Genomic DNA, 72,089 nt, shown 5'->3' on the forward strand with positions numbered 1-72,089 from the left:
GTGAGTGCTACTGCAAATAAACAAACAAATAAATAAATAAATAAATAAATAAATAAATAAATAAATAAATATCCTTTCAAAAAGTATTCCTACTCATTGACAATACACCTGATCACCTGATCACCAAAGAACACTGATGGAGCTATACAATGACAGCAATGTTGCTTTCCTGTCTGCTAATACAATGTCCTTTCTGCAGTCTGCAGGTCAAGGAGTCATTTTGATTTTCAAGTCTTATTATTTAAAAATACATTTTATAAGGCCATAGATGCCATAGAAAATGATTCCTCTGAAGGATCTGGGCAAAGTAAGCTGAAAACCTTCTGTAAAAGATTCACCATTCTAGATGAAATTAACATTTATGATTCATGAGAAAAGGTCAATGTATCAACATTAACAGGAGTTTGGAAGAAGTTAATTCCAGTGCTCATGGATGACTTTGAGGATTTCAAGACTTTCAAGAATGAGGAGTTGCTTCTTATCTATGAGAAAAGAAAGTGGTTTCTTGAGATGGAATCTATGCCTGATGAGATGCTGTGAAGATTTTGGAAATGACAACAGGGGATTCAGAATATGACATAAATTTAGTTGATAAAAACAGTGGCAGTATTTGAGAAGATTGACTACAATTTTGAAAGAAATTTTAATATGGGTAAAATGGTTTAAAACATGCTATAGAAAAGTCACTCATGAAAGTAACAGTTAATTGATGCAGCAATCTTCACTGTGCTCTTATTCTAAGAAACTACTACAGTCACCCTAGCCTTCAGCAACCACCACTCTAATAAGTCAGTAGCCATCAACACTGAGGCAAGACTCTCCACCAACAGAAAGATTAGGGTTTACTGAAAGTTCAGATGATAGTTGGCATTTTTTTTAGTGATAAACTACTTTTTAATTAAGGTAAGTAAATTGCTTTTTTAAACATAATGCTATTGCACACTTACTAGACTACAGTATAGTGTAAACATAACTTTTGTACATATTGGGAAACCAAAAAATGTATTTGAGTCACCTTATTATAATATCTGCTTTATTGCAGTGGTCTAGACCCAAACCAGTAACAGCTCTGAGGTAAGTCTGTACTATACAGAAAATCTTTTCAAGATTTTTTTAGATTTTTATAATACCTCATTGCTTTCTCATCCCTTTGACTCTTTATTTCTCAAATTCATTGCAGCTCTCTGCACCCATCTGCCTTTATTGGAAGAATCACATATTTAGTCTTTTTTCATTAAGCTATTTTTTCTAGTTAAAAAAGATTAATTGAAACTATCCTCTTACTTGGACTTTTGCACTGAGACATCTTCATCTTAGTTTATTTAGAGATTTTAACAAAATGGATGTATCAGCCATTCTTCTTCTTGTAAATATTGCCTTGTAGCTGAAATTTTCTGTCTTGCTTGGTCAAAGAATTTCCTCATTTTATCTTTAACTATTTGGGGTTAAGAAGTGGTTACCTTTCTACCTCTACAAGTCCCCAAATTTATTAAATATCTTTTTTTATCTTTTATAGTAATATCTGAGACAATGACAGCAAATTCTGGGTTTATTTCTTCTCTGTAATTCCTTGTCAAATGCAGTCAACAACTAAATAGGAACTAATATGCTCCTTTTTTGATATATTTTCTTAGAGTTTAATGATCATTCATTATATCGTCTCCCTTCCAACTTATTAAAAGAATGCAGTTTTATACCTACTGCTCCACTAACTTAAAACCCTCGAATGTCATCCTTCTAGCTTTTAGTAACAAAAAGCTAAAACCATTGTAAGTGAGTACTAACATAATGAGAACCTATGGTATCAGTCACTATAGTGCCTGTAAGTATTTTTTATGGAAATAAAAATAAAACAACAACAACAAAAAGGACAATGCAAGTTATGCTACAGTAACAAATAATCCTGAAATACCCATGATTTAAACAAAGGTTTATTTCTTACTCAGGTTACATGTTTAGTGTGGGTCATTTGGAGGATTTTCTCCATTAGGGACCTTAACTGATGTACATTCTATAATCTCACATGCTTCATGAAGTCTCAAAGAATGAGAAGGAATCTGGTAAATCACACATTGTCCTAAAAGGCTTCAGCCAGGAAGTAACTCATATCACCTCTTCTCACATTTCATCGGTCAAAGCAAATATACCCAACTTAAAGGGAATGTAATCCATGCCTAGAAAATAGCACTAATCATTTCCATGTCCACATACTGGCTTCCTGCATGTCCTGACTACAAATTATTAAATTATATTTTATGATAACATATTACTTTATGTCCAATATCACTACCATGTTTTGTGTAACTTAATGAGATTCTAATGGTAGCCTTGGTAATTTAGGTTCTAAACAATTTGGGATATATAGCTTTAGAACAAAAATATTAAGAATTATTATTATCATTAATAAAAGTTACCTTTTGCAAGGAAAAAAGCTCTTACTCCAACTACATAAGTTTCATGGAGAGTAGAGGATTTGTACTACTACATGCCCAAAGAAAACTGTTTGGTCTCTCTCTTTCTGCCCACACTCTCCTATTTGCAGAAGGAAATGTGGCGCCAACTTGCAAGGTCCTGGTCCTCCATTGTGTAATTTAACTAGGTTAATATATTAAAAGCCATTGTTCAACTATGAAGCTTCTTGTTCTCTCCCTTTCTATAAAGTGCCTACTTGTAAATAGTATATGTTCCCTATGTCTCTTCCTGTATATTAACTTTTTCCTTTGTATTAAATTCCTTCCCAAACTGTAGAGAAAGCGAACTATTCTGCCAGTAACAGAATGAGTGCATAAATTCAACTTACACAGAAAAGTGTAGAAAGCTGGATTGTGGCCTCTAGTTCAAGCGATATTACCCAATCTAAACATACCTTAATTCCTGTCTGTCTCCTGCTCACATTTTCTATTGGCTCAGCACACATAGGAGGTATGACTATTTAGTCTGACTCAAAATGACCAAAACATGGTGAAAAGAAATTACAAAGAGGGATAAAGCAGAAGATTAGGGGACTAAGAAACACATAGAAAACATGAAATACTTTCTGTGATGTAATGGTAGGTTTCTGCAGGGTTGAATCTGGCTTCAATAGACATGTTGTAGGAATAGGGACTGTTGTTAGCTGGTAGAAAATCAAGCACGGATCTGACTATACTCCTGACACAACCTGGCCTTTTCTCACATTGAAGATGAAGCTGAGACAGGTAGTCATGTCATTTCAGTTAAGGCTCACATCAAAACTGTCAAGCTTCTGTATGTAGGGTGTTAAGGTATTACTGAGTAAAATTACTATATTCTGTTTTCAACCAGGACTGTAGTCCCAAAGCTTAAATTGCAATAAGCATGTAAATTCCTTGCAGACTACAGAGTTCTAGTGCATGATCCTCTGTATAAATTATCAACTATCACCAGAGTTTTTCTGTATAACAAACCATTCCAAAGTCAATGGCTTAAAACAATATCTGTTTAGGTTTAACAGAACTGTATAGGATTTTAGGAGGTCAGCTGGAAGATCACTCTGGTCTCTATATCAGGTATGGGTCAGGAGGTCTCTCAGCTGAGTTTGACTAGGTTCTCCCACATGTTTGGGGGTAGGCTGTTGGTAGGTCATAAGAGCCTCACCTCTCTTAGATGTATCTTTTTCACCCCCTGAGTAAGTAGGGTTTTTCTCATGGTAGAGGTAAGGGTCCAAGTAAGCAAGAAGTTGCTCTCTTAAGGTCAAGACTCAGAACTGATACATCCATTAATACCACGGCATTCTAATAGCCAAAAGAAGTTATAAAGTAAGGGCAATTTCAAAAACAAGGCAAATAAAATATACCACTCTGTTGAGAGAAACTCCAAAATCAAACAATGTGAATATTATTAAGACGTAAAGAAATCTGGCTATTTTGCAATCTATCACCACTTTTTTTTTTTTTTGAGATTTTATTTATTTGACAGAGAGAGAATGAGACAGCACAAGTAGGGAGAGGAGCAGAGGGAGCGGGAGAAGCAGACTCCCCACTGAGCAAGGAGACTGACACTTGAACCTAAGGCAGACACCTAACCAACTGAATCACCCAAGCGCCCCCTATCACCACTTTTAAACTTTAATGATACATTGTTAATTATTGCTCTGTAGATGTATTGAATTTCACCTAAGAACAAAGAAGAAACTGAAGATTCTAATTTTAGATTCATATGATTTGCTACTGATTTCTAGATGATAATCTCAAATTCATTCATCACAATTAATTAAGCCCTGACAAAGGCTTTTGACTTTAGAAACCTAGATATTGCAGCCATGATAGTGGAGTTAGTGTATTTGTCAGCCAGTTGAAAAGCAGAGACTCTTTTGATTGGGGTAGTCTTCTTCTTAGGCTCAGGTGGAGGAAAAATATAGAGAGATACTAAAGAAGAAAAGGAAACAAGATCACAAAAAATAAAATAAAATTATGCTCACAGAGACATCTCAGATAAAAAAAAAAAACACTATTAAAAAGCACTCAGAACTACAGATGGAAAGTCTGTAATAAGTGCAATTGGGAACCCTCAGCTTGAAAACAGAGATAGCTGGGTAGTTGAAGAAAATTCAGAAAGATTTCAGAAGGAAGGACTAAGATCAGTCTAAAATACTTCAAGCAATATTTGGTTGTTTCAAGGTAACGCTTTTTGTTGTTATATCTTTTGTTGTTTGTGATAGTTTTCTTTTGTTTTGCTTTTATCTGAGAAAATATATCTGTATATTTCTTAGGGGAATATGGTCAGACAATTTATGAAGTTAGATCTCTAAAGAAGACACATTGAAGATGAGTCATCCTAAAAAGACTCATAACAGACAAAAATAGAACAAGTTCTGGTCTAGGTTATATTCTGTGTAGAATTAGCCAATACAATGGTCACAGGCCGATAGGATTTGTGTCTTCGTGTCTTCATATCTCACCATGTAACATACCTCAAAAGAGAATCTACTGAAATATAATAGGAAACCAAGTGTGTGGGCCAAAAAAAGGAAATGGGTAAAAAAAGGAAGGAGCATTATAACTTAGCATTGTACATGGTAGAGAAAGAAAAAAAAAAAAATCTAAAAAAAACACGAAGATTAAAACCCAAATTGGCCCACTGTAAATGATTAAGAAATAAAAGAAAAAAATAAAAAGAAATAAAAGAAATTTATTTAGGGGCATTCATTGCTACAAAGAAAGAGGTGGTAAGTAGAGGCAACTCAAACACTACATAAAATGTAGTTATCAGTTACATACATATTACCTTGAAAATATGAAAAAATAAGATAATAAATGTACATTAAAAAATAAATGTTTCTACTCTATAGGCTCCTGAAGATATTATCTTAGAAAAAAATATTGACTCTGATTTCCAAGTGAGAATAAAAATGGACAAAAGGAAAGATTGTCCCCAGAAGTAAAATTAATAGCTCTAAAATTTCTAGATCTGACTTAATAGTATAATCATTGCTACAAATGCTTAAAAGCGACTTAGGAACTGTAAAAATAAATCCCCAAATCTCTGGGGATGGACCCCCAAGAGATTGTTACTCATTGTTATATGAGTAACAATAATTGTGCTACTTCTAAGTAAATGATTTTTGATCATTCTAGTATCCAATCCTATTGAAAATTTTAAACTCTTCTACTTCTAGATAAAAGGTATTAGCTTATTTAAGCTCTGGCAAAATCTGCAACTCTATTAATTTTATTTCTTCATCTGTAAATGGCCCATAAAATACCACCTTATATTTTTTCTTTTCCTATATTTGTGTGTGTGTATGTGAATGTTGACATTGATGATATGGAGGCAGAATAGAGGTTGGTTATTTGTAAAGTTAAAAACTCATTGGCAAAAAGGGTTTTTCAGTACAGCATGGTCACCTCCAGGATGGAAAAATTCAGAATCTGCCAAAGTTCAAAAGAGTTCGAGAGATTAGGGTAAAGAAATATCTAAGGCTGGGAACCCAGGTTTGTAAGCCTATGGGCCTCTTAAAAATATGGACACTTTGTTTACAAATGTGAGAAGAAGCCCGTCTTCAGTTTGGTTGTCAGAAATCTAGGTTTTAAAGGAGAAATAAAAATCAAGAGGGATATTAAGTATGAGCCATTAGACCTAAGGGTAAAATAGAAATCTAAAATCAGTTCTGGTTTGCCAAGAAGATGGTGGGAGTTTTCAAATGCTACACACACACACAAAAAAAAAAAAAAAAAAAAAAAAAAAAAAAAAAAAAAGAGGAAGAGAAGAAGAAGAAGCAGCCATAGGACTTTCTTGGATTTTCCCCCTAAATATGATGTTTGGTCACTGTAAAATCTTATATACTCTTTATTTTATTCCTATGTATTCTTTAAATGAGAGATTTTTTCCAATTGATATTAAGATAGGATTTCAGTAATATATTTTTTTTAGATAACAGAGATGTATTTTGGTAAGAATAAAATCTCTCTGTGTGTGTGTGTGTGTGTGTGTGTGTGTGTGTTTCTCCCTCTTTCCTGCCCTTCCACTAATTCTTTCCCCTAGACAACTAGACCTTTGCTCTAGATTTTGGCTGGCCAAAGTAATGTGGCTCTAAAGTATCCTAACCAAAATCTGGATATTATAGCTTGATGGAATGTCTGTCTTATTTTCATATAGGAATATGGCTGTGCATTGATACTTTGTTGTGTCCTCTTGACTATCTCTTTAGAAGATTTGGTCCCAGAAGAGATTTGATATTGGGCTGATTTAATTTTGTAAGTACCAACAAACTCTATCCATTCTTTCCTTCACAAAGAAGGAAGACAGTGACAGCCCAAGCTGCTGCTGCTGATATTCATCTCCACCCAGGCAGCTGAATGAAATACAATGGGCAGAAAATGAGTAAAATATGGAATTGGAAAAGGCGGAATTTCATACTTTAATTTAATTGGATTTAATAAGGGATTTTGGACTCTAATTTATCCCTGTAAAATAACATGAGAATACACACTCCTGGAGAATTCTTACATTCTGACTTATGTTGACAGTTGTTCTTGCTGCCTAATCTCAGCTCAGTTATATTAAACTTAAGGCATAATTTAATTTGGGAAATAAAATAAGCAACAAAGTTTTAGTTAATAATGAAGTATGCTTTAGAGTTAATTTATTTTTGTCTCATACTGGCCTCATTTCAGAGATTTCTGGGGAAAAAGCTAAGATGCAAAAAAAAAAAAAAAAAAAAAAAAGCTGAGATGCTCATTCTGGATCCTAGGAAAACACATAAAGGAGTGGTAGTTTTCATTTAAGAACAGCTTGATAAAAATAGGCTTAGCTATGCATAAGCTGTGCCAGGGTCTCTTCCCCACTGAGAGAAGAAAACCAAATACTGGTTGTTATAGATTTGATGGTTAAGTTCAGTGAGATAAGGGGACAACAATCTGAGGAAGAACAGAAAATATGCTCCTCTAGAAAATAAGAAACTTTCATTCCACTCCCAGAAGGAGGAACAGTTTTGAAGTATGATTTATGGCCCTCCTCTTACCCCTCCTCATCAGAAAAGTAGGGATGGTGGTCAGTGCCTTCACTTGGGGTCAGTGCAGAAGAGGTCTCTGCATATGCATGACCTAGTCTTTTGGTTCCCTCTCTTTCTCTGAGCTGCCTACATCCTACAGTGTGTGTCTTAACTTCTTGTATCTCTCTTTCATGTGTCACAAACTTTCAGGGAGAGATTCCCCACTCAGTAAAAATGTCCTGTAACTTTCTAATTCTTCAAACTGACTTAGGGGTAGATGATATAGATTGTGTTATTTTTTTCAAATATTGTCCATTCATTTTAGAAGCAAATATCTGTGACTAAAAGGGCACTGTAGTGAACTATATCGATATGAAAACATCTGCTACCCCCACCAACTGAATATATTGCATATTCCTACCTATTGATGTCAGGTTTGCCCATGTAATTTGTTATAGCCAACAGAATATGAGTAACAATAATTGTGCTACTTCTAAGTAAAGATTTTAAGGGCCATTATTTGGTAATTCATTTTTCCCTCCAAGATAAACCTGATATTGTTTCTGCTCCTCAGTCTGGATCCTAGATGAGACAGAGACCAGAGCCACAGGAAACCTACAGCCAAACCATAGTAGTCATGTAATGTCAACAAGCTTTAATTGTGCTAAGCTATTAAAGTTTGGGGTGCACTTGTTACTATAACATAACATAGAACAAAGTGATCGATACAAGTGGTAACTATAATTAGGGCACTGCAGTAAAAATTCTGAAATGTGCAGAATTGGCTCTGGAATTAGACAATGGACATTCAATCAACTATTATTAGAGCCAAGAAAGATGGGAGACTCATGCTCTGCAGTGGCAAATATCTGGTGAAACTGTTTCCCATTAATTACTATACTTAATAAGCTTGTGACTTTAGGTAAAATAAAAAAGGAGAATATGGTGGTATGATTTAGTTTCTATGAATGAATTTGGTAAGTATTTTTAAAACCTCTAAGAGATGAGTTCAGGAAAGAATTGGCTAATTTGCAAATAGCATAAAGGGAGTTTAGAAAATATAGAAATTCCTCGACTTTCAAAGATGGAAAATGCAACTGGTCCTCATTTCCAACCTAAGAAAGATAAAATTGAAAAATACAAAGGTCTACAAAACCTCAACCTAGTGTCAAGACCAAATCAGAGAGAAGCCATAAAAATGTGTTTTAAAGCCTCTGAATTGGTTAATGTAGTACCCATTAAATCATTTTAATTGGACAAAATGGCTTAGAAGAAAGAGACTAAAGATCTGGTTCTCCCATAGAAGACCTGGTCAATTCAAGTTGTCCTTAATTAAATCTAAAGAAAAAGACATATCTTCAAAAGAGCTATGTGTATAGCTAGAAGCAAAAGCTAAATGGTATCATATAGATAAGAAGCTAATCACATTTTTGAGAGAGCTGTACTTTCAAACAAGTCAGGTTAAAAAAGAAAGTAACTTCTAGGATGCAAGAGCTTAATTATGTACCTTCCACATGTCCTAAGGGAAGGCCTTGGGACATCTACACAGAACTCAGAATTACTGTGGAGAAGTGATTGCTGAGCACTTCACACCTTTATCTTTCCTGAATTGTAGTGTTCATTGTTACTATATGCCCTGACCCACTCCATGATATAAATAGATTGTATAGGAAGCAGATACGTTTCCTTTAGTTCACAGGCCTCCAGATAAGCAAAACCACATCCAGAACTGATACAAGATAATCACTCACAGAACCTGAACCTGATTGATGTTGTACTCAAGGAAAGAGTGAATGTACTTTGCTTGTGGGAAAAAAAAAAAAAAAAAAAGGTAATAAATATTTATACCCAAAATGTGGACTCTTATAGACTGTATTATTGTAAAAATATTGATGGCTTCTTTTTAAAAGATAAATTATACATCTCTGCCAGGTTGATGCCAGGCTTGACACATGACTTGTTTTGATCAGTGAAAAGTAGAACTAGCATGTGCTACCTCTAAGCATTGGTATTTCATGGCTCACCCTCTCTTTAATTTCTCTAGGCTGCCAGCCTAATAATGTCCTGAATAGTGCCTGTGCCTTTATTGTAGATCCTGAAAAAGAAAAGACATAGAGCAGAATCTAAGATGACCTATAGCCAACATGTAATGGGATAGGAGATAAATCTTTGTTTTTGTAAGCCACAGGTATTTGGGATTATTTGTTACCACAATATCACCTAACAAAAGCTGACTGATACAACAAGTTGGTTCAATTAAATAAAAATATAAATGGTGGCCTCTTGCCTCAATTGAGTTTTTTAGTTCATGTGCCGGTATTAAAAAAGATAAATTTAATTCCAATAACATAGACGTCTACACCTCAATTGGTTGAAAATCTTCCAATCTCAACATTGTTTTCTTTGTCTCAGACTCTCTGTTGAGTGTTTCACTTATATCATCTCATTAAAACACACCAAACTCTATTTTTCCCCTGTTTAACAGATAAAGCATCTGAGTAGGAGAAATTACATATTCTTCCAAGGTTGCCTGCATAGTAGGTGCTCTGGTTCCAGGTTCTGAATAGCAAACTACTATTTTCAAGGATAAGCCTAGAAACTTTCTTTGTCTCTGCCAATAAGCAATGTCCACTATGTGAAATTAACATGTCATTTGAAATATGCTTATAGGGATCCTTGTCTCTAGACCAAATATGAGAACATGGTCTGACCACAAATTTTGTTTAAAAAAAAGTCTTTAAAATGATACTATTCCCCAAATCGAGCAACATGAAGTAACAAGCAACATTAAAGTAATTCACCTTTCAGTCTGTATCCAGTATACCTATGTAACCTTCTAAACCCAAGAAAAAACAAATCCGTCTAAGCAGATTCAGCTGGTTTTCTCCCCTCAGGCTAAGCATCAACCTAAGGAAAGCATCTCCAACAGCTATAGCAGCAATGAAGATAGCAGATGTTCTCTCTTTGGCTAGACTAAAACTGAATAGTAAAAAATCACTGCATCTCTGCTCCCTGCTTTTCCTGAATCATTTTTTATGTAACCCTGTATAATCCAGTGAACCAATACAATTCTGATATAAAACATAATGCAGCTGTATTTTATAATTGTCTTTACAATGCAACTGAAATAGGAAGCAGGGTTCTACATTTGGAATTAGCTCCCATGTATTATCCTTGCAGCCTCAAAAGACTTGAGAAATTGGTCCTCGTAACTTTTGGAGTTTGTGTCTTCATCTGCAAAAGGAGAATACTTTTTCACAGATTTGTTATGCTGTTTAAATGAGAGCAATTAAAAATAAGGTAATATATTGATCAGAATAGACTAGGTTATGCTCTGTTAATAAATAATTCTTTAAGACAATAGGAGTTTATTTCTGTTTATATGTGCAATTTGTGGTTGTGGGGGCTAATCCATAGTCACACAGGGTGACAAAATGCTACTACCTGTAGTTGCGCTATCTGGCATTTGTAACCTTTTTCAGTGGGGCCAAGGAAGACAGCACTAATGGGTTTCACACTAGAAATTAAATGCCCCAGTCACAAAGTGACAATGTCACTTCCTTTTTAAAAAAATATTTTATTTATTTATTCATGAGAGACAGGCAGAGATACAGGCAGAGGGAGAAGCAGGCTCCATCCAGGAAGCCCAAGGTGGGACTTGATCCTGGCATTCCAGGATCACGCCCTGAGCCAAAGGCAGATGCCCAACCGCTGAGCCACCCAGGCATCCTGATAATGTCACTTCCAATCATAGATTATGGGTCCAACTATTAAGAGTACAAGAAGGCAGAACGTTTCTACGTTCCCAAAAGTAGATGAGAACAGATGAGTTCCAAAAGACTCTTCCAGGGCTGACATTGTAGCAGACCCTCTCAGTAGAAAATCATATCATTTGAACAATAATATTTTATCTTTACATTTAGTTGTACCCTCTCCTACACAATCATAACCTGAAGCAAGTTGCAGTGTTTGGGTTTTTCACAAAATGGAGTCTCAACTAAGTGCATCTGAGCATTTCTGGAATTTTTTGAGGGAATATTGTAAATCATGTAAGAAACAAGGATAGGCTCATGAAATTAGCTAGAACTGAATACCAAATAAGTGGAAGACATCAAGGGAGAAAATGCATACAATGGCACAGAGTAACCTCTAGTACAGAGTTAAAATAAGATAATTAAATTTGCTGATATTTAAGATTCTTTTATTTTAACTCTTTCACCTTATGTCCCTGATAACTAATGAGAATTTTCAGTGTTCATTTGGATTCTATTTGCTTTGTAATTTGAAAACTTGGATGTTATATAACAGATAATTGCAATGTTGTAAAACTGTAAGTTTATGTTCATTTTAATTATAACTGCTCTAGTGGCTAAATATCCTGTTTTCCAATTGCTTCAGCTAGAGAGACTGTTAATAAGACTCTAAATTGGACCTACAATATGGTATTTATGTTTAAAAATCAATTTATTTAATTTGAGGGTCCTTCCTCCATGGTAAACTAAAAGGACATGGTAGAGTCATTTAGACTATTTTAAGTCTTAACATTTTTCTTAATGACTGTAGTACCTTTTGACTGAATCATAAAGAAATTTCAAAGGTTGTCCTTATTATTATAGTGTGGGGGAAGTATATATTTGTACAAAACCCCAGGCCTATATGCTCAATAGTTTTTTAGGATGTTTGTTAAAATTCTAGTATTTTTTAGGTGTTCAGAAAATAATCAATGCTCCTAAATTAGGTGATAATAGTAATAAGAATGGACTTATCATATATAAGATAACTATTTTTAGGGAAGAAAATTTTTTAAAGAAAGGTAGATGGTAGTTATGTGGGAAGAGCAGGACTCTTCCTTCCATAATGCAGCATATGTATGCCGGATCTTCCTTGCTAAGAAGATTTTTAGGAGCAGAGAACCAGAAATATGCCATTATATTCTTATCAAGAATGATGATCCCAGGTGAAAAGAGTATTTTTCTATATACTTCAGCCAAAGTCAGAATCTCAAATTAAGCAAGAAAACCTGAAAGCTCTGGAGAGTGATAACAGAGAAAGAAAAAGTCTTGAGAACATGAGTTTACTTAACCTCTAGTGCAGAGAAGAGGCACTAAACAAAGAACACTTGGTGAAATCACAGCAAACCTAGACACACAGATGTTTCTAATCTGCTAAGTGCTAGAACAACATAAAGCCATATAATGACAACAATGAACCATGTACAAGAGTAACTATGCTCAGACCTAGAGGTGGAACTGCTATTTCCTGGCACTTATGATCTGACTTTTAAAACAAATTTGACATTATAGCTAATTAACTGCCTATACTAAGAGATAAAGTTAAAATATTTTACCTTACTGTGTTTAAAGCAAATATTTTAAAAGTAAGTTTCAAATAGCTACTCATTGTTCATAGTCTACATAGATCAACTAATCATGACACTGTTTTAATAAAGAGTTTATTTTTATAAAGACTGGATCCTGGTTTAGGCTACATGTTTCATGAGAAACATATAGTCTATCTTTTATATAATGTATTCATATCATTTTACTTGCTAAGAAATACGTAGTGTAAGCACATATCCTAAAGAAATATCCAGGGCTAGGATGATATATTCTACCCTCATGCAGGAAATCAAATATAAAGAGTGCTATTGTTTAACTATATAATATTATGCTACTACTTTTAGCTGTTTCTCTACTCAGAGGCAATTAAACTACTACTACTCTTCACTCAGTGGCAATGAAACATTTCCTTACTTATAAATCTTAGACTACTAATCTAGATTTAATACAAGTAGACGGGGAAGGGGCATGATAGTTGTCTCATACAATATTGCTCTGCTATTTTTAAATTTATTCATAGAGTAATTTTCTAACATCATACCTAATTTTTTTTTTTTTTAGGAAATACGCTGATAATAAATTCTGCACAAGTCATCTAAATGTCCTCCAGCCTTTTCTAGGACAGACTTCCTCTGTGCTACTTGGAAATAGAGCCATTTGATCATTACTGAGCTATCCCAATGGGCAGTTTCATCTTCACATCAGGTGTACTCCCTACTGTTCTTAGCTCAGCCATAAATGGCACTGCTTTTGTTCCTCATCAAGTTTCAGCACTTCATAAAATGCTGACTGGCCTCAGGAAAAGCATCCAAAGCAGAGGAAGGAGTAGCTCTTCTTCAAAGTCACAAGTAGTTCTTCCTTTCGAAACTCCAAATACAGTCCAAGCTTGCAAACAACAACTATCTATCTGTAAACAACAACTATCGCAGAGGACTTGTGGGGTAATTTTCAGTGTAGGAACTATAATTGCTTAAGATAACCGCTCTGGGGGCGCCTGAGTGGCTCAGAGGTTGAGTGTCCTCTGCCTTCAGGTCAGGGCGTGATCCCGGTGTTCCGGGGTCGAGTCCCACATCCAGATATGCATGGAGCCTGCTTCTCCCTCTGCCTATGTCTCTGCCTTCTCTCTGTGTCTCTCATGAATAAATAAATAAAATCTGAAGAAGAAGAAGAAGAAGAAGAAGAAGAAGGAGAAGGAGAAGGAGAAGGAGAAGGAGAAGGAGAAGGAGAAGGAGAAGGAGAAGAAGAAGAAGAAGAAGAAGAAGAAGAAGAAGAAGAAGAAGAAGAAGAAGAAGAAGGAGAAGAAGAACCGGTCTGGTTAAGCATTTCCTACCCCCATGTATATATTAGACAACCGGAAACAGTGTTTTTTCCCCTCAGGCTAAAATCGTGAACACTGTCTTCTAATGCATAAGAATCTCCAGGTATCTGTTAGAAATTCATATTTCCAACCCTCTTTCCTTCACAGTAACATGTATTTTAATTATCCCTATAGGTGATGATTATGATCTGACTGCAGAGAAATACTGCTCAGAAAAATTGAACAATCTCTAGAAAACATTCTAAGATTTAGTTTGAGACTATAGAAAGAATCAGATTAGAGCCTGAAGTAGCTGCAAACATGCACAAGGGAAATACTTGGGAAGAAGGGAGGAAGAAGGAAAGGAGGAGGAAGGAAAGATGGAGCAAAAGAGCTGGGAGCTGCTGATAACGATTCAAGATTCAAGACTTCATAAAGGCTTAATTTCTCTAAGAAAAAACATTTAAAAAGAGAGACATACAGAATAGGATCTTGGATTGGTGAACAAGTTAATATACTTTTTTTAAATAGTTCCCACCCCCATTAGCAATCAAATATAAGGACAATAATTGGAAACAGAAAATCATATTTGCAGAAATGTTACTACTTTCAGTATGGTCTACGTAATAAAAAAATTAAGAAAATAAAAAAAATAAGACAATTCAAAGAAATAAAAATAAAGAATATAAGAAATGGCACTGAGAAATATAGCAGTGGACGTTAAGTTTCATTCAACATAATTATTGATGCGTAACAGAAGTATATGAAACTGGAAGAAAAATCTGTGATAAGCTCAAGCGGAGAGGGGGGAATGTGGGAAGCTTTTTGTATTATTTAACGGTAGGATATAAATATAAAATAAATTTAAACAATCATAGAAATACAAAAGTTACTCTTTTTAAAACATTTATGTGTAACCTGTGTAAACACAGTAACAGAATGTTTGACCTGCATACAACTAGAGGGAAAAAAATACTTCAAATAGTCCAATAGTGGGGATGAAATACTAACAAAATAAAAAGAAATAATGATAAATTGAAAAAAATAAGATTGCAGAAATAAATACAAAAGCATAATAATCATAAAAAATGAGAGGTAAGTTAAACCTCTTACCTTAAAGCAGATTTGCTAAGATTTGAGGGATTTACACCTACTCATGAAAATACTTGCATAAAACTCACTTAGGATGAAATAATAATTTTTAAAAAGTAAAGAAAATGGAAAATGTGTCTAGAAGGATTCTGGTTAAGCATTTTGGATTAAAATAAACTCCCTCTTAAACCTCAATGAAATGAGAATGAAGGGGAAAAAATATGCTTCTATCAACAAAGAAAAGGGAAGACAATAGAAGAAGTGTAATTTTGAGAAGCAGGAAAGCAAATAGATGAGTGGAGACTTTACATAGCTCATAAGACTTTCATTTCAGTTCAAAAGGATCATCCAGAAAAAAAAAAAAAAAGTTTATTCATGCTACAGATTCTGTAAAAATTTCGAGTATGAGAGCCAAAAATGCCTTTGGAGACTGGTTTGTAAATGAAGCAGAAAACAGGAAGATTTATTAAAGTTATATGAAAAGTTATTAGGCTTCAGATCCCCTTTCCAACTTAGTATCAATTGACTATACCTACAAACTGGCAGAAACATGAGGTTCATTATTTGGAGAACCAGGAAACCAGGGGTTATTAAGTGTGACAGTTTTGTGCTGTAAATAGTGATTAAATGAAAGTCAACATAAGATACAGACTTTCCCCTTCTATGTACCTCCTCCTGATTGTTTCGTCCCCAATTTGGTTCAAAATCATATCCTCCAGGCATAATGTTGGAAGATTTCTGTAAAGGGAAATGAATCAAAGAGAAATACTGAGAGTTAAGTGGCAATCATGTCCCGTCTCCCCCCCTCCCCCAGCCCGCCCCATGAACCAGCCCATCAGTGGAAAGGTCTCAGATTTCCCTTTAAAAAGCTAATATTGCTTAAAATAAATAAATAAATAAAAATAAAAATAAATAAATAAAAGCTAATATTGCTTAATTGTTAAATACGAATGGAAAATCAAAGAGTTCCACACATTAGAGAAAGGTGTTATCATGGAAGATACAAATCAAAACAAAGGGGAAAAAGCAGGTGCCTGTGTGGCTTAGTGGTTGAGCATCTACCTATGGCTTAGGTTGTGATCTTGCGATTCTGGAATTGAGTCCCGCATGAGGCTGCTCTCAGGGAGCCTGCTTCTCCCTCTGCCTATGTCTCTGTGTCTCTCATAAATAAATAAAATCTTTAGAAAATAAAAGGGAAAAAAGGAAAATGAAGAAATAAGGACAATGACAGGAATCAACGAAAGTAAAGCTGATTTATTTAAGATGTTGGCAACTTACATACTCAGGGAGGAAAAAAAGAGATCACGCATCCATGAAATAATAGGATACTCTTAAAGGAAGAAGTGTTCAGAGAACAAGAGTGTTATCTTTTAATCTTCTGCCTGGAGGATGTGGTTAGATAATTGAGCCAGATTAGGAAAGGAGTGGGAGGAAGAGGTAAGTGAAGAGGGAAGTTCTCTGCATTCTCTGTGTTGAAGGACTTTTACTTAATCACTGTTCACAGCACAACACTGTAGCTGCCTGTTTGCTGGGGTGCAATGGCTTTGCCTCTACATCCCAGTGCCTAGCACAATCCTATAATCACGATAAATAAAAACTTGCCACTTTCTTACTAAAAAGTCAAATAAATGACTAAATTTACTAATTTTTTAAAATTCTGGGCCATTTCTGGAGCTTAGTCTGGGACAGCTCCAGGTCTGCATTTTTCTCTTGATAAATGACTTATTGTTTCTCATAGTTTTTATTGAGTGCCAGACATGTGTCTTAAAATAAGACTGTCTGATGTAAATAATATTTTTGTATAAAAATACTGCAATTGTTAAGTGATTCATGGGAGATCAGTGGGGAGGATAAAAAGTATAAAAAGGTTGTCAGGAATTGATTGGATTTTGTGTTTCATTGTTGCTAGAGTTCACTTAGGTGAACTGGACTGGGATCCTCCACTGTTGGACTGCTAATACCTGTTGCTTACTATGAGGCCTGTAGTTCCAAAGAATTTAAAGAGGAATGAGTGGAAATTTTAGGGGAGATGGTCCTGAAATAAGAACCAGGTACTACACATAGGTCATTTCTAAAAACCCCTACATATTATGTGCCTGAAGCAAAAAGAGGGGCAAGGGGCACAATAGTGGATGGGTTGCTTGTTTCTCAAAACATAGCGATTAAGAATTTGTCATTGACTATACTAAGAATGTTGACAAAACAATTATTTGATTTGATGTGTGTAAATCAGTAATAGTAGGTCCCATGTAATTGTAATCATTTAACATGTATCATGAATATTCATGTGGTTAATAGTGTTATATAAATGTATTTTTTTAATTAAAGATTTTATTTATTTGTGAGAGACACGGGGTGGGGGATAGAGAGAGAGAGAGAGAGAGAGAGAGAGGCAGACACAGGCAGAGGGACAAGCAGGCTCCATGCAGGGAGCCCAACTTGGGACTTGATCCCAGGTCTCCAGGATCACACCCCGGGCTGAAGGCGGCGCTAAACCACTGAGCCACCCAGGCTGCCCAAGAGTGTTATATACGATGAAACATTGTATGTATTATGTAATATTAATATTAAGTAAAATAAAATAAATTTATGGAAGAATGATACCAAGGCAATGATGAAACAGTATTCTAGATGTAACATATATACAAGTACTTGGTTTTATTATGATAATTAGTTTCTATCCTGATAACTTCTCAAAATGTCAGTATTTTCAAAGGATTTTAAATCTTATTTAAAACCCTGATCATTTAAATTTAATTTCAATAATAAAATTATTAAACTTAAGCTCTTTATTATTACCCATAATCTTTCTTATAACATGAAACAACCAAAGTATTTCAATTTTATTTGATACTTACTTTCACCATAGGAATATTTCACTAGATATGTTATTAAGTATCCATAAATCTTTAAATAAACTTATCTTTGTTTTGTATCTATAAGTAATTAACCAGTTATGCAACGATTCTTGCTGTAATAGGAACTAATTTAGTTTAACAAATTCGGCAATAGTTTATTCTGTACCCTGAGGGTTCATTTGAATTTATCAAATAGACTATGACAAAAACAAAAGAATAATACTTAAATTCAGCTGTGTAAAATAGATATATCAGCTAAGAACTGTCTTCAGCTATAACAAAATATACCCCACGAAAACCAAACCAAAACAAAATGAAACCAAAAAAAAAAAAAAATAAAAAATAAAAAAAAAAAAAAAACTACCATTAAACTGGTAGTTATCAAACTTTTCTGTATGTTAGAATCATTTGAGGAGCTTTGAAAGTTCCCAATGCCCTGGCTGCATTCTATATAAATTAAATCAGTATCTCTTGAGATAGAACCCAGGCATCTCAAGTATTTAAAACTCTCCAGGTATTTCCAATTTGCAGTCAAGTTTAAGAGCCAGTGGCTTAAATAAGATAAAAGATAATTCTCTCTCGTGTAAAAAAACTAGTTTAGAGCTTATAAACAGCTTTACAGGGTCATCAGGGACTCAGACTCCTATTTTTCCACAGTTCCATCTTCAGAGTCTACTCGTTATAAGAGATATCTAATAAATCTCTGGCGATACAGCTTTATCAGGCAGGCAACAGAGAAAATAGTAGGGAAAAAAACTTTGCACCCCTTCTCCTTATAGCCTTCCCAAAGTCCCATCTAATGCTTACACTTTCATGTAGGTGAACAGAAGTCACACATATGAACATAATGCCCAGTTTTCTCCTACAAAAGATGGATGCTGGAGTCAAAAAAGCAATCTTTCACATCATGCTTAAAACACCACCAAATTGTTTACATCTGCCTCCCACATTGAAAATATAAAAATATTATAATTTAAAAATCTAGTCAAAGGTCCTGTATCCTATCGATGTTGAATCAGACTACAATAAAAATTAAAAGCTAGCAAGTTAATGTTTATGCCTCCCAATCTGATTCCTTGGTAGGGATCTACCAAAGTAGATGTCCTCATTGAGAATAATAAAGAACAAGAGGGAAGAATGTTTTGGTTTAATGTTATAATGTAGATGCTTCCAAAATATGCAGAATGTGGATTGGAATGTTATGATGGCACAACGATGAATAAAAGGGGAAAGATAAATATTATGATGTATATTGCCCAAAAGGAACAATCAATGGAAAAATGTTTTTAAATAATATTATAATTATACACACACACGAGTGTTCAGTTTTTCAAAAATAGTTTGTGCTATAAAAATATTAGAATAGAGGGCAGCCCGGGGGGGCTCAGTGGTTTAGCGCCACCTTCAGTCCAGGGTAAATAAAATCTTAAAAAAAAAATATTGGAATAGAATGGTGTGAAGACAGATGTGAAGACATGTATGTTGCTGAAATATATACCAACACTTGGCCAAAAGAGCCAAAAATGCATAATTTAAAATTCTCAGTTCTTTTTTTTAAGATTTTCTTTATTTACTCATGAGAGAAAGAGAGAGAGAGGCAGAGACACAGGCAGAGGGAGAAGCAGCCTCCATGCAGGGAGCCCTACGTGGGACTCGATTCCAGGTCTCCAGGATCTAAACCGCTGAGCCACCCAGGCTGCCCAATATTCTCAGTTCTAAAAGAAGAGTTCTTTAAAAAAAAAAAAAGAAAAAAAAAAAAGGTAAGTGATGGTACCATACTTGAAATTAATATATAGCTCTTCAATTTTAAGTCAAATGGAACCTAATGTCAGGACTGAAGAGGCTGAGATTTTACCAAACAAATTAGCCTGCCATCATCTTACTAATGCTGGAGAAGACTCTGGAGTCTGAGATGAAGAATGACTTATTATCACAGCAAAAACAATAGCCAGAATATCAGCATTTTTATGCCACTTCCCTGAGCCCCATTCCCATAATGTAATGTAAAGAGGGCCAAGTGACACCTGCACACATGGTGGGTTGCATTAATGGTGATGATCCCTAGGCTTCATGAACCCAAATATTTTATAATGGTCAATAAGTATACTCGCCCTTTTCCAGGAGGGAGACTCTCTATTTTACAAACTGTAAACAAACTTTCACTTTGTTCCAGAGGGTGGCACTGTCCATATCTTTCAAGACCATTTGCTATACAAATATCCTTGAAAAGATAGCCCCCCCCCAAAAAAAAAAAAAAGATAGCCTAAAACAAGTGGCAATCAGTGTCTCGCCATATTCTTTTCAATGAATGATGCCCAGTGCCCAATGCCAAATGTTTGATAATATTTTTCTCTGTCCTTTCTATATTCGTACATTTACTCATGTTGAAATGTTGGGGTGCCAAATATTTTGTGTTTATAACCATCATTGATATCACCTGTCTACATCTTAAGGCCTTTGCATACTAAGTACTTTTTAAATCTCGTTTTCTCCCATTTCTACTACCATTGCATTGATCTTCATTCCTTCAGTGTTCTCTTGTACCTGGGCACTAACCACCTAACTAGTGAAACATGTACCCACACTGAAGCAGCACAATCTTTTTCATAAGGCAAGTCTGGTCATTCATATCATCTACCCCATTAGTCTTAGAAAAAAATTAAAGCTATTAACTGGCTAACAAGCCATGCAATTATTATTCTTGTATTCTTTTTCCAACCTAATCTCACAGAAAACTCTTCTTGTTCTTGATACTACTTCCACACTGGCCTCCTTCGGGTTCTTATTTTTCTCACACACCCACTTGCCAGACAGCCACAGGATTCGATGTTTCTTACTCACCTGATTAACTTGTCCATAGTTTAGTTCAAGAATCACATCCTTAACGAGTCTTCCTTAAACTCTCTAGGTGTTAAATGCCCTAATTATGAGACCTTAAAGTCATAGGTATTTTTCCTTTATAAATACCTTAAACACTCACCATTTAACTTTTGTTTGTGTGATCATTTTATTAATTTCTGCTTCCCCCAATAGATTATAAGTGATTTGAGAATCAGGATAATATCTGTTTCTGGCCCATCATTATCTGTGACACCTCACTGAATGCCCTGGTATCAGTATATAATCAACAACTGTGTAAAAATAACTTAATTGCTGAACTTACCACTGTATGGATTATGATAAGAAAAAAAGGAAAAGTTCATTTTAATAATGGTTGGTTACTGGGTAAGTAATATTATAATCATGTAATTGAGCTTGATGCAGCAATTATAGTATACAGAAATACATATTCTATAAAGAATGTTCTTAATATACTATTAAATAAGTAGACTGAAAAGAATATTGCAAATAATATAATTCTACTTAAATGTACAAATGTAAAAGTATATGAAAGTAAATACACCAAATCTTTTGAATGACTGGATTTCATTTCTTTTTTTTTTCCTAGCTAAATAGCATTTTCTGTTTCTTTCATACATTTTATACGATTTAAAAAAAGTACACATGAAATTGAAAGTTTTAAAAATTTGTTAACATATAGGTAAGCTTTATATATAACACACCTACAATAGTCATTTCAGAAAATGCTGTGTGCTATTTGCAGTCCAATTGAATGATTTTAAAGAAATAAATTGGATGTATAAAACCATCCTATGGAGACTAGAAACACATATATTAAGCTTACAGTATCATCATAATGACATGAAAGGCCATATAAAATTGAATCATGTTGGAGATTTGAAAATATAATTCTTGTACTTCCCAACTTTTATTATAAACGTAAATAGATGGTATTTCCCTCTCCTTACATAAGGATCCACAGTTATAATCAATATCCTCTAATAGAGCTGAATTTTCTCTTACATTACAAATTGCAATTGACATTATAGAACAATAATGGCTTTTATGCATTATATACTGAAGCATGTTTTAAATGGATCCCCAATGGCTTAAGGGAATTATCAGTTGTTCTCTAAATATATACCTGAATTTTAGAAGGTGACTTTATTGATGCATAAAAGGACATTTCAGATAGTGACTTTGATTTTTACACTATGCTGAAGAAGTATTTTTGAGAGGTAACCATCAGAGTTGAGTTGGACCATTTCTGGATGTAGGTAAAAGGGTACACTGAAAAAGAATGTTTACCATAGAAAAATCTGAAACAGGAGCTAAAAATTGGAAAATTAATAAATTTTGTTCTTACTACAAACAAATAGAGCTATCAATAGAATTATACTGAATTTTACATTGGGGAACTAATTTCAGTCAACATATCCATAGTGATTGTAAATGTGTAAAGACTGGCCTAGTTAGGAATTCTAGAGACAAATTATAAATAATAGGATGAATTTATGAATGGCCTCAATGTTTTCCTTGTTTCTATAGTTTACTAGTTAGCAAAATAAATTTTAAGCTTAATTATTTGCAAATAATGTTTACTTGTTTGAGAAATAGTGATAAAAAAAAAAGTGTATTGACAGGAATTCTGTTAAAGGCAGGAGTCTAAATGCTTGCCTCTATTAAATCTCCTCCTTGGAATTAACCCTAAGTAAGCAGAGAGGAGAATGAATAGATAGAAAAGAAATATGGAAGCCCAAAGCTAGGGAAATTTTTTTTAAGACTTTATTTATTTATTCATGAGAGACACAGAGAGAGGCAAAGATATAGGCAGAAGGAGAAGCAGGCTCCCCACAGGGAGCCTGATGAGTGATCTAGTCCCAGATCCTGGGATCAAACCCTGAGCTAAAGGCAGACACTCAACCACTGAGCCATCCAGGTGTCCCATTAGAGAATGTTTTAAATGCATATTACAAATATTGATATATTTCTTCCATGTATAGAATACACTTATAATTAAAAACAGGGGATCCCTGGGTGGCTCAGCGGTTTAGCCCCTGCCTTTGGCCCAGGGCGTGATCCAAGGGATCGAGTCCCACATCAGGCTCCCTGCGTGGAGCCTGCTTCTCCCTCTGCCTGTGTCTACCCCTCCCTCTCTGTGTCCTTCATGAATAAATAAATAAAATCTTTAAAAAATAATAAAAAATAAATTAAAAACAATGCAAGCATTCATTTGGAAATCTAGGCCAAGAGAATTCTGGCCATTTCTATTATACCCTCTCATTTAGGGAAGTGGAATCTAGAAACTTCAGCAAGACAAGGAAAAGATGAGAATCACTCCCAGTGAGTACACTTTTTCAAGTACCATATAAAGAAAAGGGAAACTTAAAACCACTTTGGGTGGTTTTCTCTAACACTGGTTATCAAAAGGGAAATAGTGACCTACAAACAAATAGGTTAGGTAATTTCTCTATTGTGGATGATAAAGGAGAGTTGAAGTGTGGAAGTTTGACAGGCTCTGAGAAAGAGGAGCTCAATCTACCAACAGATATTTTCCTTACTAAGAAGTAAAAAAGGAAAAAAAAAAAAAGAAGTAAAAAAGGTAGACAATTACAAATGGATTCTCCAAACAAAAACTCACAGGAAGTAGTACTCTCCTTTTTATTTCACTCAGGAGTAACAGAAAGTTTTCAAAAGGTGTGACAGAGCACCTCTTAGAACCAAAGAGGACAAAACTATATAAATTAGGATTAAACACTATGTACCTGGAGTGGAGATATAATGAGTGGTACTATGGCTAAAGAACACTCACTACTAGGGCATAGAAAAAATGGGCGGGCATCAAGTTCTAAATCTGGTACTGCCCAGAATCTTAGTTTCTTTTCTAGGACCTCTTGATAGATAATGCTATAATAGAAATATTTACTATCCAGACATCACTCTTAAGGAAGTTATGTGAATAAGTGGAATGGAACTCAAGACAAAACTACCCATGCTACTTTTTTAACAGCTTAATGGAAGTTTATACAAGGCACTGAACATATTTAAAGTATACAACATGATGAGTATTGACCTATGTATATATTTGTGAAACCATTACCACAATCAAGTTAGTAATTATATCTCTCTTCTCCCAAAATTTTCTTCTATCCCTTTGTGTTTTTGTTTTGTTTTAAAGATTTTATTTATTTATTCATGAGAGACACACTCAGAGAGAGAGGCAGAGATACAGGCAGAGGGATAAGCAGGCTCCACGCAAGGAGCCCGATGCAGGACTCGATCCGGGGACCCCTGGATTACGCCCTGGGCCGAAGGCAGGTGCTCAACCGCTAAGCCACTCAGGCATCTCTGTTTTGTTTTATTGTGGTAGAATACTTAACATGAAATTTACCCTTTTATCTTTAAGTGCACAATACAGATTATCAATTATTGACACATGTTGAACAGCAGATGTTTAGAACTTATTTTTCATAGCTGAAATTGTGTGTCTATTGAATAAAAACTCACTCAACCACTGGCAACCACCATTTACTCTCTGCTTCTATGAGTTTGACTATTTCAGATACCTTACATAAGTGGAGTCATGCATAATTTGTCCTTTTTATGGCTGCCTTATTACTCTTGGTATAATGTGTTACAGGTTCCATGTTGTCACACATGGCAGGATTTCCTTCTATTTTAAGGGTATATGATATTCCACTGAATGTATTTACTACATTTTCTTTATCCACTCATCTGTCAATAGACCTTTAGTTTGTTTCTATCTCTTGACTATTGTAAATAATAATCAGGAAAGTGCAGATAACTCTTCAAGCTCCTGATTTCAATTATTTTGAATATACACACAGAAATAGATCACACAGTAGTACTCTTAGTTTTTTGAGGAATTTCCATACTGTTTTATATAGTGGCTGCACCATTTTGTATTCCCACCAACAGTGCACAAGGATTCCAATTTCTTCACACTCTCGCCAGTACTTGTTATCTTTCATTATTTTGTGTCTTTTTAAAATACCCTTCCTAACAGACATGAGATAGTTTCTTATTGTGGTTTTAGTTTACATTTCCCTGATAATTCATGATACTGCATATATTTTTATATACCTGGAACCTGAGGGCCCTTTATACATCTTTGAAGAATTGTCTACTCAACTTCTTTTCCCATTAAGCAAATGCCAGCCCTGACTAAAGGATGAGATGCAAAAAATGGGACAATAAAGTGGGCATATATGGCAAAAATTCTGTGCTCCCCCCAACTCATTTCCTCACCTTTGATTAAGACAAAACGCTCCTTGGTGAAAAAAGTGTAGGGACATTAAAAAAAATCCAATGCTCATATGATTTTACTACTGCTCAAGTTTATAAAATAAGAATTGAACTTAAGAACTACCATATGATCAGCAATTCCACCTCTGGGTTTATATTCAAAGGAAACAAAATCACTATCCCAAAGAGATACCTGCATCTCTATGTTCACTGCAGCATTATTTACAATAACCAAGACATTACATGGAAACAACCAAAGTGTCCATCGATGGATGAATGGAAAATGAAATGTGATATCATTTTACTCAGCCATAGAATAGAAGGAAATCCTGCCACATACAATACCATGGATGATTCTCAAAGGCAGTATTATGCTAAGTGAAGTCAGACAAAGACAAATACTGTATGATCTCACTTATATGTTGAATCTAAAGAAACCAAACTCATAGAAACAGAGATCAGAATGGTGGTTACCAGAGGTGGGGTGGGGAGTGGGGAAATTGGAGAAGGGTGGTCAAAAGGCACAAATGTCCAGTTATAAGACAAATAAATTTGGAGGATATAATGGATGGCATGATGACTATAGTTAACAACATTACAGTGCATATTCAGAAGTTGCTAAAGGAGTAAATCTTGAATGTTCTTATCACAAGGAAAGGAAATGTATAACTATTATGAGGTGATTAATGTTAACTAAGCCTATTGTGGTAATCATTTTACAATATATTCATATATCAAATCACGTTATATACCTTAAACTTACACAGTGTTGTATGTCAATTACATGTCAATAAACCTGGAAAAAATAACAAAAATAATAATAAAGAACTGAGCCTTAAGTACTCTGGGATTTCTAGTGTCTAAAGTGTCAATCAGAAAGAAAAGCAATATTTTCTGGAGAAACATCTCTTCTTTGCAGGCCTCAAAGGATTATCAGAGCTAAGTTGCAGGAAAAAGAAGAAGTTAACAAAGTCACCATGATATGACAAAGAAAAATAAAAGACAATAGAATAATATATCTGAGAATTAACTCCTAGAATTATGAGATTTAAAAATATCAAAATATATACCTAGTATGTGTCAAAAAATAAAAATTGTACTTAAAATATTAGTTCAGTGCAAGAGAATTTAAGAAAGAAAGAAAAAAGTACCTAGAAATTATTTTCATATATATAATTGAAATTAAGACTCAATGTAAAGTTTATCTCTTAATAACAGACTAGTCTGAGCTAAGAGAATTAGAAATCTGCAAGACATAACTGAAAAAATTATCTAGAAAACAAAAAAAAAGGACAAAAGATGAAAAATTATAAGAAGACATCAAGAGACATAAGATAAAGTGAATGGACCTAGCAAAAGTCTAATCAAAGTATTAAAATGAAGGAGACAATTGAACAGAGGAAATAGCCACATAAATAATGGTGAAAATTTTCCAAAAGAACTAAAAGATCAATCCACAAATTTAGAAAACCCAATTAACTATCAGGAAGATAAATAAAAATAAATATATACATCTATATATATATCATAGTGAAACTATAGAACGCTTAAACTAAAAATCTTAGATGAAATTAGAGAAAAGAGATTAAAAAACTTCTAAAGAGAGAGATAATTAGATTGACAACTGACTTCTAAACAGCACAATGGAAGCAAGCAGCATTAGCAAAAGAGAAAAAAATGGAATTATAAGAAATAACTAATTAGTTAAAAAGAAAGCAAATAAATCTCCCATAAAATCTAAAAAAAAAAGTCACACTGCATAAAAATTAAATAGGAAGTGTGTATCTTTGAACAAGAGACATATAAAAATCATAAAGATACAGGAAGTATGAAAATGAAAAGCTAGAAAATGATATAAGAAATTTTTAACTAAAAGAAAACATATAGCTAAAGTAATATCAGACACTATACACTTTAAGCAAAATGGATTACTAAAGAAAATAAAGTCACTTGTGAGTAAAGGACAACAAATTTGTGTCTCTTTCTCTAAAGACACATTTGACCTTGAAGTAACTTGCCATCTCTCTTCACCTGGAAACCTGATAAAAGTTGACTGTCAGCTGTATTGCCAGGCAAGATTGCTTATGGTAAAAACAACTGCTGATTGGTAAATTGTATTTGACCTAGAGGTATGGATGCACTCTAAATGCTTAATAGGAAGCCATAGCTTTAGAATTCCTTAAGGATAGTGATCTTCATACAGATCATATTTCTAATGGGTATGGATTATGGATATGTACTTGGATTATGGATAAACTTGGAGTATGGATAATCTTGGATTATGTACCTAGATACATGATGAGATATATTGGCTGTATATTGGCTCTGAGCCAAAATGAACCCTAAACCCATTGATGTGACCCTAAATGCTTGTACCTGAGAGCTAACACCTAAAGATCAAAGGGAATAGTTCCTAAACAACTGTGTAAACTATTGCAAAGAATAATGCAAAAGCCACTTCCCCTAAAGAGGATGCTGCATTATTGGCAAGCTGTGTTTCCTGTCTCTCTGAGTAAATCAGTGCCATGTGTGGCCTATTCTGGTGCTGTGAATCTGAATACGTAATTGTCCTTAAAATACCCCTCAATACATACTGATAAAACATTCAGTATTTTATTGATGCTTCAATGCATAATAATAAAACAGTAAATTCCTCAGAGAGATATAACAATTCTAAACTATAAAATTCTAAATTATTATTCACCAAATGTAATAGCCTCAGCCTCAAAATATATAAAGTTAAAATTGTTACATGTATAAAGAGAAATAGATAAATCCACAAGTATTGTGGACTATATTAGTATAGTTGTCTCAATAGCAAGATATTAAGCAAACAAAAAATTCATTAAGAATAAGGAAAAAATGAGGCAGGGTGGCAGGGACTCAGTGGTTGAGCATCTGCCTTTGGCTTAGGTCATGATCCCTGGGTCCTGGGATCCAGTCCCTCATCAGGCTTCCTATGGGGAGCATATCTACAGAACATAGTACCTAATAGCTACAGAGAATATATTATTTTCCAGAACACACAGAAGATTTACTAAAACTGGTCATGTACTTGGCAATAAAGTATATCTCAATAATTTTCGTCAGTCTAATATCATTATACCACCCTCTCAGACAAAATAATTGGAAGTTTAAAATAACAATTATAAACAGAGTATTTGTAAATGTTTTGAAACTAAGAAATATACTATCAAGGGACACCTGAGTGGCTCAGTCTGTTAAGCGCCTGCCTTCAGCTTAGGTCATAAACCCAAGGTACTGGGATCCAGCCCTATTTTGGGCTTCCTGCTCAGAGGGGAGTCTGCTTCTCTTTCTTCCTCTGCCCCTCCCCCTACTTATACGCTCACACTTTCTCTCACTCTCTCTCTCTCAAATAAATAAATAAAATCTTTAAAAAAAATAAGTATACTATCAAATAACTGGTAGTCAAGTAAGGAAAAGGGAAATTAGAAAATATTAAAACAATGAAAATTAATATATTACATTAAAATATATGGACTCTAGAAGTATTTAGTTGGACATTTGTGACCTCATATGCTTATATAAAAAGAAACATTGAAAATGAATGATATAAACATCTACTTGAATAAGTTATTAAATATATATAATAAAATGAGGGTAGAAGAATGGAAATTTTGAAAATAAGTGCCGAAGTTAATGCATTAGAAGACAAACCTACAATAGAGGTCAACAATGGGTTAGAATTCACTAAATGCTAAGACAAGACCAACATCTCAGTAGATTAACACAATAAAGGTTTATGTGTTGTTCATGTTCAGTGAAAGTAATGGGAGTTGGGGAGTAAAGGGGACAGGGAACTCTGGTCGTTGCAGTCACTCCTTGTCATTCTTTGTATTATGTTTGACAGTTCACCAGGGCCTCTAACTCCACTAATTAGTTATTTGTACCCTGTTATCAGAAAACTGATGAAAGCAAGAGATCATGGAGGATTACAAAGAAGGTTGGGTATTTATTATTTATTTATTTATTTATTCATTCATTCATTAGAGACATAGAGAAAGGTAGAGACATAGCAGAGGGAGAAGCAGGCTCCCTGCAAGGAGCCTGATGTGGGATTTAAACCTGGGACCCTGGGATCATGCCGAGCCGAAGGCAGACACTCAACCGCTGAGCTACCCAGGTATCCCAAAGGCTAGTTTTTCAAAGCTTGGTCTGGGAATGGTCTATATCATTTCTGCACAACTAGCATTTCTACCTATATTATAGTGGCTAAAACTTAAGATATAACTTCATGTATTAGGGGTCCTGACAAATATAGTCTAGCTGTATTTTCTAGAGTAACTAAAAAAAAAAAAAAGGAGGCAACAAAATACTACAGAATCTGACAGAATTGGTTCTTTAAAAGATCAATAAAATTGATAAGCTTCTACCAATATTAATCAAGAAAAAGGAAGGGTGCCTGGGTGGCTCAGTCAGTTGAGCATACAATTCTTGGTTTCAGCTCAGGTCATGATCTCAGGGTCCTGAGCTCCAGGTTGGGTTCTGCCCTCAACATGAAGTCTGCTTGAGATTATTTTCCCTTTCCCTCTTCCTCTGCTCATCACCCTCACTCACACTCTCTTTTTCTCTGAAGTAAGTAAGTAAGTAAATAAATAAATAAATAAATAAAATCTAAATAAAAGAAAAAAGAGAGAAGGCACAAATAAAATGAATTAGAATTAAAGAGGTATACATAAGTATAGTCAGTACAAACAAGGAAATAAAATGAAGATATTATAAATAAAGACCAATAGATGTGAAAATTGAGGTGAAATGAACATATTTCTGTCAAGTTTAATTTACTAAAACTGACTCAAAAATGACTAAAAAACTAGTCCTAAAACTATTAAATATTCAGTCAATAAGCAAAGATATCTTCATATATGATAGCCTTGATGAGAAATAATTCCCTGTGGGTTTCTCATTTCTCTGTATGTCTTGTAAACAAAGGCACCAACTGGGTTTATGGGCTGTTTTTGTTTTTTTGAAAATGTTTGTAGAGCAAACATCCTTGGGAGAAGTAGATTCTCCCTTCAGAACAAAAGAATATTTACTTATTCTGCAATATGATAAAGACCATGTCTCCCTCTTTGGTGAAGGTAAGTAAGGCAAGCAAACTACACATTACAAGAGATTTAGGTTCCCTAAACCTGTAATGCAACCCAATTAACTGTTCAGAAATTGAGGCTTCGGGAACTGGTGCAAATGCAGATGCTCTGACCACTACTATTGTTGTAAGCAATAAAGTCCTTTGTCTCTAACCCATGTGTTTCATGTCCTCTCAGCCTCCATGCAACTGTGACAGACTAACTAAACTTGCTGGCTTGCAAACAAGATAAAATCCCAGATCCTTCACATCCCTTCTATGCCATGGACAGTTTCACAGGTGATTATCTCCAAATATTCAAAGATGAAATAATTCCAATGGTACATAAAACACTCTTGAAGCTATCAAATATTTAAACTCAGTAGTCAAAATTCTTTCTTTGAAGAAAACTTGGCATCTGAGTAATTTGCTGATTTCAACTAAACATTCAAGAGTCATTTTAACTCAAATTGAAATTTACTGGGTTTTTTTTCCTCAAAAGCATACTCAAACATTTCTAGGTAAAGAAAGAGAGAGAACACTTCATTCTAAGTAAAATGGACACATTGTCTTGCTATTAAAATTCCCCTTCAACAAAGATTTTTCCAGCAACTGTGAGGGCTGTCAGCAGGCAGCCTCCATCTCTTAAGCCCTTTAGGGCTTGCCTCAGACACAGACAGCTGCCTAATCTTTTCTCAGTCCCCCCTTTTCCCTCCTTTCCATAAATGTTGATCCTTTGTAAATATCTTACACACCAAACTCTGTCAGCATCTGCTTCTGGAAGACAAAACCTGAGATACCAAAATGGGAAAATTTTGCTAATAAGCATTGATGTAACAAACCTAAAGAAAAATATCAGCAAATAATAATCTGCAGTATATTAAAAAGATAATAAAACATGACTAATCTGAGTTTTTCCAATGAGTGAAAATCACATTTAACATTAGAAGATTCAATAATGAATTCCACCATATTATTAGATTAAAGGAGAATACAATATAATTACCTCAAAAGACATAGAAAATATAATTAATAAAATTTAATAACCGTTAATGTTCAAGAATACCTTAGTTAACTGTTAACAGAAAGGCATTTCTTTAATTGGACAAAAGGTTCCTAAAAATCCTACAATAAGCATTGTGTTTATGAAAAGTGAAAGCTTTCCCTTTGAATTAGTAAACAAATTAAGGATTGCTACTAGCAGCGCTTTTAATCAACATGATGCTTGAGGTTCTAATAAGAAAAAAACAAAGTTATAATTATTTAAAGAGAAGGAACAAAATGTTTATCATTTATAAATGATATGATTACATATTTTGAATATCTAAACTCTCGTATAAATTATTTTATTGATAAGAATCTGGGGGACACCTGGGTGGCTCAGCGGTTAAGCTTCTGACTTTGGCTCCTGGACTCCCGGAATCAAATCCTGCATCAGGTTCCCTGCATGGAGCCTGCTTCTCCCTCTGCCTGTGTCTTTGCCTCTCTCTCTCTATGTCTCTCATGAATAAACAAATAAAATCTTTAAAAAAAATAATTTAGGGGGCTGTTGGATATGAAAATCAATGTATAAGTATTAATGACATTTCTATTTTTCAAAACAGACAAATTAAAAATTTGACCATTTAAAAGCATCAAAATAAAGTGTGCAAAAGTATATTGAACAAACTACCTACAAAATCATAAAACAATTTAAGATATTTAAGATCTAAATGAATTTAGTAAACATGCTGATTCTTTCCAAATTGATGTACAGATTCAATGCAATCTCCATGTAAACTTATTTCAATGTAAACATATCTTTGTAGAACTTGAAGAGCTGATCCTAATATTTTTAAGCACAGAGGTTCAAAGATAGCCAAGACTCTGAACAACAGCAAAGTGCCACACTGGTTTCAAGATATTTTTTCACAACTTAGAGTAATTTGGACACTTACACTAATAGTGTTGGTATGAGGGTGGGAAAATAAACAGAAAAGATTAGATGGGTCAAAAACTGACATATGCATGAACATTTATGTAAGACATAGATGGTATTGCTGATCAGTGGAGAACCATGAAATAGTTTCTTTAAATGTTTGCTATACAGGGTGAGTCCCATCTGGGTCATCACTTCTGATTAACAAAGTTTGGGACAAATTTCACAATATCATATGTTATGGCTTAATTTCCACTGGCACAAGCAGAAATTAACATATACAAGGATCAAAAAAAGAATAGAAGACACTATTGTTTTGCTTTTCCTGTACCTAGGCCAGAGTACTGCTAAATCCACACAAAAAAAAGTCCATACGCTACTCAGAAGACACAGTCCCTGTATATATAAATTGTTATGGGTGAAATATAAAAAGCAGACTTTTCAGTTGGCTAAATAGGGTGTTATGCCAGTCTATCTGTCTAAGATTTTCACAATTTTTACTCATTTTGTCTTGGAAATCCGTGTTTTAGAAACCAATGGAAATTGCATTTCCCTGCTGGAAGGACATATTATTGGGTCTATTGGAAAGTGAACTGAGGTCCAATCTCAAACCCTGAGACCATAAGCAACACACAAACTTTATATAGCACTCACATCTATAATATGCAAGGTATTCCTACAAACCAGTAAAATATGAAAAAAACTTGAATAGATGTTTCATAACAGTTACTGTAAGTGGCTAACATATAATAATTGCTCAACTTCATTAACAATCAAAGAAATACCAATTTTAATGGGCATATTTAAATATATCAGAATAATATATGTTAAAAGGCTTGATAATGATACTGTATATTGATGAAGATATAAAACAACAGGAACTTTGCAGGGCAAATTGCCCCGCTTTTAACCATGGTTTGATATTATCTGGTACAGTAATCTTTTGTATATGCTAGAACACAGCATTCTATTCTTTGATCCAGACATACTCTGTGCACAGCTAGATCAGAAAACATACATGAGAATGTAGATAATAGCATTCTCAACAATAGTCAAAAAGTGGAAACATTCTAAATGTCTCTTAACAGTAGAATTGTATAAAAATCATGGTATTTTCTTGTAATAGAATAATCTACATTTATCAATATGCATAAATCTCAATACCATAATTTTTAGTGAAGGAAGGAAGTCAAATAATTGAATTATACATACAGCATAACCGTTTATGTATCACTAAACTACATAATTTTAATGTTATCTAAAGGGTCATACCACATAACAAACTATAAAGAAAAGCAAGAAAACAATTATCACATAAGTCAGAACAGTGGTTACCTCTAGAAGGAGGGAAAGTCTGCCATTAGAGAAGGTGTTGACATGAAGGGAGGTTTTAAGGAACAGGTTATATTCTCTTTCCAATTGTGGTGGTTATAACAGGGATGTTTCATTTCAAATTATTATTTTTTTTAAATTTTTATTTATTTATTATAGTCACAGAGAGAGAGAGAGAGAGAGAGAGGCAGAGACATAGGCAGAGGGAGAAGCAGGCTCCATGCACCAGGAGCCTGACGTGGGATTTGATCCCGAGTCTCCAGGATCGCGCCCTGGGCCAAAGGCAGGTGCTAAACCGCTGCGCCACCCAGGGATCCCTCAAATTATTCTTTAATCTAGAATTATACTTTTATAAATGTATCTGTGTGTATGGTATTTTCACCATAAAAATATGGTGTTTGCAATATAATCAAAATATATATCAACTTATACATATATATCAGTATATAGAATCAAAAATACTTGAAAATAAATCTAACAAAGGAGGTGCAAAAATTTTGTGGAAAAAATCCAAAATTTATGTGGGCTGAAATTAAAGATGCTATGAGTAAATGGAAATACTCTGTTTCTGTAAATAAAGGACTCAACTTTGTAAAGATGTACAGTTAATCTGTAATCTACTCAAATCAAAAGCATCTTATTGCATGAATGTGAAGCTGATTATAAAATTCACAGTTAACTGCAAAGATTCAATGATAGCCAACATATATTTTTAAAAGGAGGAAATAACAGTAACTGTACCACTAGATATCAAGGTTTATATGAAACCAAATAGGGAGTCCAGAAACAAATTCATGCATAACTGGACATTTGATTTATTCTATTATAGATTAATGGAGGAAAGGTTGACTTTTCAATTAATAGAGCTCGGTTATTTATTATTCCTCAAGGGAACAAAAAGAATTCTTTATATTATAACAGTTACAAAAATCAGCCCAGGTGAATCAAAGAATTAAAAGTGAAAGACCAAAATATGAAACTTTTAGGGACTCCTGGGTGGCTCAGGGCTAGTCCCACATTGGGCTCCCTGCATGAAGCCTGCTTCTCCCTCTGCCTATGTCTCTGCCTCTCTCTGTGTCTCTCATGAATAAAAAAATAAATCTTTAATATATATATATTAGGATCATAATTACTTTTTAAAAAGATTTATTTATTATAGAGAGAGAGAAGGAGAGAGCCTGTGCAAAGGGGGAGGGGCAGAGGGTGAGGGAGAAGCAGATCCCCCTGCTGAGCTGAACAGGGAGCATGAACTGGGGATGGGGCTCATTCTCACAACCCTGAGATCATGACCTGAGCCAAAGGCAGACACTTAACCCACTGAGCTACCAAGGCGACCCTTGAGTATTGTTTTAATCTTCATTCTACTTTGTAACTTTGCCAAAAGTTCTGATAAAATTAAATAATTTGCTAATAGCTGAGAACAATCAAGATACTATTTCAAATATTAGAGAGAAAAATGTTTTATTTCTCAATTAATTCACACAACAGAAACACAAATATGCCTTTACTTAAAGCAGTACTTAAAATATGTTCAAACATATTGAATAAGAAAGAAAGCAAAGAAGAAATAAAGGTAGAGAAGGGGAGAAAAATTATACTAAAATATCCAAGTGAGGAAAACTCTAAAAAGTAATGAGCATAGGCACTTAGGTGGTGCAGTAGGTTGAGCAAGACGTCTTGGTTTTGGCACAGGTCTGATTTCAGGGTCATCAGATGGAGCCCCACGTCAGGGCTGCTTTAGATTCTCTCTCCTCTCCCTCTGCCCCTCCTGCTCATGCTTTCTCTCAAATAAAGAAATAAATATTTTTTAAAAAGATTTTGATTATTTATTTAACAGAGAAAGCACAAGCAGGGGGTAGTGTGAGAGGGAGAAGCAGGCTCCCCACTGAGCAGGGAGCCTGATGTGAGGCTTGATCCCAGGACCCTGGGATCATGACCTGAGCCAGAGGCAGCTGCTTAACCAAATGAGCCACCCAGGTTCTCTAATAAATAAATCTTAAAAAAAAAAAAAAAGTGAACAAATTAGTCTCAGTTTTGTAACACCCAGGATAAATGGAAACAATATTTACTGTCATGATAGCAGGCACACCAACAAATTAACTGGAAAAAAAAAAAGTTTTTTTTTTTTTTTGATACTACACAGTAAAAGAAAATAAGTGTGTGAAATTTGAAGAAAACAAACTCTTCTTGGCTATCTACATAGCTTTCTTGTACTAAATATTGTGCATCTTTAATTTTAATATAAAAGTAGTTTTACCTTTAAGAATTGCCTTTTAAAATGATAGAATCTATTTATCTTAGAAATATCTATATTTGATCTTTAAAATCTTATGTGACTTTTTTTAATTTTTTTTGACATTTTTAATTTTTAATATGACAATGGTTTTACCTTTAAGAATCACTCTGGAAAATAGTATGACATTATTATCTTTGAAATCAGTATAATTTAAATTCAAAACCTCACATCACCATCAGATGACTAGACAAAATACCCATTATGGGTTATTCATTCATCATAAAAATGCAAATGTTTAAAAGTATGACAAGTTAGGAAATATGTGAAAGACAAAGGATTAGTTGGGATTTTTTTTTTTTTTTTTTTTTTTTTTTAGGACAAACCATGAAGAAAGAAACAGTTCCTCACCTTTAAGGATGACAAATGAAGCATAAGTTATTCTTTGTAACATGGGACTGTCGTAAATTATAGGAAGCTAAAATATTAACCTATAATGTATTGGTATATTATATGATTTGTGTAATTTTATTTTTACCAGGAAAGACCATATTATTTTTCAAAGTGGGTGTACCAGTTTATTTTTTTGGCTCCGGCCATGATCCTGGAGTCCTGGGATCCAGCCCACTGTTGGGCTTCCTGCTCAGTGAGGAGTCTGCTTCTCCTCCCTCTGTCTCCTGCTTGTGCTCCATCTCTCTCACTCACTCTCACTCTCACTCTATTTTAAATAAATAAATAAAAATCTTTTAAAAAATTACTCAAAATATTCTCCTTGAAAAAACAACTCACATTTTTCTGCTTAAAATTTTAGAATTCATAAAATGCTATCAACTGCATACTTCATTTAGTTAGATTTGGCCAAATGTAGGAGACTAAGATAATTTGGGTTTTTTCTATTATATATATGCAATATATATAAGTAAAGAAAAAGTTATTGAAAGGTTTCTTCAAAATAGAGACTTTACCAAAACTAAATGTAGGAATTTAGATTATATGTTGCCATCAAAAGTAATCATCACATTGCGCTTAGAGTCTAAAGTTAGACCCTACTAAACTCACTGAAAATGCAAATGATTTGTTTATTATAAAGCTGCTTCTTAATAGTTTTGTTTTTCTAACCCTCTGAATTGCCAAATTCCACATTGCATTCTTCCACACATTCACTATTCAGAAATGTATAAAGTAAAACATTTAATAATCCAAAAATCCCTATGGCAAATAAGACTGAGCAAAGTTATTTTGAGTCAAAAACATAATCCTAAGAAAAAACAGTTCTCTTGAGTCATAACAATATTTAATCACAATGGAAAATGAATATTTAGAAAACCCAATTCTCAAAACTATTCTTAAGTTTGTCTAAGATGTATTTTTTTGAAAAATTAAGTATGTGAATGTTAATGAACTGAGAAAACTAAAGGTTGAAATCTTGGTCTAATATATCCCAGCAAACTCTTCAAAGCTATAACCCTCTTTTTAAATACATACTTTTGTGATTTTTATCTGTTTTTATTCTACAAATGATCACAACACTTGTTCTATAAAACGTAAATGAATATTCAGAGTTTAGGTAATTATTTGTATGAGAATTCAAAATTCATAGAATAGAGGCAACTGTCTGTAGGCCAAAAACTTTTTTTGAGGGACCAGCTGATGAATTTAACTCTTTGCACTGAAACGCCTTATAGTTGTTCATTACTATGTGTTTACATAGTATCTAGGCAGGCATACTAAATAGATATACTGACGCTCATAACTTACTTTAGTTTAGAGAGTAACTTCACATTCAGTGATTTTCCTAGAATTGAGTACTTTAGCCATTGTTAAATGTATCATTTTTCAAAAGCCTGAAGCTGCTACTCTACCATATAAATTAATGACCTGAAAAATAAAACTTAAAAATAGATTGTAACAGACTGAAAAGAAACAAAGTTTTCTGAAATTATTTCTACCAATCCTATATTTTGAAATGATAGAAACAATTTTTCATCTAGTTAAAAAAATAATAAGTTAACAACTGGCTGAAAATTTCTGAATCTGTTTGATTTTTTCAAGAAAATGAGAGAGAACATCGTATCACTTATTTCATATTTATTATTTCTTCATTTATAATATAATCATTTAAAAATACAAATATCTTTCCAGGCACTTCTCTAGTTGTATCGAAAAAATTTGGGATCCCTGGGTGGCGCAGCGGTTTGGCGCCTGCCTTTGGCCCAGGGCGCGATCCTGGAGACCTGGGATCGAATCCCACATCAGGCTCCCGGTGCATGGAGCCTGCTTCTCCCTCTGCCTGTGTCTCTGCCTCTCTCTCTCTCTCTCTGTGACTATCATAAAAAAAAAAAAATTGACATCTTATAATTTCAGTTGTATAGAGTACAAAATATTTGCTAGTTTTTCTTTGTTCCAGATGCTATTTAGAAGTATAACGTTGGGACGCCTGGGTGGCTCAGTGGTTGAGCTTCTTCCTATGGCTCAGGGTGTAACCCCGGGTAGGATCTGGTATCAAGTCCCACTCTGGGCTCCCTGGGGGTAGCCTGCTTCCTCCTCTGCCTATGCTTCTGCCTCTTTGTGTGTCTTTCATGAATAAATAAATAAATCTTAAAAAATAGAAGTATAATGTTTAAAAAAGCATATTGTAATTACTAAGTACTTGACAATTTTTCAGGTTTATATCGGTTATTAATTCTGCTTTGATCAGAAATCATACATTGAATGATTTAATACTTCTTAATTCTGCCTTCTTTTAGGACCAAGCATACGGTCCATTTTGGTGATTTTACCATGTGAACTTGAAAAAAAAGTGTGTGGTGTGTTTAAAATGTCCATTATTTAAAGTGGACTGATAATGTTAGTCTTCTGTATCCTTATTGATTTTATGCCCATTTGTTCTATCAATTATAAACCCTCTATCAGAGGGTTGAAGTTTCCAGATGTAATTGTAGATTTGCCTATTTCTCTTTTTAATTTTGTCACTTTCTACTTCATGTATTTTGAAGCTTTGTGATTATGTGCCTGCTTAAACAGGACTGATGAATTTACCTTTTTATCATTATGCAATGTTCTTCCTTACCCCTGGTAGTGTTCTTTATTCTGAAATCTAAGTTGATATAGTTATTGCAGTTTTCTGATGGTTGTTATTTATTGAATATCTCCTTTTCAATTTTATCCTGTGTGTAAATTTATATTTCATGTGAATTTTTTCCAGACATCATAAATTAAGGTCTTGGATTTTGGTTTTGATTTTAATCCAGTGTGACCATATCTCTTTTAATTGGAATTTGAATCATTTATATTTAATGTAATTATTGATATAATTGGGTTTAAACATCCTATCTTGCTATTTGTTTTTTACACTTCCTATTAGTTTTTGATTCTTACATCTTTACATGTGTGGAAGATCTTTTTAAAGTATTTTATCTCCACTATTGGCTTAGTAGATATAGGCTACTTTTTATTATTTTCTTGTAATTGCTCTAGGGCTTACAACATGTATATATATCACATTTTACCTTTAAATTATATTACACTTCTTTACTTATAATGTTAGATCCTTATAATAGTATACTCTTAGTTATATGACTTGTTAGATCCCCTTTTTGCTGCTTCAGTGATAATGAAAACCCATGTTAAGAAAGAGACTCTATCAGCCTGGGTTAACAGAGTCTACCAAAAGCAGATCACCTGTACTGACCTGTGATGAATGCACAGCATGATACTGTGTTAAGCTACTGAGATTTGAGAGCTGTTTGTTACTGCACAACACAGCGTGTCTTTAATCTTACAGAGATACCTTTTTTTAACACCTGAATACCCCAACACCACTCGGACTTATTCTGTTAGGATTCAAACAACTCTCTATACTGTCTTTTGGTTATGATTTTAAATAGCTCCAGGCTTAATCTCTCATATATGGTTAACATTAGATCTAAGGGAAGTTCTCATGCATCTCTGATCTTGATGTAAACAGATATGTATTTTTAATCCCAGTGCAAACCTCTTACCTGCTATCGTAGAATGTTCAGCCAGCTTCTCATCTTTAGGTACTTTGAGTTTTGTTTTGTTTTGTTTTTAGGTACTTTTGTGTTTTAAATGCTGTCCACCATGTCTCCAAACTATCAAGTCTCTGTGTGATTTTCTCAGAGCCTCTCACTAAAGTCTTCGACTTCAACCTCATTTGTAGTACCTCGTTCTGCTCACAATGATCAAATTGTTATTACCTCCTTAGCAAGTTAGGCATAGTGATCTAGTAACTCATTTTGGAATTCACTTCACATATTTCTTTTTTCTTTTAGTATTTTGAGGCCTTGGGCTTATACCTTTTTTTTTTCAACAATAATTATATGTAAAAGAGAAAATAAAAATAAAAACTACTGTCATTTTCAATGAAGAAGGAAAACATTTCACAGGATCAGAAAAGAAAGAAACCTGAAGGTTAAGACTTAAGAAAAAAGGTCTAATTTCTGCATTTGCAAAAATGTGTTCAGTGCTTATATTCCAGCAAGCCACGATGCAGGCTGTGCACACCTCAAGCAGTGAGAGTGGCATCACCAAGCTCCTTCTCCCAGAACTACAGTCAGCATCTCAGCATCAGGCCACAATTTTGTCTGCGAGCATCTGCACTTTATCTCAATTTACTTTGTGTCTCCATTACCAGAATGTGTCCTAAGGTACCAGAAAAGCCTAACAAAAGTTATATTTGGGGTTAGGAATGCTTAAAAATGTCTTCCATATAAATTAGTAATAATTGTTCTTTATGCCATTTTGGATTAAAATAGTTTCATAGGACCACTCTACTTTTGGATAGTAGGGTAAACCCATACTTTGTTGGCATATAATAGATTGTAGTAATTCTCTATGATCCTCTGTATTTCTGTGGAATCAGTTATAATGTCTCTTCTTTCATTTATAATTTTTATTCATTTATTCATTTTTTTCTTGGTCAGTCTAACTAAAGGTTTGTCTTTTTGTTTATCTTTTCAAAGAACTCTTAGTTTTGTGAGTCTCTTGTATGTTTTTCTTTTCTCAATTTCAGTTTCTGCCTTAATCTTAATTCTGTCTTTCTGCTAACTTTGGGCTCAGTTTATTCTTCCTTTTCTAGTTTCTTGGAGTGTAATGTTAGGTTTGAGCTTTTTTAAAATAATATATGTAAAAATAATATATTTTTAATAATATATGCATATTTAGCTCTAAACTTTCCTCTTAGAACTGCTTTTGGTACATCCCATAAATTTTGGTGTGTTTCTATTATCTGTTTCAAAAAATATTTTGGGGCACTTGTGTGGCAGAGTTGGATAAGCATCAGACTCCTGGTTTCAACTCAGGTCATGATCACAGGGTTGTGGGATCAAAACTAGCATTGGGCTCTCTGTGCTCAGCAGGGAGTCTGCTTAGGATTCTCTCTTCCCTCTCTCTCCTCCACCCTCTGTACTCTTTGTCTCTAAAACAAATAAATCTTTAATATATAGATATAGATAGATATAGATATAGATATAGATAGATATAGATATAGATATAGATAGATATAGATAGATATAGATATAGTTTGATTTCCCTTCTGATTTCTTCTTTGATCCAGTGATTTTGGGGGAGTATGTCAACATCCTCATGTTTGAGAATTTTCCAGCCTTCTTCTTGTTGATTTCTAGTTTTATAACACTGTGGTCAGAAACAATACTTGAGGGGCACCTGAGTGGCTCAGTTGGTTAAGAATCTGCCTGTGGCTCAGGTCAGGATCCTGGAGTCGTAGGATCAAGCTGCACATCAGGCTCCCCACTCAGCAAAGAGTCTGCTTCTCTCTCTCCCTCTGCCCCTCCCCTTGCTCAAGCTCTCCTTCTCTCTCTCAAATAAATAAAATCTTTTAAAAAAGAAACAATATTTGACATGCTTTCTATCTCCTTGAATGTGCTGAGACTTATTTGTTGGCCTAACATAGGACCTATCCTAGAATATGCTCCATGTACACTTGAGAAGAATGCGTATTCCACTGCTGTTGGATGGACTATCTTGTATATTGTGTAAGGTCCATTTGGGCTATCTGTTGTTCAAATGCAATTTCTTTATTGATTCTCTGTCCAGATGACATATTCATTGTTTAGAGTGCAGTATCAGTGTCCAAATATTACTGTATTGCTGTTTATTTCACCTTCTAGTTCTGTTAGTATTAGTTTTATATATTCAGAAGCTTCACAGTTGGATACATATATACATATAGTTATTATATCATTATTATTCACCCCTTTATCATTAAATAATGACTTTTTTGTGACAATTTTTTAGCTTAAGTCTATTTTGTCTAATAGAAGTATAGCTACTGCTGCCTTCTTTTTGCTACTATTGGCTTTTCTATTCAAATATAATTAAAACAGTGTTAGATTACTTTCAGGGTACAATATAATGATTCAACAATTATATACATTACTCAGTGTTCATCATGATAAGTGTATTCTTAATCCCCTTTAGCTTTTTCACCCATCCCTATACCCACCTCCCCTCTGGCAACTACCAGTTCTCTATATTTAAGACACTCTCTCTTTTCTGTCTTTTATTTTCTTTGTTTGTTTTGATTCTTAAATTCCACATATGAGTGAAATCATATGATATTTTTCTTTCCCTGACTGACTTGATTCATTTAGCATTATACCCTCTAGATCTATCCATGTTGTTGGTGTTGAATAGGTTCATTATATATTTTGGATATTAACCCCTTATCAAATATATCATTTGCAAATGTCTTTTCTCATTTAATAGACTGTATTTTAGTTTTGTTGATGGTTTCCTTTGCTGTACAGAAGCTTTTTATTTTGATGTTCCCAATAGTTTATTTTTGCTTTTGTTTCCCATGCCAGGAGATATATCTAGAAAAATGTTGCTATGGCTGATGTCAAAGGTGTTATTGACTGTGTCTTCTTCTAGAAATTTTACGGTTTCAGTTCTCACATTTAGGTCTTTAATCCATTGTGTATAGTGTAAAAAAGTGATCCATGTAGCTTTACATGTAGCTGTTAAGTTTTTCAAAGGCCATTTGTTGAAGACACTATCTTTTCCCATTTTATATTCTTGCCTCTTCTGTAATAGATTTACCATATAATTGTGTACTGACTTCTGGATCCTCTATTTAATTGATCTATGTGTCTATTTTTGTGCTAGTACCATACTATTTTGATTACTACAGCTTTGTAGTAATCTTGAAGTTTGGAATTGTAATCCCTTCAACTTTATTCTTCTTTCTCAAGATTGCTTTAGCTACTCACACCTTTTGTGGTTCCACACAAATTTTAGGATGACTTGTTCTACTTCTGTGAAAAATGCTTTGGTATTTTGTTATGGATTGCATTCAATCTGTAGACTTCTTTAGGTGATAATGACATTTTAACAATATTCATTCTCCCAACTATGAGCATGGAATATCTTTCCATTTGTTTGTTTTATCTTCAATTTCTTTTATCAGTATGTTATAGTTTTCAGGGTACAAATCTTTCACATCTTTGGTTAAGTTTATTCCTATGTATTTTATTGTTTTTGGTGCAATTATAAATGGGATCGTTTTCTTAATTTCTCTTTCTGCTAGTTATAAAAATGCAAAAGAATTCTGTATATTAATTCAGTATCCTGAAACCTTACTAAATTCATTTACAGTTCTAGTAGTTTTTTGGTGGAGTATATAGGGCTTTCTATATATAGTATCATGTCCTTTTCAAATAGTGAAAGTTTTACTTCTTCCTTTTTTAAAGTCTTTTTAAAATTTAAATTCAATTAATTAACATATAGTATATTATTAGTTTCAGAGGTAGAGTTCAGTGATTCATCAGTCTTATATAACACCCACTGCTTATTACATCATGTACCCTTAATGTCCATCATCTAGTTACCCCATCCCCCCTCAGCAACCCTCAGTTTGTTTCTTATGATTAAGAGTCTCTTATGGTTTGTCTCCTTCTTTGATTTTATCTTTTATATTTTTTCCCTCCTTTCCTCTATGATCCTCTGCTTTGTTTCTTAAATTCAACATATAAGTGAGATCAAAGTTTTGCTTCTTTCTTACCAATTTGGATGCTTTTTTTAAAAAAAAGATTTATTTATTTGGGAGAGAGAGAGAGAGCATGTGTGCAAAGGGGGAAGGGAGAGAGATGGAGAGAGAGAATCTCAAGCAGACTCTGGGCTGAGCCTGGAGTCTTGCCCAGGGCTTGATCCTATGACCCTGAGATAATGACTTGAGCCAAAACCAAGAGTCAGATGCTTAACCGCCTGAGCCACCCAGACACCCACACACACATTTTTTTGGGAGGAAGCAGTGGTCCTGAGATATAGGGCTATCTCATTGTACTGCCCCCTCTGAGGTTTTGTTGGTGGGTAGGACTGGCAGTTAGGTAAGATGTGTGCCCCCAGCCCACTGCTGGGGGTGCAGTTGAATTGTTGTGTTTGGTTATCTTCCCCTCTCCCCAGGGCAAGAGTCACTTTGGAGTGGTGCTGCTCATTGTTAGGGCTGCTTGCAGAATGAGATATGTCAGGCAGTACTTTGAAGGGAGTGCAGCTGAGGCTGGTGTGTTCATAGGAGAACAGCAGGGCAGACTGCACAGTTTTAGCCAAGTAGGCACTAGTCCCTACCAGGATTGCTCACAGGGTGGGACCTGGCTAGAGCTGCTTTGAACAGAAGCCTGCTGAGTGGGGACAGTTGGATGAGGCAGATCTGGAGAACGTGGGGGCAGAGCACACAGTGTTAGCGAGCTATGTGGAGTGTGTTTGTGTTGATTTCTGGAGGCTGTCGTGGTATCTAGGCTGGGTTGAAGGAGAAAAATGGTGCCTGCAAGGTCTTTTGCTTTTGGAGAAGTCTCCTTACAATCCCTGCCTCTCTACTGCATGTTCTGAGAATAGTAAATAAACCTTCTTCCCATATACCCAAGGTGCTTGCTTCTCAAACTGCTGCTTCTATGCTGTATTTTAGTGGGGTTATTTGTTGTGCTGTTTTGTTTGTTTATTAATCTTAGATAGTTAACATACAGTGCAGTATTGGTTTCTGGAATAGAATTCAGTGATCTGTCACTTATATTCAATACCCAGGGTTCATCATAACAAGTGTCCTCCTTAATACTCTCTCCTTAAGGGCAGAGACTCAGTTTCCTATCACCCTCTGGCTCTCCCAGTGCTGAATCTGCTTATTTTTTTTAAGATTTATTTATTTATTCACAGAGAGAGAGGCAGAGACATTGGCAGAGGGAGAAGCAGGCTCCTCAGAGGAAGATGTGGGACTCGATCCCAGGACCTCAGAATTATGACCTAAGCCAATGGCAGACGCCCACCCAAGTGCCTCAAGTCTGCTGATTTCTAAAGTACCCAGAGTTAAGACCCACTGACTGTAAAAACCCCACTGGTTTTTAAATCCAAATGTTATGGATTGTCTTTTCAGCGCGGGTCCTCTGTGTAGGGTAGGAATAGGGTCTGTTCTCTCCAATCTCCATGTATCCCTCCAGTTTGTGGTTAGCCTCACAGGAAGTTTGTCTTCCTACCAGGTCTCTGCCCCTCCTGCCATTTCTGATATGACCTCCTCTCTACAATTAACTGTAGAGTGTCCGTTATGCCAGGATTTGAGTCATTTTCTGGGTTAGTTCTACTGGTGTGGCTGTTATCTAGCTGCATTCATAAGATGAGGTGAGCTCTTTTGTATCTCAGGTCAATCCTTAATTAAGACATGCAAAGCTATAAAATAGATACTTAAATATCAACTGTCATAGTAGTAATTATAATTTCTGTGATTCAGTGTATTTTCCAAAGTGTTCCCATCCTGGAATGTACATACAATGAAAGGAATTTCAGGAGTGGATGAACTATCCCCAAATAAAAGAATTATATCTAAAAAGTAAAATTTTTCATTATATCATTTATTCAACTGCAATGAGCTAGAAATTGAAGAAAGTACTAGTGATGAAATCATAAATAAGAGGTTGCTTATGCCCTTAAGAGCCTAGATCTGAATCCACTGGTATTTGCAACTATGTATCACTAGGTTAGGTTACTTACATATTTTGAGCCTTAATTTTCTGAAGTTCTATTATGGCAACTATGGCTTTCTTACTGTATAAGCTTTAACATATTGCAAAAATGCTTCATACTAAATAGATGATTAATATATGTGTAGAATGATGAATAAACATATAAAACAATGTAACTCTTTTTTGAGATGTCATAAACATTAAATAAAATGCATAAAAGAATTTATATGGGTAAGTATACGAAAGTGATTGAATTTTATAATGACTATTAAAGAAATATTAACAAAATCAAAAAGGGGTACCGAGGATGGAATGGAATGGTGAACTCTCTGCTAAAGGCAGTGAAGGCTACAGAAAAGATTTCACAGACAAGGTTGATAAAACTCAGTGTTAAAAGTATTTTATATAAGGATGGAGCTAAAGAGTCTTTCTAGATGGTTAACCAGTGTTATTAACAAAAAAAGGAAACAAAGGAAAAGAAAACAAAAGAGAAAAGAAAAAGACAGCCCAGTAGATAAAGGAAGACCTTTTGTGTGATAATATTATGGAGTTTATCATGTATCTATATGAACTAATTTTAATTTCTGAATAATCCATCGGTCAGTAGAGTACAGAATGTATTAGGGAAAGACAATCCTCCAAGAAGAGAGACTAATTTTGAGACTATTCTAATAGCTCAAGCACAATATGATAGATGCTTTAATTATCAGTAGCTCTAGGGGTAGAAAGGATAGGCTAGATTTGATAGAGGACAGGGAAGTTGAATCTCTAAAACTCGATGATTGAATGGGGGTAAAGACTGAAAGACAGGGAGGTTGTCGGTTATAAATATAAGAAATAGAATGTTATTGATAGTTTTTGACTAACGAGTGAAAGAACCAGATTTGTATTTTTAAAAAATCATTCTAAAAAGTTGGGATAGAGGGGAGACTGGAGGTAAGGAAATGGTTTAAGAGATAAATGTAAGGTTTCAGATAAAAGTTGTTGGTAATCCAAAGTAATATAAATGGATTAAAACAAAGTATTATAAATCCTTTGCTAAGATTCATCAATTCTCCTAAACTGTTTAGAACTTCAGGTAATTCACATGGAAATGAATGGCAGAGTCAGACATAGCCCAGGAACATATCTCTAATAACTTCAAATATTTGGAGAAGAATCTGAAACTTTAAGGTGTGTGTGAACTTTATATGCTTCTCCACTAGAAACTAATTACATCGGAGGGAAGATACATCAAATAAAAAGCAGAATTTCTTATTTTGGACTATTCAATTATTGAATAGAGAAATTCAAAATAACAGAGATTATGTCTTAATATCTAGGAAAAATGTGCTTGCCAAGAACACTTTATTTATTTAGTGAATGTGTATTGATATATTATTTTACATTAAGGTCTATGAGTGGCATATATTGATACATACACACATATATAGCACATATATATTCCAAACATATAAGTCATACAATATGGCTATATATACTTATATAATTTTAACTTTATAACACAAATTATATCAGATAACATAATTAAATGTTTTGTCATAATTATGTAAGAGGATTTCAGTAGAAGCATAAGGGAAGGGACACAAAAGTCTGTGTGTGGTGCTAAGTTCAATAGAGTAGGTAATATCTGAGCTGAGGCCTAGTTGATAAATAGGAAACTGAACTATAAGTTAGTGATAGATACATCTTAGAAAAAATATCAAAGGCAAGAGTAAAATATTACTAATCCAAACTACCAAAATGAGGGCTATAAGAGGATGGAAGGAGAAACAAGCAGAGTTTAATGGCAAGCCAGGAATTTTGGATTTCATCCCATGAGAATGTGGACTCTGAGCTTTGTCTGAGTAGAGGGTTATCATCACATTTCCAGTTTAGAAAGAGGCTCCACAGCAATATTAGGAAATTGGAACATCAGGATTTTTTTTTAATTTTTATTTATTTATGATAGTCACACAAAGAGAGGGAGAGAGAGGCAGAGACACAGGCAGAGGGAGAAGCAGGCTCCATGCAGGGAGCCCGACGTGGGATTCGATCCTGAGTCTCCAGGATCGTGCCCTGGGCCAAAGGCAGGCGCCAAACCACTGCGCCACCCAGGGATCCCCATCAGGATTTTTTTTAAAGATTTTATTTATTTGTTTGTAAGAGACACACAGAGAGAGGCAGAGACATGGGCAGAACAAGAAGCTGGCTCCCATGGGGAGCCCAATATAGGACTCCATCCCAGGACTCCAGGACCATGCCCAGAGCTGAAGGCAGATGTGCAACCACTGAGCCACCTATGTGTCTGTGGAGCATCAGGATTAAAGCTGAATAGAAAGAACATGATCTCTGCCCTCATACCCCTGGAAAAGGAGCAGATCTGGAGCAAAAATTAGTTCATTTCGGGTTAGGCTCAATGTCAATATGGAACATCCAAGTGTAGACCATCCTTAGCTCAGGAAAAGGAGCCCCAGTCAGGGGTCTGCTATTTAGAGGGCTTCACGTATCACAGACACACACACACACACACACACACACACACACACACACAACCAAATGTGTTAAAGCATTAACACCTAGACAGACACCTCTGTCTCTCAGGATCTGGTGCTCAGCCCTACTAGCACAAGCTGTAGCCCTAAATTTTTGCTCTCATTACTAACTTGGCTTATGCTCCATCAAAATGGTTTTCCATATCTTTTGGTTTATATCGATCATACAAAAGATAATTGTGTCCAAATATCACAAAAGTTGATGGATTAGAGCTTAAACAGCTCCAAATAAAAGCCGGATGAGCATGAAGTGTTTTCATCAGTTCTCACTTTTTTCTTTCTGCCATGGAAACGGCATTTCCCAAAAGGGCTTCTCCTTCAGAATGGGTCCTAGAATAATAAGATACAGAGAGAAGAGCCAAAGCAGCAAACCACCAGGGGTTGACATGTAACATGAGCATGAAATAAGTGCTTGTTGTGTTAATCTGCTGAGACTGGGGGGGTTATTTACCACTGCAGTGAAGCTGACTAATAAAATTATAAAGGAATAAAGGCAAAGGTAAAATGACAGAGAAAGGAATAAAGACAATAAGAAGACCTTTTAAAGAATCTTTGTTGTGAAAAGAAACTGTCAACTCTAAGGAGATTTTGGATAGAAGAATTGTTTTAAGATAGTAGAGAACTGAACGCGTTAAAACACTGATCTGCTTTAAGGCACTGTTAAGAAGGGGATATTGACATACAGGAGAAGTAATTAGCCTCAGAAAGTAAGGCCTCTGTGAAAGTGAGGTGACATGGAGCTCAGAGAAGAAATGCAAGGGTTCAGTGGGACAGAACATGCTTTCCTCCATAATGAATGGCCAGTAGGAGACTCTGAGTGCAGATGCAGGTAAGTTAGTAAGTGAGGGAAAAGGACAATTTATTGTGTACTTTTATTCTTACACCATTACCACACTCACCACACATCTGACACCAGATATACAGGTTTTCCACACCAAGTAATTCTGACACTAACTGCCTCGAAAAAGCAATTCCTTCCAAGATTCATGAAGGGTTGGTGTTTGACCAGGCCAGTGCAATAGAATAACAGTGATATAGATCTCCAAGGATATTGGTGAGAGAAGTATCAAAGTGATGAAAATGATACTTGAAACTGAGGAAGGAAGTGAGGAGTAAAATGCTAATAATAAAAAAAGAAAGAAAGAAAACATAACAAGGAATGGGCATCCTCTATAGCTTTGATGAAGACGACAACTGAAGTAATTTAATAAAGATGGGTTATAAGAAGTTGTGGCTATGGGATATTTAAGTAGACAAAAGAGCTAAAGGATGATTTCCTACTGATACTTTCAATTTTTATGTAAAATAGTTTGTGACATCCATTCAGAAGTTCCCCTTATATGTTACTCCAGGGAGCTTCTTACTCAGCTATTGTATAAAGTCAGCTAAGCTCATGTCAATTTCAAAAACTTACCAAGAAAATTTCCAAACCAACTGGAGTGCTCTTCTTACAAACTATTACTATTGAATCCCACTACTTCCAAACACAAAATAAGTTTCCCTGATGAGGTAGAGATAAGCTTCGTTCAATTCTAACTTTGATGAAAAACTAAATGACAGATCAGAAACAGAATAAAAAGCAATTTAGTATGTTTGCAGTAATTGACTTGATCATTTATATTTTTCTTCACATATTTTCAAGATTTAAGGTAAACACACAAAAAATAAAATAAAATAAAAGTAAACACGATAACATCCTTGAATCTTCTTTCTTCATCACAGGCATGGAATTTCTATAGGAGATAATCACAGGGAACCCAATTTTCCACTCTTCTTGACCTCAAAAATCCAGAAGTCATTGAAACTTAGAACTGTACTAAATTGGGCTCATATTGAGAAAACCATTTTATAGCTCATTTGCCAGGAGAAAAACTTTGAGGTTCAAAGACAACCTTCTATCATCTTCCATTCTTTTGGAATAATGTGCATTTTCCACCTCCATGCACATAATGTTTCCCCAATTTCAGTCCAAAAGTGTTCAATCTATAGTGAAACCCTTTTGCAAGGGCAAGGGGAAGAGGTTAAAAAAAGATCTAAGGAACCATGGAAATTTATTTAAACCCAGTCCTAATATCCATCTTTAATCTTGGAGGTCTCCTTATGATTTTTTTTATGGGTTTTAAAATACAGAAGAACAAAAATAAACAGACTCCATATTTCCAAATCTAGAAAATATCCTCACATATTTAAACCTTAATTTTTATTAACTGGGGTGTAAGGTATAGCTCTAAAAAGAATTTATCTAGGCTCTCTGCTCCTCCCCGCCCGACAGACAGCCGCATCTTCTGGTGCAGAGCCAGGCGCGTCCTAAATGAAGGTCGGAGTGAACGGATTTGGCCGTATTGGGCGCCTGGGCACCAGGGCTGCTTTTAACTCTGGCAAAGTGGATATTGTCGCCATCAATGACCCCTTCATTGATCTCAACTACATGGTGTACATGTTCCAGTATGATTCTACCCACGGCAAATTCCACGGCACAGTCAAGGCTGAGAAGGGAAACTTGTCATCAACGGGAAGTCCATCTCCATCTTCCACGAGCGAGACCCCGCCAACATCAAATGGGGTGATGCTGGTGCTGAGTATGTTGTGGAGTCCACTGGGGTCTTCACCACCACGGAGAAGGCTGGGGCTCACTTGAAAGACGGGGCCAAGAGGGTCATCATCTCTGCTCCTTCTGCTGATGCCCCCATGTTTGTGATGGGCCTGAACCACGAGAAGTGTGACCACTCCCTCAAGATTGTCAGCAATGCCTCCTGCACCACCAACTGCTTGGCTCCTCTAGCCAAAGTCATCCGTGACCACTTCGGCATCGTGGAGGGCCTCATGACCACCGTCCATGCCATCACTGCCACCCAGAAGACCGTGGACGGCCCCTCTGGGAAGCCGTGACATGACGGCCGAGGGGCTGCCCAGAACATCATCCCTGCTTCCACTGGCGCCGCCAAGGCTGTGGGCAAGGTCATCCCTGAGCTGAACGGGAAGCTCACTGGCATGGCCTTCCGTGTCCCCACCCACAATGTATCAGTTGTGGATCTGACCTGCCGCCTGGAGAAAGCTGCCAAATATGACAACATCAAGAAGGTAGTGAAGCAGGCATCGGAGGGACCCCTCAAGGGCATCCTGGGCTACAGAGGACCAGGTGATCTCCTGTGACTTCAACAGTGACACCCACTCTTCTACCTTCCACGACGCTGGGGCTGCCATTGCCCTCAATGACCACTTTGTCAAGCTCATTTCCTGGTATGACAATGAATTCGGACCTCATGGTCCACATGGCCTCCAAGGAGTAAGAGCCTCCTGGACCACCAGCCCCAGTAAGAACAAGAGGAAGAGAGAGGCCCTCAGCTGCTGGGGAGTCCCTGCCCCAACTTAATCCCCCAACACACTGAGAATCTCCTGACCTCCAATTTACATCCTAGACCCCGAGGAAGAGGAGGGGCTTGGGGAGCCCTACCTTGTCATGTACCATCAATAAAGTATACTGTACCCAGCCAAAAAAAAAGAATTTATCTAGGGGTGCCTGGGTGACTCAGTCAGTTAAGCATACAACACTGGCTTTCTGCTAAGGTCATGATCTCATGGGTGATGAGATCAAGCCCTATGTTGGGCTCTGTGCTCAGTCGGAAGTCGGCTTGAAGATTTTCTCTCTCCCTTCTCTGGCCTCTCCCTCAATTCTTGTTCTCTCTCTCTCTCTCTCAAATAAATAAATCTTTAAAAAAAAGAAAAAAAGAATTAATCTAAAGAGCTCATTTTAGCTTATAGCTATAATTGTGTCCACCATTAGCTCTTTTGCTAAAACTACTTGGAAACAGGATATGTCTTTCTCATTTTGACCCTTCATATTAAGGCAGAAATAAATAGGAAAAGCAAGAACTGATGTAGAAGTTTTCCTGGTCTATAAAATGACACTCTACAAAAAATAAGGGTATTAATCTTTTATTTAAGTGTTTAAAGATGCTATCAGTCAGAAAGTTTATAAGACCTTCAGATATCTGTAGTCAGAAGATCACTAAAGGATATTAGGCATATAGATGATAGGTTGATAGGTAGGTGGATGGTGGATGGTGGGTGGATAGGTGGATGGACAGATGGACAGACAGATGGATAGACAGGCAAGTAGATAGGTAGGTAGATAGGTAGGTAAGGTTTTAAAATTTTAAAGTCCAACAGTCTTTCCAACAGTCAAATACTTCTCATCTTGTTTTAGATTTATGTACTCCCTGCTTCTTTGTTTTCACTTGGCCCTTTATTGTTTTCTTGGTTCCTTTGCTGCCATCCTCTTTCTACAACTCTTCATCACTAAATAAATATTATCCAAAAAATGTTTTCCATATCAGACTTCAAAACAATGAAATTTATCACCTATCATGTCCTACCAGCCTTGCTAGCTGTATATTTTTCTCTTTTCTCCATTACTGTTTCTCATCATTGCCATATCTCTCCTAGGAGAAACTCAAATTTTTCTTAATTGATTATGCAAATTTATTTGGCCAACCTTTGACTTAGCCTATTTCATCCAGAATAGGAGCTGTACTTGAGGTAGAAAAAGATCCATCAAGTTGCTTTCTTAACCAAAGAACCATTAGAGCACCTGAGTGGCTCAGTCAGTTAAGCATCTGCCTTCATGATCCTGGGGTTCTGGGACTGAGCCATATGTCTGGGTCCTTGCTCAATGGGGAGTCTGCTTCTCCCTCTGCACCTCCTCCTCATGCTCGCTCTCTAGATATATAATAAATAAATAATATCTTAAACAAACCCAAAAGAACCATCTAACGACAATAATTACTTTAACACACATACAGAAGGCATTCATATTTTGTTTTCAGTGGCCATTTATCTGTATTATTACCTAAGTGTTAAAAGTTGGCAGTCTGATAGGGAAGGACAACTGTGTATACATTTTTGGCAGGGAAAGTAAATGATTGCTGCTACAATGTGACAAAACTGCCTAAAGCTAATTTCAGATACTAAATGTATATAATGATTGGTGATCAGAGGTCCACTGTGCTAAAAGCAGAATATTTATAAAAGCCTTCTAGGTCAACAAGTGTCTAAAACATCTGGATCAAAAGCAAAAAGAGTGTATCATATGGCAAGCAACTGACATTTTTTTCAACTGCTTCAGAATGGTTTCTCTGGGTTAACTTCAATAATTTTCTTTCAATCTGGTCCACTTTGTCCTAGCCCTCCCACATAGTTCAAACCAAATCAACACTTCTTAACAGCAGGCACTTGAAAAAGAAAAATAAGCCTATTTAGAGAGCACACAGACAAAAGGGAAAAGTAGAAGTAATGTCAAGTGTTCAGCTTTTCAATAGCTCACGCCTGGTCCCTGAGTGGAAGACTTAACACAGGTCTCCCACTCAGAATCAATGCACTTGCATGTTTTCCTTGGTTCCTCTGGACATACTACAACTTCATGTATTCCTGTTTTGCTGTCTAAGTTAAAGCTCAAGGAAAATGCCTCAGTATCAGCAGAGCACCTCAACAAAGTGGATATAACTGCATGTCCAGCAGAACTCACTAGTCTAGGGCCTGGGTATGGGGCTTCTATAGTACCTTAGCTTTCCGTTTCTCTCCATCAAGGCTTAACCCACTGTTTCTCCTTTCTAAGGTGGGAGCATATTCTCATTTATTTATACTCTCAAAACTCAGTCAGAAGAATAAGGATTTGGATATCACCGGTTTAATTTCTTTTTCCATAATCCTGACTGTCTAATCCTATGTCAAAACACAACTTTTGCTTCTTCTTTTCCCAGGGAAAAAAAAAACCATACCAAAAAAGAATCAAATACTAGATATCAAGTTTAAATCATTTTAAAAAGAATGTCTATATCTGCTGTATCAACAGCTGTATGTTTTCCAGCGTTCAGATTTCTTTGTACTCAGAACCACTACATTACTTAAAATGCAAATGTTTAATGTCACATAAGGGGAAATCACTAGGCAATGCCTTAATGATCAATATCACTTAGTATTCTTGAAACCTTTGTTATAACAATGATAGTGCTTGTTTTTTGTTTTTTGTTTTTTTTTTTTTCAGTGATCTCTATATAGCCAGATTTTCTTTTTACCATGTCAGCATTTGGAGGTTTTTAGGCACTAAAAATAATGCAACTTACTTTCTTTTTTAGTGCTGTTTTCCTTATAATAGTAAGTGTATCTCTGCCCAAATTCAAGAACTCCTAGATGATAGGGGTTGGAAGGGAATAAGAACTAGCAGTACTAAAAAGACAAAGAACTACTAAATCTTGAAAATACATTTTGAATGGACATTGCCCAATTCAATATGTACTGCCACTCCACCTCTGAGCTTGCTTAGCCAAGCACTAATGTCAGCAATAATGCTAAGATATCAGCATTATTCATACACATACTCCCTGAAAAGCCATACCCAGGCTGGAACTAGCCTGTCATAGTCTACATTATACAAGAACATTAATTTAAATTGAGGCGGCATAGCATAGTAGAATTCATATGGTAAAACAAGCTTTTGACCCCGTGGTGAAAATAAGCCTCCAGATTTTCATTGTAAAACAATGATGCAAGAGTACAAATTTCATAGGAGTTTTCTGAGAATCATATGAGCTATTGCAATTAAAGCACTAAATAAAGAAAAAAAGACAAGCTTTAAAATGAATAAATGGTAGCTCTTAATATTGTTTCTTTTTACCTTTTTATTAAGCTGGAACGGGGTGGAGAACAGTATATAATCAATACAGAAAAAGCAAGTGAAATTTATATACTTGTGAGAACATTTAACATTTTCTCATTAATATCATTCCAAGATCAATGACCTATAAGAATCAGTGATATTTTCAGTCTATCCACATTTTCTTTTTTGGTAACTCTTCATATGAAATCCTATATTCCTACAAGAGCAACTGCCCATACATGTTTGGTAAACTCTGTTCTGATATGGGAGTATTCTTCTTGGTATATCATAAGGCCAATAATTCATTGCACTAACCATTCAAGTGAATTTAATGTTAAAAAGAAAAATGACACAGAGGTTGGATACTTCAATGAGCAAAGAGTTATATGGAAATGAGAGGTTCTATGAGTCTCCAGTATTTAAGCCCAGCTCTAAAATTCAAATCAAATGTTTTGTATGATTTTCCAGAAAAAGACAACATATTTGTGATTAATTCTCAATAGGTATATTTTAAAATTAAAAAAAAAAAACAGAAAAAGTAAAAGCATTTCATAACAACCAATCCCAAAATTACAGATAACATGAACATGGTCAGGGGGAAGACGTGCCTGGGTGGATCAATTAGTTGGATATCTGGGTCATGATTTTGGTCCAGGTCACGATCTCAGCTTTGTGGGATCAAGCCCCATATTGGCTCCCTGTTCAGCATGAAGTCTCCTTGTCCCTCTCCTTCCCCCTCTACTGCTCTGCCTGCATGCATATTCCTGCTCTCATTCTCTCTTAAATAAATAGATGATAGATAGATAGATAGATAGATAGATAGATAGATAGATAGATAATAGATAGATAGATAGATAGATAGATAGATAGATAGATAGATAAAATCTTTAAAAAAAACATACTGAAAGAGTAGGATGAACACCAAAATGATGTGACTGCTTAAAAAATAACCCTTCTGGAAATGAGAAAACAAATATTAATAAATTTCAAAAATTAAAAACATAATCACAGAAGAAATAATGTAAATGGCAAAGACATGAAGAAATGCTTAAACTCATTTTTAAAAGAGAAGACCAAATTAAAACAATGTGATATAATTTCCTGCCCGTATTAGCAAAAATTAAAATGCTAGATAACATGAATCCTTGAAGAGAACACTGGACTATAAAAAGGTTCATGAAGTACAAATGATGGTATTAAATGTGCAGGTATTCTGGAGAGCAATCTGATAGTACTCAGTCAGGTTAAATATGCAAATACTCTGAGAACCAGTAATCCTCTCCTGAGCATATATCCTAGAGACACTGCCCACAGTTTGGCCATTACTGGAGAATAGACATAAAAATATGGTGGATGCAAACCGGAATATTAGAAGGCTATGAGAAGCAACAGACTAGACGTAAATATGATTTAAATAGTTCATAGAAACATTGTCATGTTAAAATTATAAGATTAAATGAGACCTATAACACCACAGCTTATAAATAAAAATACATATGTATAAGATAACATGTATTTTTCAAAAATACACACACATAATAAAGGGTTACCTTTGCAGGATGGTAGTTGGGTAGGTAATATGATAAGAAATGGGGATATAAGAGACTTTATAAATATATAAAAAGAGATATTTTATATCTCTAATGCTACATAACAAATTACCAAAAAGTTATCACTTTAAAACAATGCAAAATCACTGTATCATAGTTTCTACATGTTGGAAGTCCACCTGGGTTCTCTGCTTAGGGTCTCACTGAAATCCAGGTGACAACTGGGGCCAAGGTTGAATAGCTGAGCCTTGAGGTAGTCTTCCAAACTAATGTGGTTATTGGAAGAATTCATATCCTTACAATTTAAGAAATCATGAACTGAATCATCAAAAGGACTTCTCTCTAATGCTTCATCTTCACTTAAAGGACTCACCTGATTAGATCAGGCCCACATGAAACAATATCCACTTTGAGTAATTCAAAAGTAACTGATAAGTAATCTAATCACAAAGTACTAGTTCTTTACAGTCACTGGTCCTATCCCCATTTAAGGGAATTGGATTGAAGATGCTATGTACATTCAAATTGGATACTACAAAAATTTTCTAAATTTTCAAATATATGCTTTATCAATTATATAAAGCAGATAAAAATTAGTAAAAGATACAGAATATTTAAACATTATAATTAATGGTTTGATTTAATGAACATACATAAAAATCTGTACCAAAAAATAGAATATGAGAAAGGATTTTTAAAGAAATGCAATGTAAACTGGAAATGAAAGAAAGAAACTGAAATTTGCATATCTATTTTGATATTAGAAAAAATTGACAATATTAGATACCTGCTAATACTGTTTTGGTTAAGTCTAACTGAAATATTAGTACAGAAAGTATAAAAAAAAAGTATATGGTTTTGAAAAGTACTTTGAGACATTGTCATTATTATGTATATATGTCTACATAAATATGGAGGAAATTATTAGAACAAGATTTAATTTACTTAGATATTATTTAAAATAAATCATTTTGATATAAAAGTATAAACTATTTCTATTTTTAAATGATAACAAGAAGGTAAAAAAGAAAGTAATTTCAAAATTTTCAGGGTGGCTGGTGGTCCAAAATTGGACTCTTACTTACTTCTCAGGTCAGGGTCATGAGATAGAGAGCTCTGCACAGGGCCTGAGCTGAGCATGGAGTCTGCTTGAGATTCTCTCTCTCCCTCTCCTTCTGTCCCTCCTCATTGCTCGAACTCTCTCTCCCTCTCTAAAATAAATAAATAAATATTTTTTTAAAAGTTGCCACTTGCAATAACAACCGCAAAATATGAGGCACCAAAGAATAAGTTTTGAAAAGATGTTTATGAAAACCATAAGCATCTTTATTGATATACATTTTAAAAACAAAGTAAATGGAGGGATAAGCCTAGTAAGATATATTATTGGTTTAAATTGACTTTGGGCATGAAGAAAATTCTAACAAAACATCCAAAGAAGGTTTCTTGTATTTCCGTCCTTCTTACCATCCTTTTCTCCTTCCTTCTTTCTTTCCTTCCCATTCCTTTCCTTCTTTGGTAGAACATGATAAGCTCATTCTTAGATACATATGAAAGACTGAAGGATAAAAGAGATGCCATGATACACTGGAAGAGAAAGGATTACATGGTAGGGGGAAGACTGAATATCATATGCTGCCAGATAGTGAGTCGTTTTTATATTACTATGAATACTATATTAGTACTGGCAATAAATGAGATAGACCAATAAAATAGCAGGTGTCCAATAGCAGATAAACACACACACACACACACACATCCCTTAAGGCCCTATAAATACTAGATCACAGGCCCAAAGTGGAAGGGGAGCTTATACCACAGATGATCTTATTCTAATGCTCACTCTAAGCTAGGAGTGTATAGATAGTGTAGATATAGTATATCTACACATTGGATCAGAGCAGCTCACTACAAGTTGTTGTGTTACCTCCCAAATCTTATGAGGCCTACCGAATATTGTGTCTCTGTCTTTATGATAGGCAGTGTAAAATGCAACCTTTTTTTCTCCTTTTAGAAGAGATATCTTAACATGTCCCAAATTAATAAGCACTAGAAATTTCACCCAAGTGACAGACTCTTGAACTTTTAACAAGATACATAACCTTCTCCTTAGAATTCATATTTCTTATTCAGGCAAATAGGGTCCTTAGTTCTTTATACTCATCAGGTGTGTAAAGAAAACTACAAATATTCTGATATTTTCCCCATTGAGATGTGATATCTAATTCCCTTCCCCTTGAATCTGGCTGACCTTAGTAACTGACTTGCAATAGAAGTAATGCTATATGACTTCAAAGGCCTACTCAGAAAACTTGGAGCATCTTCCTTGGACCCCGGGACATCCTTTGTCACTTCCTCTTAGGACATCTTCTTTCAGAATTCAGTTGTCATGCAGATAGCTCATAATAATTGTCTACCATGTGAATGAATCATTTTGACTTTCAAATGACTAAATCTCCAACCAAATACAAATGTCACCTGGAAAATCTCAAGTCAAAATCATGCATTCGAGCCACTCCCAAATTTGATTCCCAAAATTGTGAACAAAATAAAAATGGTTGTATTAAGCTGCTAAGTAGTAGGTAATTTGTAATACAGTAAAAGATAAAGGTCTAATTAACATATCATCATCAGATATTCTCTGTGATATGACCATTACGAGGCCTGAGGCAAAAATCAATAGATCCTTTTGTCACTGCCATGTGAGGCAAAAGTGTTTCTGATTTTCTTTAATTATATGATGGATGCAAAAGAATTTACTAGGGAAACAGCTTCATATGTGGTATTAGTGATTATGCTTGTTTGTACCAGTAAACATACTACAACTTGAAATGGGGATGTAATTATCAAAACCACCTGATTACATTTGTCATAATCTATAGCACTGGTTCTAAAAATGTGGCCCTTAGTGACTCTGGATGTGAAAAGACTTCTTAAATAATACACAAAAGTACAAATCATAAAACTATATATATCAGACATTATTAAAGTGTAAAATCCTTCATAAAATTATAACACTAAGGGACACCGGGGTGGCTCAGCAGTTGGGCCTTCTGCTCAGGTCATGATCCTGAGATCCGAGATCGAGTCCCGTATCCGGCTTCCTGTGAGGAGCCTGCTTATCTCTCTGCCTATGTCTCTGCCTCTCTCTCTCAGTCTGCGTCTTTCATGAATAAAGAAATAAATCTTTTAAAAAAATTATAACACTAAAAAACACAAAAAGAAGTCACACAGGAGAAGATGTAAGCACGTTTCCAACTAGAATATTAAAAGCTTTCAAAATAATAAGAAAAAGAAAACAATCCAAATCACCCAACCACACTCAGATAATGGGCACAAAGCATTTCACAGATTAAGATACATGAAGGACCAATAAACACTTCAAACGATGATCAATCTCATTAACAGTTTAGGAAAATGAACATTAAAACCACAAATACTATTTTATATCCTCTGGAACAGCAAAAATTAAATGTGGCAATACTAAGTATCAACAAGACTACAAAGTAGAAGTTTATAAACTGTCAGTGAAAATAAAAGTCAATACAACTACTAATCTCATAAAAACATTGCAATTACCTCATAAAGTTAAATATGTACCCCTATAACCTACCAATTCTACATTGACAAAGCAGAAACACACATGCACAAGTCATGTATAAGAATTTTTTTTTAATTTTTACTTAAGATAGTCACACAGAGAGAGAGAGAGAGGCAGAGACACAGGCAGAGGGAGAAGCAGGCTCCATGCACCGGGAGCCCGATGTGGGATTCGATCCCGGGTCTCCAGGATCACACCCTGGGCCAAAGGCAGGCGCCAAACCACTGCGCCACCCAGGGATCCCCATGTATAAGAATTTAATGGCAACATTGCTTGAAAGAATAAAAACTGTAAGCAACTGAATGTTCACAGTCTGGAGACTACATAAATAAATCCTAGAGTATCTATACAAAAGAATATTGTGTAGCTGTAAAAAATGAGCAACTATAACTACATACACAATGTGGGTAATTGTCAGGTACATAATATTGGTGAGAAAACAACTCTCATAAAACTACATATTATATCACATATTTTGCATAAATTTTAAACATGCAAGTCCAAACAGCATATAAAATTTAGGGAGCAGTAATGTTTACCCATTTGAAATCGCCCATTTTCATAGGTGAGTATTAGATATTTTGTATGGTTCAATCTAATATAAATACACATGGCAAAATTATACAGAAATGCAGTGCAGTGCTTAATATAATATTCAGAATCTATTTATTCACATACTTGACATGGTTGACATCAATGAAGATGAGCAGTCAACAAAATAGTTCTTTAAAAAAATCTATTATCATGCAGCAGTCATTTCAGTGCAGAAAGAAAACAATAAACTGTCACGTGGTAAATATGAAAAAAAAACAGAAACAAAGCAGAGTAGGCAGATTTAGTGGATTTGGAGGAAGTGGGCTAGCTGTTTTAGCGAGGAGACAGAGATTAGGCATAATTTGAAAAGAAAGCTGATAGAAAAAAGGGATCATTGGCTCTCTGGAGGAATGGCATTATTGGCAGAAGGAAAAGCAGAGGAAAATGCCCTGAAAGAGTACTCTGGATTATCCCAAGGACAGCAAGGAAGCTTATGTAGCTGGAGTGAAATAGATTGGTAGTGGAGTAGGGAGATGGATAAAAATGAGGTCAGAGAAGCAAGGAGTCAGATCATGTAGGGACCTATAAACCATTATAAAAACTGTCTTTTATTTTGCATCAGATGGAAAGTTGCTGGAAAGTTTTCAACAGATAAATAATGTTATCATCTTTCTGTTTTACAAGGATCACTCTGGATACTACTATATGGAGAAGAGATTGTAAGGAAGGGAAAGATGGAAAATCAACTAGAAAGCAACTGCAATGATTCAGGAAAGAGAAAATGGTGGCATGGGACTAGGCTGGTAGCCCTGGAGGTAGTGAGAATTAATTCTGAATCCAATTTTGAAGGCAAAAACCAATTTCTTAATACACTTAATGTGGGTTATAAGAGAAAGAGAAGTGTCAAAGAGGTTCTAAGATGTTTGGATTCAGTGTCTGGAGGGTGGAAATTGGCAATTATGGCTAAAAAATGAGGTATGGATTTTGGATATATTGGATTTGAGATGGCTATTAACCATCTAAATGAAGAAGTTGAGTAGGGAATTAGATATAGAAGTCTAGTGTTCAAAGGGAATTTCTTGACTGGCAGTTAAAATATGGGAACTTTCAGGGCAATTATGATCTTATAAAGCTGAGTCTGGATTAGTTCACTTAGAAATAACTATAGAGGGAGAAGAGAGGAGAACTAGATCTGCAACATTTCACTAAACAGTGGTCTGGAAGAGAAGGAGGAGTCAGCAAAGATTTAGGAATATCATTTAGGTAAGAGGAAATCAAGCAAAAGAGGTGTCCCTGAAGTCACGTAACAGAATATCTCAAGAAAGAGGGGCTTATCTCTGGTAGGGAAGGTAGTAATGAGATCACAGGATGGTGGGGAGTAGCTTTAGTGATATTGGTGACATTTGATTTAATAATCTGGATGGTTTACAATAATAATTGCTTTATTATTCTTATAGTATATTTTATTACTTTGTTATGCAATGAATATCCCACATTAAAAATGAAAATAAGATAAAAATTCAAGCCAAGGAAAAATATCATGGCACAGGGGAAAAGAATTATTTTGATAGGTTTCTACAGGAAATAATACACCATGAAGGTGGTTAAACTATAAAATGGAGGAAGGAAAGATATACATTAGCCATTCCACTTGCCCCCAGCTCTAGAAACTATGTAACAGGTACATTACCCAAAATTTAATACTTTTGCTTAACCCAGACAAGTAAGTAATTTTTGAACTGTGTACATTTGGCAAAAAGTTATTTATTCTTATCTATTGGAAAAGCATGCTGTGTTAAGTCATATATAAACAACCAAATTTTCCAAAATTTTAATGAAATCTTTATAACAAAATCTGCAATGTTAATGGAACAATAATAAAAATGAAGCCCTTTGGGTTTATCCATTTATCTTATAAACACACTAAAGAACAACAACAAAAAAACCCCCACATATCCCCTTAACAATGTAAGACTCATTTTGAAAACTTTTCTCCCTTAAGAAATAATAACTCATTAGAAATACATTTCTAAAGTTGTGTTTTTCTTTGTTTTAACATAACAAACTCCATAATATTTTATCTTGTGCTTTGAAAACTGCTCCGCCAATGAGAAAATAGAATTCCAATAGAATTTCTATGCCCGAATTTACATTTAAAAATGATAAAAGCAGGGGCACCTGGATGGCTCAGCTTGTTAAGTGTCTGCCTTAGGTTCAGGTTATGATCTCAGAACTCTGGGATCAAGCCCAGATTAGGGAACATTGCTCAGTGGGGAGTCTGCTTCTCCCTCTGCCCTTCCCCCACTTGTGAGAATTAATTAATTAATTAATTAATTAATTAATTAATTAATTAATCTGTTAAAAATAATAGAAGCAGCTCTTTTTCCTGTCCCGTAACTGGAGAAGGGTCATGGCAAGGAGTGGGAGAAGGAGCACTAAAGGTAGACATCACATGGCAAGCAGCTCAACAATAAAACTGCTTATACATTTATTACCAAATATCAACAGCATACTACCAGCCAGCAGCAAAATCAGTCTTTCTTGTTCACCCTCTCCCTCTCCTTTTCCCCCAGCCCCTTATATCCTCCTTCTTCCTCTCCTCTTCCTTTCCTCTCCCTCCTCCCCGCTCCCCTTCCCTGTCTCTGTCTCACACACACATACACATACTTATTTCAACTGCAGCTTCTTGTACCTTTCTTGAAGAATATGACGAATCTGCCCTATTAACAATTACATAGTTGACCTCCTATGTAATGTTAGAGATTATTTTCTCAAATCCTATTTGAATGTATGTCAAAGGAATCATTTCAGAAAAAAAGGAGGGAAGTTTCCTGCAGTTCCTGAAGGAGGCATTACTAGCCTTTAGGCACATGCCAAAGGCCGAATTAGCCTTACTATGTAGAATAATTTTCTTCAATAAAATGGCTAGAGTGGAAGCTAACCCTGGAGATATATGGTTTGTATAAAGCTGAATCTGTAAGAGCAACTGATTGAATCCATTCAAACCTACGTTTCATATCATGCTATATGATTTAAAATGTTGGGCAGCCCTGGTGGCTCAGCGGTTTACTGCTGCCTTCAGCCCAGGGCCTGATCCTGGAGACCTGGGATCAAGTCCCACCTCGGGCTCCCTGCATGGAGCCTGCTTCTCCCTCTGCCTGTGTCTGTGTCTCTGCCTCTCTCTCTCTCTTTCTTTCTGTCTCTCATGCATAAATAAATTTTTAAAATCTAAAAAATAAAATAAAATAAAATGTCAAGTTGATAATTTGACATCATTCTGGGGAGAAAAAAGTATTAGTTGGGATTTTGTGAGTTTTTTTAGTTTTTAGAACCATATAATGGTGGTGACATTATATAGAAAAAAATATATATATATATTTTTTAGGATTTTATTTATTTGAGAGAGAGAAAGAGAAAGAATGAGTTGGAGGAGCAGATTAAGAAGTAGACTCCCTGCAGAACAGGAATCCCTATGCAGGACTCAATCCCAGGACCCTGGGATCATGACCTGAACCGAAGACAGATGCTTAACTGAATGAGCCACCCAGGAGCCCCCCAAGATAATAAAATTAATGAATCAACCCTTTCTGCCTATTGACCCACAAGATTACAATTGGAAAACATCATCTACTTTCTCCAACTCTTCTATTTAAATTACTCATTGCCCAGAGGTATTTAAAAGTATATATTATGAGGCAAAACTATTTTTGTCATAAAAATTAATATTGTCTAGGTATACCTCCACTATGGCTAATTATGCTTATGTCTTTTTAATAATTCATTCAGTACCATGTAGTCATCAGTTTTCCAACTGAAACATAATCTTCTAAATCAATTATTTTAATCTCCAATCAGTGTTTTAAGTTTTCACAGCTCTTTGGCGAGGAATTACTCTCTGACCCAGCAATTGAGCTTGTAGATATTTACCCAAGGAATACAACAATACTCATTCAAAGGGATACACACACCCCCAATGTTTACAGCAGTGTTATCTACAATAGCTGAAATATAGAAACAACTCAAATGCCCATCAACTGATGAATGGATAAAGAAGCAGTATATATACACAATGGAATATTATTCAGTCACAAAAAAGAATGAAATCTTGCCATTTGCAACAACATGCATGGAGGGTGACAGTATTATGCTTAAGCAAAATAAATCAGTCAAAGAAAGATAAATACTATATGATTTCATTCATATGAATGAATTGGAATTTAAGAAACAAAACAAACAGGTAAACAGAAAAAATGAGAGAAGCAAATAAAGAAACAGTTTCATAACTATAGAGAACAAACTGATGTCACCAGAGGGGAGGTGGGTGGGGGACAGGTGAAATAGGTGATGAGTATTAAGGAGTGCACTTGTGATGAGCACTTGGTGATGTATGGAAGTGCTGAATCACTATATTGCACAACTGAAACTAATATTACACTGTATGGTAATTAATTGGAACTTAAAACCTTTAAAAAGTAAATCTAGCAGAAAGTTTTTAAAAAATGTAAATAAGATTAAATTTAAAATGTGAAAAATAAATCATTTTCCTCAGCACTCATAATTTCTTGGAAAAATAAAACTCACTACTAGAGGTTTCATCTGTGGTCATGCATTACACTACTAATTACTAGCTACAATTGCGAAACATCACATATACCTAAACAGAAAACCATCTCAAAAATTTAGTACAATTGCAAAAGTTTAGTTACAAAGCTTATACTAAGCGGAGCAAAACTGAATGATTAAATTGTCTTACCATTTTAAGACAGAGTATTAATACCCTAGAATGAAATACTGATAAATGTATTAATTCAGGTTCTATTTATAATTCTATAGTGAACAATTTATCATATAATTGTCTTCTGAAGTATTAATATCTGTTAGTGAATTTCAATAAGCTTGAGTTTCTATAAATATGCTAGGACAGAAGTAATGAAATATGTAATAATTTGTTTAATGTCTGCCTACTTGACAATAAGAGTAAAGAAATGCTTGCCTTTATTACTCCTGAGCACTTAACAGATAGTGTTGAATAAATGAGTAAATGATTGATTGGATTATTGTATATTATAGTATCTGGTTGAAGTTAAATTTTCTACTGATAATATAGCATTCTTTATCAAAAGCTTATTCTTCAGAATAGAATAATACACAACTTCATCACAAATTTGTTCTAATGATTTTTTTTCTGTTTCAGTCAGGTGATCCAGAATATGTTTATATAATTTTATTACCATTGAAATTCAAACACAAAAGAAAATAACTTGAAAATCCCCAAAAATAAACACATAAGAGTCAGCCAACTCCAGCATGGGAAATACAATAAAGGAAAGTTCAATGCTATAATAACTGAAATTGAAGACAATGACAAGCCAGGCTGAGAGATATTTAAAAGAAGTCACTGCTTCCAATCACACTGAGTAGTACTCAACTATTCAGTCATTTATAATATCAGCTGAGCTCTACAAACTTCAAATACATGTTTGTATACAAGGTATATAAATATACATAGTAAATACAGATATTTAAAAGAAATGGCTTTGGGCATTTAGTCTCGTTCTATTCCTTTCAACTCATCTACACATACGTGAAGAAGACGCTCCTTTCTTTATCATATGAAGACTATTCTCTCACTATTGGGCACACCCCTTAACAATGGAACCATCTGCATAGTCTAGCAAAAGGGTAGATTAGGACAAACATAGAACAGAAGAGGAAAGGGTAGGAAATGTCTACTGTACTTCTACCAACACAAAGTTCCATAATAGTTATGTTTAAGTAACCAAAAGAGAAGCAACAGCTCTCATTCAAGCTCATTCCATAGGTAGGCTTTTAGTAGATTTTTCTATTCAAGTTCTTTGTACACGTTTCCCTAGTCTAAAAATAGTTTTGTAGGTAGCAGCACAAAGCCTATAATCACAGGATTGATTACAAGTCCATGGCAATGCAAGATTAGAGTCCTCCCTATTGGTCACCAAAGCAATAAGAATCAGAATGTGACCGTAGAATTTCAATGACAAGCTCAGGGTGCTTCCTGACAAGCTCAGGGTTAGTTTATATACAACAAAGAGATGTGTCTGTCAAGTCAGGGGTTAGGGCTTATACTAAAGATATATGTGTATTGAAAAAACGAAACATCGGCACCTGGGTGGCTCAGCCAATTACTCATCTGGCTCAGGTCTCATGAACTCAAGCCCTGCATTGGGCTCCACTCTTGGAATGGACCCTACTTAAAAACAAACAAACAAACAAAACTCTATGATATAGCAAAAAAAGTATTTGTAATGGCTTATAAGATCTCAAAGAAAGGCTACATATTTTTTTTTACAGATTTTATTTATTCATGAGAGACACAGATCGAGAGAGAGAGAGGCAGAGACACAGAGGGAGAAGCAGGCTCTATGTGGGGAGCCCGACGTGGGACTCGATCCCGATCCCGGGTCTCCAGGATCATGCCCTGGGCTGAAGGCGGCGCTAAACCACTGAGCCACCCGGGCTTCCCCATGTTTTTCTTTTTTAACAGTGAATGCAGCTGTGTAGCTGGACTGAATGAATGTGTACATTAATAAAATTAAAATCTCTTCATGGTATCTTAGAAAACTGTATTTATACAAGTAAGTTTGGAAGGGGTTTGTTACACTTCAATAGATAATATGAAAATAGGAAACTATAGAAATAGGAAACTATAACAGAAAGATACAGTCTATATCAATACTAAGGAGATTTTTTTTTAATGAGGTAAAATATGAATAAAAAACAATAGTTATTATTAGGGGATCCTGAGTGGTTCAGTCAGTTAAGTGACAGGCTCAAGGTTTTGGCTCAGGTCACTATCTCAGAGTCATGAGATCAAGCCCCACATCACAGTCTACACTCAGCATAGAGTTGGTGAGATTCTCTCTCTCTCTCCCCTCACCTCTCCCCTTACTTACTCTCTCTCTCTCAAATAAATAAACAAAATCTTTATAAAAAAGAAAAAGAAAAAGAAATAATACAATTAAATGTTAATAAGCTGAATATTTTTTCAGATGAAAGATATTGCCTTGTACCAAGCATAATTAAAGGGAGCACATAAACATATCTTCTTTTTTTCCTTTTCTAATTTAAAAAATAAAGATAAATCCTAAATTTGAGTTTCAAAGGGAAAATATTTCAATTTAAAAATCAATCCATCCTGGCTAATATTCTCATTTGAAAGTAAGTGAATGAAATTCTCAGGCATGCCAGTACTTATGGAATTAAAGGAATACATTCTTCACATGTACTTTCTGGAAAAAATATTCAAAGATATATCTAAATGAAAAAACACTAATCAAAATAATTATAAATAGAGAAAATAAATTATAAACAGTACTGAGAAATGAAATCTTTTTAGTTAGAATGTCTTTTAAAAGTTAAGATTACTACTAGGTATTTGATGATAAACAAGCAATCACATGCATAAGACAATGGGTGGTCAAAGAGAAAATCCTAATCCATTTGTTCCTAGATATTAAATTCTCTACTAAGACAGACCAGATTGAACCTGATGGATATTTTCCAAAGGAGAGGACATCTAATCGCCTGTTCCAGAAAAAAAGCTACTACCTTTTTCTCCTCCCCTTCCCACTGCACTGGGATGTTAAAATTCTAACACTGAAATTATCTCCAGTCTCAGTACCTAACTGAATGAAAATTCAGATGTGAAGTACAAATATCAGTTAGCTCAGTAAAAAAAACAAATACATGATTCCTCATTTAGAGTAAGTTGAAAAGCTTCACAAGGCTCTGGAAGTAAAAGAATGAATGCCAAGAAGTAAGACATTCAGTAAGCTTACCTCCTATACAAAGGAATGATTTTTCATTGATGTTGTATTTGCAAATCGAAATCAGAGATTTTGGGTAAGGAAAGATAGTCTAATAAAGTCCCTTTTTTTATTTAAATTCAATTTGCGAACATATAGTATAACACCCAGTGCTCATCCCATCAAGTGCTCTCCTCAGTGCCTGTCACCTAGCTACCCTACTAAAAAAGTATCTTCTTAAATATAGGATCTTGATATTATATTATTGTAAATGTATTATGCCTGCATTTAATGCAGAACTACTGTAAAAAGATAATTTGATTATGATCAACCTATGATTTGGGAAGGTAGTTTATCTCATGATACAATACTCATCTAGCTTCCAGGGAAAAAATGAAGTTCAATGTACTTCTCCACCAATCAAATCCAGTGTTTCACAAGATGCTTTTCCATACCATGTCAATAAATATTCAACAGAAAAATAAAATAAATGTTTTTCGGAAATTTTACACAGCTACTATTATGCTAATATAAACATACATTATCTTCAAGGACTTTGTATTTGCAATTATTTCTTTAAGTTCCAGTATATGGGACATCTGGGTGGCTCAGCAGTTGAGTGTCTGCCTCCGGCTCAGGATCCTGATCCCAGGATCCAGGATGGAGTCCCGCATCGGGGTCCCTGCAAGGCACCTGTTTCTCCCTCTACCTGTGTCTCTGCCTCTTTCTCTGTCTCTCATGAATAAATAAATCTTTAAAAAAATAGGTTCCAGTATAGCTAACATAAAATATTATATTAGTTTCATGTGTACAATATAGTGATTCAACACTTCCATACATCACCTCGTGCTCCTCACAAGTGCACTCCTTAATCTTCATCATCTATTTCACCCATCCCTGCAACCCCTCCCTGGTAACCATCAGTTTGTTCTCTATAGTTGAGTCTGTTTCTTGGCTTCTCCTTCTCTCTCTTTTTTTCCCCCCTTTGCTCATTTTCTCTGTTTTTTAAATGCCACATACGGATGAAATCACATGGTATCTGTCTTTCCTGACTGAATTACTACAATTCTTTATTGGGAAAGCTCTTCGTGGAAGGGAATGATGTATAGCATTTCCAAAATCTATATTACAAAGGAAATATTTTCTTTGAGAGATATTAAAAATTCTCAAATAGCATTCCATGGAACCCATACTTGGAAGTGCTGCCATAAAGATCCTCAGTATTATACAAATTCATGCAATGGCTTCCACCATCATTTCAGAATAGCAGTAGCATACAATAATAATTGAAAAGTGTGAAAGGTGTATCTGTTTTTTCAATGATACATTTAAGTGTTTACCAAATTGCCTAGCTCAAAAATAGTGGTTGAGCAATTAACCAGAGAATACAGATAAGTCACTTTAAATCTAACCATTTTAGTACTTAAATGAGTAGTCATCTTTTATTTAATACTACATTCATGGAGTATGTAGATCTTGAAATATTAGCAACAATATACAATTTTTAAGAACTGACATCATATAAGTACACATTGGCTTAAAGCCCTTTGCATTTGCATCTCCCACTCCTTAAGCTTTTTTTCCAGACAGTTGCTTGGCCCACTCTCAAGTTTTCACCAGATCTGAAAGTCACTTTGTCAGAGACTTTTTGACACATCTATGTACAACAGCAACCGCCTCACCCACTTTTCACCCTTCCTTTGCCCTTTCCTCTGTTTTAAGATCTTTACACCATCTGACACACTGCTTGCTTTCTGTTGCTTCTTTATGAGAATATAAATTTTAGAAGATAAAAACAGTATTTTGTTTGGTGATCTAATACTAGGACACAGGGTACTGTCAGGCACACGGAAGGCACTGAATAGATATTCATCAAAGAACAGGTGAATAAATGAATATTTTAAATGTCTAATAGAAATACAATTTAGGTGAGCTTTTATTTTTTTAAGCCCTAAGTTATGTTAAGAGAATTTTTTTACTTTTAACTTCAGAAATAATTTTTTTGTTAAGAAAATGTAGTTTTGGCAAGCCTGTGATGAAAGGATTTCTCTTATGCAACTGATGGCAGCATAAACATATAAAACATTTCTGGAAAAAAAATTCTAGATAAAAATTTCTCTTAGTTTTGGTTGAGCATTTCCACATATTGATTTAACTAGAAAAAAATAGAGATACCTGTGCATTAAGATTTATGGACAAGAATTCCAATTATATAAATATAATAGTAAAATATTTAATAAAACATACAGAATAACAAATAGTAAAATATAATAGTAAAATAGTAATAGCAAAACATATAAAACAAATGTTCATAACAGGATGTCGTAGTCTGTTTGGGCTACCACAACAAAATACCATAGATTGGGCATTTTGCTTAGACAAATAGAAATTTATTTCTCACAGTTCTGGACACTGGAAGTTAAGTGTGACCAGGGTTGTGACCAGGGTTGGTTTCTGGTGAGACTCTCTACTTATCTGGTATATTGCTTTCTTACTCTGTCCTTAAATGGTCTCTCCCTTGTGGAAAGAGAATGGTCTCTGGTGTCTCTTCCTTATAAGAACACAAGTCCTTTGAATTAGGTCCCTACTCTTATGACCTCAGTTAACCTTAACTACTTCCTTAAAGGCCTCATTTCAAAATGCAGCCACACTGGGAGTTAGACCTTCAACATTTTGGGTCAGGTTGGGGGGAGGAATGGGACACAGTTCAGTCCATAAGGACAAGTGCCTAATAACTCCCTATACAATCAGATGAACTACTATGCAGCTATAAACAAGAACTGATATTTTCTAAGAAGAGTTAATGACCTAATAAATGTTAACTGTTATGATTAGTGAAAAAATAGTTTAAAAAACATAATAAACATAATAATCTCAAATTAGTTTAGCTCATATTTTTAAAAACCTAATGTGATAGATACATATTTAGAAAAGCTCTATTAAATTGTTTCCTAATAAACTGGAAAAGATTTTGCTTACTTTTATCTCACAATGTCCTTAATGTGGGTGCAAACAGCTGCTAAATAGTAAAGTATGATTTAAATTATTTTGTCTGTCTAAAACACATGAACAAAACTATTTTCAACATTTAAAAATAAACAGTGGAAAAGATTTAAGTTGGCATGCTGTCAAACAATACAAGCGAAAGAAACTTACATGGCTAAGTCTCTCAGAATTTCCTGCATTGGTCTGATATAAAATCAAGAGCTATGAGCTTAACATATCAATATATTCAAATATATGTACACTGGAAAACTGACACTATAATAAATCATACTCTCCTTTAGAGCTTTTTATCAAAGCATTTACTCTATGAGCAACATCTAGATCAGAAAAGGGAAATGCACCTGTACCTCCTTCACTTAGAAAATGCATGAAGTTAGTAATTGTCTCCCAAAGATGAACAGACAGCAGCGGAGATAATACGAGAGTGGCAATTCATCTGTCCGTAAAGTTTCCAATATATTTTATTATCTTTGCAGCTTTCAGGTACCTATCTTGGATAATGAGAGTGCGAATAAACTGTAAACTTGGAAACCTTCATTTGTTCAATCAGAAGCCTGTCAAAGGTACCAAATGAACTACTTTAGTTGTGATAGTTAGCATCCAGAGGCACAACACCAAGGCCAGGTAGCTCCATGTTCCCAGCCTTTAGAGAAAGAGGTACAGAGAACACAGAGCAGTTTAGAGTAAGATTGGTACCATGAAGCAATCTGTTTACAAAGGAAAAAGA

The 72,089-nt window shown here is 34.9% G+C and overlaps 1 long non-coding RNA gene across 1 annotated transcript; it reads right to left on the minus strand.

The window, feature by feature from the left end:
• Window positions 1–19,644: 19,644 nt before the first annotated feature.
• On the minus strand, window positions 19,645–58,027 carry LOC140639889 (uncharacterized). Its single transcript, XR_012036543.1, has 3 exons — window positions 57,908–58,027; window positions 57,526–57,651; window positions 19,645–19,765 (listed from the first exon to the last, which is right to left on the minus strand). It is a non-coding gene; the product is annotated as an uncharacterized lncRNA (long non-coding RNA).
• Between the last annotated feature and the right edge of the window lie 14,062 nt (window positions 58,028–72,089).

This window comes from Canis lupus, chromosome 9 (genome assembly GCF_048164855.1).
Source record: "Canis lupus baileyi chromosome 9, mCanLup2.hap1, whole genome shotgun sequence".
In the NCBI taxonomy this organism is placed as follows: domain Eukaryota; kingdom Metazoa; phylum Chordata; class Mammalia; order Carnivora; family Canidae; genus Canis; species Canis lupus.